This window comes from Dendronephthya gigantea, unplaced genomic scaffold, assembly GCF_004324835.1.
Source record: "Dendronephthya gigantea isolate DGI-Jeju-01 unplaced genomic scaffold, DenGig_1.0 000412F, whole genome shotgun sequence".
In the NCBI taxonomy this organism is placed as follows: domain Eukaryota; kingdom Metazoa; phylum Cnidaria; class Anthozoa; order Malacalcyonacea; family Nephtheidae; genus Dendronephthya; species Dendronephthya gigantea.
In genome coordinates this window covers 182-72,270 of record NW_021163422.1, presented here as the reverse complement: position 1 = coordinate 72,270, position 72,089 = coordinate 182, and the positions used below count along the sequence as shown (strand labels likewise).

General features: G+C 36.1%; 5 protein-coding genes and 1 pseudogene across 5 annotated transcripts; 2 read left to right on the top strand and 4 right to left on the bottom strand.

Annotated features, from left to right (window-relative positions):
* Nucleotides 1-89: 89 nt before the first annotated feature.
* On the bottom strand, nt 90-4,421 carry LOC114542939 (the record flags this gene model as incomplete). Its single annotated transcript, XM_028562275.1, has 8 exons — nt 90-159; nt 542-672; nt 1,267-1,335; nt 1,994-2,050; nt 2,323-2,364; nt 2,595-2,867; nt 3,310-3,372; nt 3,749-4,421. Coding segments are annotated over 8 exons (1,378 nt in total), but the record flags the coding sequence as incomplete, so codon positions are not given.
* A 14,524-nt stretch (nt 4,422-18,945) lies between these two features.
* On the top strand, nt 18,946-25,535 carry LOC114542941 (growth/differentiation factor 8-like). The gene is made up of 2 exons (XM_028562276.1): nt 18,946-19,357; nt 24,348-25,535. The coding sequence occupies exons 1-2, from the start codon at nt 19,012-19,014 to the stop codon at nt 25,079-25,081; spliced, it is 1,080 nt and encodes a 359-aa protein (XP_028418077.1). The 5' UTR covers nt 18,946-19,011; the 3' UTR covers nt 25,082-25,535.
* A 3,176-nt stretch (nt 25,536-28,711) lies between these two features.
* Nucleotides 28,712-34,752, bottom strand: LOC114542938 (cell wall protein DAN4-like). Its single transcript, XM_028562274.1, has 8 exons — nt 34,710-34,752; nt 33,501-33,641; nt 32,858-32,980; nt 31,649-31,789; nt 31,011-31,133; nt 30,326-30,526; nt 30,058-30,108; nt 28,712-29,688 (listed from the first exon to the last, which is right to left on the bottom strand). The coding sequence occupies exons 1-8, from the start codon at nt 34,750-34,752 to the stop codon at nt 28,712-28,714; spliced, it is 1,800 nt and encodes a 599-aa protein (XP_028418075.1).
* An 8,622-nt stretch (nt 34,753-43,374) lies between these two features.
* On the top strand, nt 43,375-45,103 carry LOC114542937 (annotated as a pseudogene).
* Nucleotides 45,104-50,381: 5,278 nt separating this feature from the next.
* Nucleotides 50,382-56,437, bottom strand: LOC114542942. Its single transcript, XM_028562277.1, has 4 exons — nt 56,194-56,437; nt 52,917-53,174; nt 51,844-51,903; nt 50,382-51,697 (listed from the first exon to the last, which is right to left on the bottom strand). The coding sequence occupies exons 1-4, from the start codon at nt 56,264-56,266 to the stop codon at nt 51,051-51,053; spliced, it is 1,038 nt and encodes a 345-aa protein (XP_028418078.1). The 5' UTR covers nt 56,267-56,437; the 3' UTR covers nt 50,382-51,050.
* A 3,411-nt stretch (nt 56,438-59,848) lies between these two features.
* LOC114542943 (angiopoietin-1 receptor-like) lies at nt 59,849-71,748 on the bottom strand (the record flags this gene model as incomplete). The annotated part of the gene is made up of 19 exons (XM_028562278.1): nt 59,849-59,990; nt 60,188-60,285; nt 60,424-60,520; nt 60,940-60,980; nt 61,138-61,208; nt 62,302-62,424; nt 62,996-63,150; nt 63,719-63,832; nt 64,261-64,495; nt 64,618-64,772; nt 65,274-65,570; nt 65,921-66,087; nt 67,026-67,084; nt 67,838-67,950; nt 68,261-68,545; nt 70,224-70,349; nt 70,844-70,983; nt 71,279-71,349; nt 71,630-71,748. Coding segments are annotated over 18 exons (2,462 nt in total), but the record flags the coding sequence as incomplete, so codon positions are not given.
* Nucleotides 71,749-72,089: the final 341 nt, after the last annotated feature.

The window sequence follows — 72,089 nt, the reverse complement described above, 5'->3', positions numbered from 1 at the left end:
CATTGTCTCTAGACAGCCAATAGAAAAAGCTTCGACTGACTGAGTTAAGTTTGAAATACCGACGTGCGTGAATAATAGTATTCACCTACCGGCACTTCTTTCTAAACGCATGAGTTCTATGGTTTCCACATCGTTTTCTTTTAAATGTTCCTTTTCAGGCTAAATTGAAAAGATTGAAAGCATATAATCTCTCGTTTGAAGGTCGTTCTCATAGAATTAAGTCCTATTCAAGTCTATATGGCCAAAACAGTCTCCAAACCTTGCATTTCTTATTTTTATCATTTCAGTTTTAAGAGTTTAATCTTAATTATCACCGTTTCATGTCTGCCAGAATAGTCAAAACATCCCCATGTAAAAGAGTCGTTCTGGAGTTGAACTTGACCCCAGTGTAAAAGTATTGAAATCTGCAGAAAATACTTAAAAGGCTTTTTCTCTTGTCTGTAGTACTCAATAGGGTGAATTTTTACTTCATGAAATTTAATGGCGAAATAATAATATAGAAATTATTTATAAGTTTGGCAACTAAAGATTTAGGTAATACCGTCATGGATTCCTCTTTTGGTCTATTGTGGGATCGTCTTCGCAGAAGCAGGTAAACAACCAGCCCGAGAGCAAAAAGAAGAACGAAACCTGCAACACTTCCTGGAATCTTTGCATCCAGGTCTGCTTGCCCTGCAGGAAGATTGGATAAAAACATAACTTCGGTCTTAAGAGAGGGCTTTTTTATAAACAATCGCTCGTGAGATGATACCAAAATGGAATAGAAACCTTATAGCTCGATTTTCTGATACCTAATACATGGTAACTTAGACAATAGATCTTTCCCCTTCTAGCTTTCAAGCGCGCAATGCGTGACGGTAGTTGATTATCAAGGTCAATTTGAGTTGTGATTTTGTCATGTTTAGAAGCGATTTAGTTTAATGAAGAAATAAAAAGAATCGGCAAGGTTTTCTTACAAACAAAATCGCTTCTAAGCAGAGCGATATCGCAACTCAAAGTTGCTTGATAATCAACTACCGTCACGCAATGTGCGCTTGAAAACTAAAAGGGGGGAAAGGTCTATTGAAGAAGGCCCTCTATAGTAGACGTATACGATGGAATTAAAAATCACTATTGGAGATTGAACAGCCGGTATGTACAGGATATACAGATTCCGCTAGTGATCCTTAGTGTCCATGCATGCTGCGGCGTTATTTTGAAACCATACACTGCATACTGTTGTTCTATATTCTATAACTTATATATATATATATATATATATATTACTCGTTGTTATCTTCATTGTAGTGTATCTCACTAAACCAGTTTTCAACACAACTGGAACTTTGAAGGTTTCTGTAAAAATTAATAAAAATCAGTACTGATTATAATGTAAATTGCCAGCATCTCAATTTTTTCAAGTTTCGTCAACGTTCAATTCACATAAGAACAATCGTGCTTGCAAAATAATACAAAGACGACGCTCAGGTTAATCCAAACCTTCCTTACTATATGCGTGTAAATGCAATTTATATCTTTCTCTTTTATTCTTAAGGACAAGAGCGTCAGTGGAAGTGTTTTATTTATTTTACTTGATTATTAACAGGATTAGAAAATATTTAAGATAACAGCTAAAAAAGACCCCTATTAACTTCCTGTAATCGTGGCTCGTCGCGGCATTTGATTGGAGCAACTTTTTTGGCGATAAACAAAAAGTTGTTTTTTTTATTGACCAATGAATTTAATAATGCTCTAGTCGAGTAATTGTGATTGGGAAATAGAGCGTTGCGGACTTTTCAACGAACATCTGCAAATATTTTATGAACTGCGTCAATCGATTGAAAAATGCGAGCAAATAAATTAGCTGATGTTTTTCGGAACGTTCCTTTTCTTTCCGCAAATGTATTAAATGCATGATGATTCCTCAAAGAATTTTCTGGATCCGACTTTTGTTTATTTAAAGAAAATAGTTAAAAGTAATAAATGAATATTGAATTTATTTAGATATACTTACTTGGTCTTGTAGAGGGCGTTGCGTTGTCGTGGTCAATATTTATTGGTTCTAACTGGTCTAAAGTTTTTGCATAAAGGGGTAAAATAAATGCCATTTGTGAAGACAAAATTGTCGAAATGACTATAAAATTGACTATATAACTTGGTAACGGAATTGCACTATAGCATAGTAAAGTTTACTGAGCCATTTAACTTATTTACTGCGGCAATCCATATCGATTGGTGTAGCTATTGATAACAGCATTTGTACTGTGAAATTAACTGAAATATTATGACATGATTATGCATGCATTTACCCAACGAAAATTCATTGAATTTACTAAGTCACACCTGGTTTAGTTGCATCATGTTCCGTAGAACTTGTATCTGAGTCTTGAAATAAAGTAAAGAAGTAATTTAGAAACATTTTGTTAAAAACATTGATTGGATCTTGTAATTTATAGAAATGTGGTAGGTCGTTGCAGGAGCCAATTATGAATGCGACGAAAATAAATGTACCATAAATTTTAGCGTATAAGTAGCTGTTCAGGACAAATGAATAATTCAAATTGCAGCCTTTGTCTGTTTTTTGCATTTGAACCACTATACGCTTTTTTACTCACCAGACGGAATATAGTAAATGTTGTTGATTGTATTGAGTTTGTTACATTCCTTTAAAAGTGTGCCGCCGTTTATCGCGAGTGTCTTTCGACTTTCCTTGTCGTATGCCGTAATGAATGCTGTTGACATGCAATCATCTGTCATATTAAATGTATATTCTCCACCAACCGATACATATATTATTGGATTAGCCAAGCCCTTAGCAGGAATGATGATTGCAATACTGATGATTTTAGCATGACGGTTCCTTAATGTGAAATACCAACGGAAAAGTACTAAATAACAAAATTGATACAGAAGAAAACGTTAGATTATACGAAATCTCGTCTTCCAACCAGAACAAAAGCCACTAAGCTGATATACCTCGCATATGAACTATTACATCTTTCGTCTTTAGATATCAATGCTGTTGTAGATAAGCACGTTGTATTTTCCAACTCAACTATAGTATTATTTAATTATTCAGTATATTATTGCTATTATTATTTACTGTTTAGCCAGTTTAGGAGGTACGTACTGAAAAAATTAAATATTCCTGAGGTCACAGAAGCGGTTAGGCAAAAAACTGAAACTGAAAGATTTGCAAGTACGGACCGACCAAACGGAAAATAACGTATAAGCCCATAAATTCATTGTAGCCACGAAAAAATTTTGCTGCTAACTTTAGAGAATAAAGTCATTTACATTTCGTAATTAACGAAAATAACTAAACTATACCTTGTTTCATCATGTTAGTAGGTGTTATTGTAGTATTCTCCATAGTAGCTTGATTTGTTGACGCTGAAACTCGATAAAATGAATTAAAATATTATATATTGAAGGACAAAACAAGTTTTCCGAATTCCATAATGTATAATGTATCTTCATTCCCCTAGAGGTGAGTAAGAAAAGAGCCTACTTGAATATTTTTCATAAAAATATATTCTGTAATTAGTTTGTAATGACGTAGAAAGCCGATCCATCAACATATCAGTCACATCTTTTACAGATACCTTCAGTAGCATAGCCAGCCTAACGATTTGTCCCGCTATGCTAATTTTGTTGTTCATTGACTGTGAAAACAATAAATTTCTAAGGAAATGAATAGTTATAATAACTCGAAATTTACATAGCGGGACCAAATCGTCAGGCTGGCTACGGCTACGAAACTGGATACCTTTAGGAAAAATGCAATTTGAGTCACAACTTGTCTCAACGGGGACATCAGTTGCAGGATTTGTCTTTCCATCTGGTACTGCGGTTGGAGATTCTGTTATCACTTCAGGAGCTTTTGTTGTCGCTTTAGAAGAAGCAGTTGATACTTTTGTTGTCGCTTCAGGAGAAGGAGTTGTTACTTCAAGGGGTTCTGTTGTTACTTCAGAAGCTTTGGTTGTCCAATCAGGAGCAGCAGTTGACACTTTTGTTGTCACATTCGTAATTTTTGTTGCCACACTAGGAGCTTTTGTTGTCCCTCCAGGTACTTTGCTTGTCCCTTCAGGGGCTTCTGTTGTCACACGAGGAACTTCTGTAATCACGTGAGGAACTTCTGTTACCACATGAGGAGCTTCTGTTATCACATGAGGAACTTCAGTTACCACATCAGTAACTTCTGTTATCGTATGAGGAACTTCTGTTATCACATGAGGGACATTTGTAGCTAATTCAGGATCTTCGGTTGTCACATAAGGAACTTCTGTTAACTCACGAGGGACTTCTGTAGCAAATTCAGGACCTTTTGTTGTCACATAAGGAGGCTCTTTTGTCACAAGAGGAACTTCTGTTGTTAAATAAGAAACTTCTGTTGTCACACGAGAAACTTCTGTTTTCACTTCTGGAACAGCAGTTGATATTTTTTTTGCTACATTTGAAGAATCGGAAGCTGTCTTAGCTTGTGGTTTTATTGCAACAGCAGCATCAGTTGGTGCTCGTGTTCTTTCAGCAGGGGCATTAGTCGGAGCTTTCATTTTCACGAGAGAAAAAATTTAATTTGAAATTATTGTAATTAATTGTTTACGGAAAATTGAAATGTATTGTTTACGGAAGCGAGGAAAAGCGTTACTATAAAAAAATGCACGAGTTACTATAAACAAATGCTTTGCAATCCCTGTATTTTATTCCCCCTTCCTCACAATTTTTTTGTTGGTAAGATGTCAATTTCGCATATGAATATAAAAGAATCTTAAATCAAATCACCTAAATCAAAATCGGAAGAGCATCAGTTACCCACGGAGCTTGTGTTACTGCAATAGAACCAAGATAAACAAAGGGCTACGCAGGATTGTGTTTAGCTACTTTACCCGTCGCGAGCCTAGTCAACTTGTTTTCTACCCATGCAACTAAATGTAAAGATGATTTTTGTTGCCACAAAAACTTCCATCTTTGTGAATGTGGGTAAATAAAATTTTGACTACTTCCTTTGAAAACGCTCATTATTTTCCATTTTACACGAAGTATTACAAAATTAGGCATTCTGATTGGCCTGAAAAATACAACAAATATGCTTCGTTTTGCATATTCACACTGTAGCTCCTGTATGATAGCTAGCCTGCAACAATCTTCTCGATATGTTTCGCGGCCGTTTTTTAAATTAAAGGTTTCAACCAATAGCATTTTGCGGTCTGTCACGGGCGAGACAAAATACCCCGTAAGGTTATCGTTTTGGAAACTTGTCCCGGGTAAGGTTATCGTTATGGAAACCCGCTTGACTGAAAAGCACTCTATGAGTCGCGTACGTTTTGTCGGGTCATTAATTGTCGAAATTTATTATTGTTTTTCTACTAATTTATAAAACATCAGCAAATTTCATGATTTGAAAACTTTTTTGGTTTTCACATCTCACGTTTTTCGGCTTAAATAAAGCATAGATAAAGTGCCCGTGCATTTTTACCGCCAGAACGAAAAAAAATCGGCGTGTAAATGGCCCGCAGCCCCTTGTTCATACTTTCTCATAGGAATATATTCAAAATATTCCTTCATGCTCTTAGCCGGAATGGATTTACTCAGAGGTTTTTTAAAACATGATTTGGACGGTAGAATTTGAATGTCAGATTCTTTTATTATACAATATACAGTGTTTTATTGACGAATCCGCCATTTTGAAAAGGGATATAATACATGTGCGATTATTCATGATAATAACACATGTGCGATTATTGTGTTTGATCCATCGAATCAGGAAGGGGGGATAAAAAACTTTTCAAAAAACCCAGTTTTTTATTATATAATAAACAGAATGATACATGGATGCTTGAAAATAAGGAATTTATTTCTCGTGTAGAGAAAGATGTCTCACTCATTCGCTGCGCACACTTAGCATTGTAGATGTGGTTACATGCGAGCTTGGTTGCTACATGTGACAGAATATAAATTGTTATATAATATGCCGTGTTTTATTGGGTAACTCCACCATTATGAAAAGCGATAATAACAATGTCACATGCATGTGCGATTATTTGATAATGTTGATTATCGTGTTTGATCAACCAATCAGGAATCAGATATACGCGCCCTGGGGGAAAAAACTTCTAATAAAAACAGATTTATCTTATATAATAGAAACAAAAATACATGGATGCTCGAAAATATGGAATTTAATTCTCATGTTCTCGTTCACTGCGCTCACACGTTTGATATCATTTTCAACACTCGAAATAAATTCCATATTTCCGCGCATCCATGTAAAATTCTCTATAAATACCTGCATCAGTGGGAACTCTTTTTGGAATAACAAGGACGTCAGTGAGAGCTTTTATTGTTGTAGTCTTTTTTCTATTTCTTCTTCTTTGGTTTTTTCTTCTTCTGTTTCTTCTTTTGTTTATTCTTGTTTTTCTCTTTTTGCTTCTTTTTGTCGTTAATACAGCCACATGAGTAGGTGCTTTTGTCGTTAATACAGCCACATGAGTAGGTAGTTTTGTCGTTAATACAGCCACATGAGTAGGTGCTTTTGTCGTTAATACAGTAGCATCACTTGGTGATGTTGTTTTTAATACAGAAGTTACAGTAGGAGCTTTGTTTGTTGTTATAGACACATCAGTTGCTGGCGCTTTCGCTGTTCCAACAACATGATCAGTAGTTTTGTTGCTTTTATAGGAGCATCAGTTGTTATAATTTCCGCAGCTTTAACAATACAGAGTAGAATTTATGTATCTAGTAACCTATCTATCTAACTCGGGGCCAATAAGCGAAGCGCAATTTTTATCTAATTCATTTCATTAAGACCATTTGGTAATTTGTCAATATAATGTAATAATTTTAGGCCTATGATTAGGACATATTCAGGGACAGGAGGAGTAGAATCCGAATGAAAGCGCTAGTTAAATTATAACAACATATGTATAACCGTAGGCGTGGCATAGCATCAGGATGTAAAGTACGAATCGCCAAGTATGAACTAGACAAATACTAAACAATTTTCTACATTTTTTAAACAATTTTTATCGATATAAATGAAAGCATTTGTAAATATTTTATTCATTTTATGATAACATTTTTCTAAACGATATTAGACAGTTAAATTCAATACGTTTTGCTGTTGATATAGTTGTTGTGAGTGATGGCTCGGATTGCATGGATGACGGAATTAATGCCCCAAATTTTAAACTCACCTGAAGGAATATAGTAAATATGACTGACTGGTATCGAACTACTTATTAAAATCAAGGAGTTCTTTCCGTTTATCTCATGTGGCCAAAAAGACGCTGCATCGTACGCTGCGACGTATATCGGTACCATTTTAAAGGACGTCGACACTATTTGATATCTTCCACCGCCAGGGATGACGAACTTCTGGTATTTTCGCTCAGAATGGGTTGATATAATTCTAACATCTCTTTTGTAGTGGTTCACAAAAGTGACATTCAAATGGTAGGGGTCTGAAATATCTGCAAAAAAATATACAATTAAAACGCGTACTACAGGGTGTATAAAAAAACTGCAACCCCATTCCCAGGGGCCAACGATCTTTTGTTATTGAATATACACCCTGTATATAGATTTGAGTAGAGGGAGAAGGTAGGGCGTATACGCCATTTTTTCGCCAGTTATTGTACCTTCATTAATTATTGTCACTGCATGTATATAATCACTGGATATATAGCTGTATACGAATCCCTGACATCTGTTCGCAAAATCCACAAATTCACAGACAAATATTGAAGCGTCATTTACAAATCGGTAGCAATGCAACACTACTGACATAAGAATTTGAAGTTTAGAATATGTCGGTATGACATCAAGTTCTATATTAATTAAAGAAGAATGACAATGATATCTTGGATCATTTAATATTTTCCGTTATAAAAAGAGAACGAGAAAAAGTCCCACTCAGCGGTGTTTTTTATCCAAAAATACGCAATAAACTTGCCAGGTGGCGGAGCAGCCACCTATGATACAACATGTTTACTGGCTAAAACATGTCAACGACTGGCTAGGAAGATGACGGAACTATACATTCACTTGAAAAGTTCCGATTCAAGTGGCTCTTCTGGTGCACTCACTATTCTAACTGACTAAACTGAGTTAGGCAAATATATATTTGCACGAAAATTTAAAGAAAGTCCTCTTCTCTCGATTTTTTTTTTTGAGACATTCGTCACTTTTGCAACCCGGTAGATCCAATAAGCTTAAGACCTCCACTATACAATAAACCTGCCAGGAGGCCGAGCAGCCAACCCATGATACTCCGTTTTTACTGGCCAAAACATGTCATCGACTGGCTAGGAAGATGGCGGAACACACACGTAATGCGACTAGCTCATAAAAAGTGTGAGCTTTATTGTCATCTACATAGGCACAATGTATATAACGTCATTTTTATAATTATATTGTCTGCTATATGATAATAATGTCATTGCAATCATGGTTTCCACAACATAAATTGCTGTCTATATATACGCAGAAAATACCCAATGGTATAACCTACAGTAATACCTACTGTTAATTTAATGTTAACATTTACAGGAGTACCTTAAATTTGCGCTTATATGTGAAGTTGGTTGCCATTAGCAATGACTTTTACACTGACGTTTCTTAAAGTTGACTATTCCTAGTGCGCGAAGCAACAATTTGGTTTTCTTAACTCCAAAAATCACACTACACTGAGTTGACTAAGGAGAAAGTTTATATTATGTATAATTGACCGATGGAGTTATACCTGATCGTGCCTCAATGAAAGTAAGAAAAATCCCAATCCAAATCCATATTAGACATAGCATGCTTCCCTCCTGTTTCGATTTGTATTTCGTTTTCCTAACAACTTCACTGTGGGTCAGATAATCATTTAAACAATTTGTTTATATCATTTGTAGTGAAAAACTAGAAAATAGAATAACCACTAATATCGTAAGTATATAACATAATGGCTGATCGTTAGAACACATGTAAACACTTCAAACCGGAATGTCATTATTTCATCAACTTCCTCCCTTAGATATTCGGCTAATTCTTTCAATCCACAAGCGATACCACATGCAGCCAAACGACATGCTGCCAAAATATATCACCTAAACCTAAATGTATCCAATCATGTCGTACAAGCAAAAAATTATTTAATGGTGCATGGAATTACAAAACTCTTAATATATATATAACCATGGTTGTTAGTCGTTTTGCATGCAAACACTGAATATGAAAATAGCGTTGCCCCGAAGTGACGTGCAAGCATGCAAAGTGAAACTTTCAGTATCATTTGGAGAGGGAGGAGACCGAAGAGTTGGCACCGCTTGTTAACTGAGAAGACGACCCGATGAGACTTCAAAAGAGTCCACTCAGGTCTCTCTAGCCTGAACGTTTGAGCTTGGTTATACGACGGGATTTGTACAGTGATATTTAATTAAGAAAAGTTCGGGAGCACTATTTCGTAAATGCCGGAGGAAGCACGATTTGATAGACATGTAATCAACAGATATTTAAAAAACTTGTGGAAGCAGAAGTCTTCGGTTTTTCGCACTTTCGGCGTGAGGCAAATCACCGTTGACTTTGTGACAGGTATCTTAACTAGAAATGCATGCATGCAGCATTTCAAACCAAGTACACAATTTCCTGAGCCAGCCCGACCTAAACTTGTATACATGTATGGTTTATAGGCCTTGCGGCCTAAGTAAATGTTTAGAATCCAAGCTTGAAACCTTAAGAACAGTACAAAATCCACTAATCAGTAAGCGTGAAGTGTTATCTTTGCAATATTTATCCGGTGAGTGCAGTTGACTCAAAAATTTGGGTAGTGACATTTGTATATAAATTATATAACCTTATAGATTATGAATTAGCTATTTCTCTTTCACTCCTTAGTTTTGAATTCTATCCATGTTTCCTTAAAAACTATCTGTTAGCTTTTATCCTGCTTTTTACATACTTTGTTTTGCACAAAGTTTTTAAACGCTTGTGAAATGACAGTTAAATTGCTCATGTTCTCATTGAAATACAAATTTTATGTCTAAAGCAATCAGAATGATATTGATTACCAGTCTTCACTCGTTCATATTTCGTGCATACGCATAATTGGCATATCGGTCGAACGTCTATTGTCCAGCGTCCACCGTTTGTGACGTAAAAATTCCACTATGTTCTGTCAAAACACCCGGGTGTAATTCCAGATATCCGAGCGGAATTAGTACGCTCGGCGACGCTTCGCGCCGGCTCGGGGCTTAATTTTTACTATACATAGTTCCGACATTAATTCACTAAACTGCATGATGTAAATTTATTAGTAGCTACATAAAGGGCAAATGCCTGGAAAAACTTGAAGCAAACTTTGTGAAACTCGAAAATTATAATTTAAGAAGATAAATAAAGATGAATTCTGTTTAATTCTGTCCTCGCATTCTAGTACGACCCCATGTTGCATATAATAGTGTTACATGTAGTGCATATCTGGCCGTATGTCAAATATTACATGCACAGTCGTCCATGCATCCTTAATTGTCATCTTTCATTCCACATTGTAGGTTTAAAGCATTAATTGTTATAATTATAGGCCTTAAATGGAAGATCACGTATGTATTAGTGATATCAACCACGGAAATCTCAACGGTTGGTTCAGAGAACTATCATTTCTATGTGCATATCTGTCAGCATGATTCATTGTTGGAGACATTTTATCTAAGTATGTTAAAACCCCCATTGGTGAATGAATGTACCTAGATAATGAAGCAATCTATTGTATATAAATGCTTCCTATAAACGAGAATGTGCTGAAAGGTTCCTGGCTGGAATTTGCACATACTAAGACACTCCTTTGGGGTCACCAAGTTAGCGCTAGCTGCAGGGTTAGAATTTTTTACGCTTATCACGTTTTTCATTATACGGCTATATGGCTTTTAGTGAAACATTTTAAATCCAAATATGCATGCAACCGTTTTCCTAATGTTAACGGGTCACTAGTGATTCTGTGATACATATATCTGCTTCAATAATACGGAAAACAATGCCTGAGTCGATATAGATTGATATAACTTTACTTTGTACGGAAATGAACTCTTTCATGCTAGCATACAAAAATTACTGTAGTCATAAATAGGCATGCAAAGATAGATGTTTTGTTTTGGACAAATTACATATGAATTTTCAAAAGAGAAACGAGTATAGAAAAATCGGATGAATATTCATTAAAACTGAACAGCATATGGACGCATTAGTATAGTGGCTACTATTTACGCTATCACAGCAAGCCCCTGTCTTATTTTACATAAATCCAATTTCCCCAATTGCGTGCAATGCATGCATGAAATATGCGGTTTCTCGTCCAAAACACTCCCTTTCAGTGCGATTATCAACAGCAGTAACCTCATGCACTTAATCATGAATATATCTTACACTGATGATGGCGTAAACTAATGAATGGGCAGACCACTAATTCTCTAATCAGTTGCATGTAATTATAGAAACTTCGGTATTAACGTCATATTCTTGAAGCGCGCGTGCTTCGCTTCACGCATGCGAACAATGACTATAAAAATAGCCTGCATCGCGTGTGCCCTGAAGGGATATAAAGAAGGCGAAATGGAAAATTTGGAGAGGGAAGAGATCGAGCGTCGATCGGGACCAATTCTTAAGAAGATTAAAGCATGGCACTTCAAATAAATCCACTAACGTTACACAGGCTTGAACCTTTGAACTTTTCTTCATGTCTGCCTTTGATGCAACCATATTTCATAGCAAAGCAGCCAAAGCTTAATCTGCCTAATTACTTTTAATACTAATGTAAATATATCATGTGAATGAACCCTTCATATGCTTCTTCGAAGGTGTACATAAATAAAGAATTTTACATGGATGCGCGGAAATATTGAATTTATTTCGAGTGTTGTCTGTGTTGAGAAATATCAAACGTGTGAGCGCAGTGAACGAGAACATGAGAATTAAATTCCATATTTCCGAGCATCCATGTATTTTTGTTTCTATTATATAAGATAAATCTGTTTTTATTAGAAGTTTGGAGTTTTCTACCCCCAGGGCGCGTATATCTGATTCCTGATTGGTTGATCAAACACGATAATCACACATTATCATGAATAATCGCACATGCATGTGACATTGTTATTATCGCTTTTCACAATGGCGGATTTCCCAATAAAACACAGCATATTATATAACAATTTATATTCTGTCACATGTAGCAACCAAGCTCGTATAGCACGCTTTCCTCTGAGCAGCTAAAATGGACACACCGGTCACATTTTGAGTTGAAATAGGGTAATTCGTGAAGAATTACATTTTTTCCCGTTTAAGAGAGAGCGCCCTCAGCCGTAAGTTGCTAAAATATATGCCCAAGTGTTTCTACGATGCTAATGGTTTTTTGAGTTTGTTACTAATTGGAATCGATTGATTGTATAAATTATGCCCATTGAAAAATATTCGTGTATTTGTTCATCTTTCGACATCTTTTTCTGGACTGTTTAGTATGCCTGAGTATTTCTAAAAGATCGTATTCGAAACCTGGAAGAGTGATTAATCGCTTTGATTTAAATGCGAAAGATGTGACCTTACCTTATTAATATACGGTCTAGAACTTTTGGCAGCCATATCGATAAAGTAATAATAAGGTTATGGTGATTATGTCTGTCTTGCCATAGAGAGAAACGTGGAGCATAGTCTGCATACACAGACTGATACTTTGAACTTCCTTCCACCTCTTTCCTATAGTAAAAAATGTAATAAACATTAAACGGCCTTGTGTACCGGATCTCATATTTTTGTTAGCGTCTCATCCCATCTCTGTTGCTTAATTCCTATAATTAGTTGAGTATTTAATTTCAGATAGCATTAATCCCTCAGTCCTCAGAAGCCGTAATGAAAAGGATAATAACCCCAACACGGCATTGGATTTTGCCAAGAAATTAGAGATCTTCAGTTTTGGCATTCCAAAGGCTGCTTGAATGCGTACGAGTTGCTTAGTTTTCTAAAACTTACGTTCAATTGTCTCAAGCATTATAGTAAATAGCGATCATTGCTCATAGAACATCAACACCTGTTCTATGCCAGCGATACCGTTTTATTGTCCTTATATTTTGGCATAAAGTGCTCAAAGACGATGTGTTATGCCAAGCATAAAGCTTAATCTACTGCCTTGCGGGCATTAATGAGCAAATCTACTTATAATGTCATTAGATAGGCAAAACAAAAGCTTTACTCCTTTAGATGAATAGGCAAGTAGACGGGGTGTTTCTTCAACTTCTCTAAATAAGACTTCATTTGATGCGCTATATATCAACCGAATCCGTTGTTTTGAAATTTTAGGAAGTCAAATCAATGTTCCGTAAAAAAATATATATTTGTTATTACGTTTGTTTCATTTTTTTTCAAAATCCGATATACGGATCATTGTGAACCAATTTTTTTTACATCTTGAGATTTTGTATATCTGCAAATTTAAGAATTATAGTTTATTTGTCGTGTAGTTGTGACCGTGAAGAACAAATCTTCTCACGTCCTCCCTTATATAGAGCGGCAACTCTATCGTCGCTGAAAAATTGTAAATATGGGGAAACTTACCATGTAATAGCATATTAATTGCTTTTATCAACATTCAATATGTTAATAATTAATTCTATCATATGAATCCACATATTTTATGACGGAACAGAATTCTCTCGCATTCAATTCATTTTATTAGAGTAACATTACAAAACAAAAGGAATTAGCTTGTTTCTTTGTCTAAAATAATATCAGAGACAGTGCAAAAATGCATATCTTTCGTTGATTTAATTTTAAGATATATGTAGAGGAACACGTGCGCATCCATCGCTAAAGTAAAGCAGAAGTCAAATCCGAATATGTATAAACAATGTATGTCTACATTTTGACTTTTTGAAGTATACTTTGTGCCGAACTTGTGTTGTCTGAATTTAATATCCGACAACATTTACCTAGGTTTTCTGTGACTTTAAATAAATATGAACTGGACTATGGTTCAGTTGCTAAGAAAAATTCGAAACATGCGAAATTTGGGCAAAATTTTATCTGAGGACGTCACATTGTGATAGCAAAACCGATGCTATAGAACCGAACTTGCATGACTTAGTCGAGGCTATACTTGAAGTTTTTAAAAATGCATTCTTTAAAAAACAGCTTTTGGGGCTTTCTCTAATTTTTTTTGTTGTTTTCTGGCGTGTAATCCAAAATAACTATCAAACTTTAAATATTTGATTGATTGAAGTTAAAAATATCAAAGCCTTCGTGGGAGACGGTGTGCGGGTCAGCCTGTCTTGGTGCTGCGCTGTTATTATTGAGAGCAAGGACGTTTTAATGAAGACGGGCCTGCATGCGATTTATCTCTACATTTTTGGGACTAGACATATCCATACCAAGAGCATATATTGATCATGCAGCGGATATCGAGGCCACGAAACCCCTAGAGTGTTTTAGGCGATGTCTCAACATTCGGCAATATATACAAGTTTGGGAGACATTTTAGACATTATAATTGTCATATCAAGCTGTAAAGACGCTTTCTAAATGCAGCTAGTACACATGCAAGAAGCGTCTGACTGATGAAGCTTAGCTCGTAATCATCTCACGGGGCTGCTAAGACAATTTAGGTACCTTTCGGCTTAGCATGTAGGATGGCGACGCGCTCGACGACGTCGTTGTGCACAAGACTCGAGAACCTGAAATTTGTGATAGGCAGAACGTTGACCACGTCTAAAATTGCTATTCGTATTTTATCAATGAACTCATCGTATATCGTTTACCGCCGTCTTCGTTTTCCCGTCTTATACATCCGTGGAACATATAATTGCGGACAGTTCATTGCATGATTTATGGTATGATGGCGTACAAATTCTGCACTGATATTGTTCATAACCGTCTTAGATTATAGGCGCAGCGAAACAATTACATTTCATCTCGAATACCGTTGGAATTTTTACTTATAATTTTATACTTAGTAATATCTAAGAACCTCAAGAGGGGACTTAACGGAAAGTCGGAAACCCATTTGATTGAGATGTATAGAAATTCCAGAGAGAATAAATTAGATAATCAATTGATGACTTTTGTGATGAGAGACGTTTTATGTTTGTTAAGTTCTGCCAAGACCGTTTTTCGCTTGTAAACTCCTATCGTCTATGGCTCATTTCTGTACAGTAGCGAACCGTACAACATACTCTTTTGTTTCAAAGAAATTGGATTTAGCCCAGTTCACAGGACTGATGCTACACGCTTCGTTTAAAGTGGAAAACAGCTAGAACACTCTCTAACTTTATATTGTATAAACGGTGACGTCTCCCCCCGTCATGGTTAAAACTTCTTCCTGTTAAAGTCCAAACCAGACGGGCATACTCATTATGCAGATACAATAGTATTTCAATGTGCCTAGTTAAATGTGGCTGTTGTCGATTCTGTTGTTTTTAAATGGTGAAACGAAAAAATTCGGTAGAGCAAGAGCATTCATGATTAATTCACCAACCCTGTATTTTTTTTTATGCATGCCTGACCTTTGCTCCATATAAGATTTTTCGATTTTGTTACGAACGTAAGCAGGGACGTCAATGCGTTATGCCCATATGTTCTTCACGCATTTAATCACTCGACAGTCACAATGAGAGTTTACTGGCGTAAAATTGGATTACAACGTACTCATGCAACTGCTGATTGCGGCTTTTTGTAAATAAACTAATGCAACTGCTGATTTGCTGCTTCATCGTAAATGACTAGGGACACTAGTACTGAGTAGCTTTCGCAAAAATTTCAGCCGATCCGTTAGTTAATTTTAAAAGCTGTTTTTACGCGTCAACACTCGTATCTTGAGCTTATTCGTAACTAACAATGCAATTCACTTTCAGGGCCACCCTTGCTTTAAATAAAATCGATAAATTTATCAGTGCGTGTATTATACCATTACGATAAAATTTGTTGTATTAGAGTCACTGATGAGTCAATTACTAATGCATGACATGAACGTGATGGGCGGGTGCGGTCCATTTATTTCAGCAATCCGTTAGCTTTTCTTCCACTTGACTCGTTATATCACGCTGCAACTGAAAGAGTAATTAGATAAGATTGATGCTCTTCGAGGAAAGATGCATTTTTAATTAATTTATGTTGTGTGCCTCAATCATGTCCCCTGTGTATGGTGGATATAAAAATAAACGCTTCAATCGATCAACAGTTGTGTTTACAGCAAGCAATGGAATTCAAACTAGATTTTTCCCGAGATTAGCGATGTTTTTAATATTTCATACACTTGTGACAAAATTGTTTTTCGTATGTACACTCAAAGAACCCCGCTGGCGAAAGATAATGACATGCAGAGACAGGCAATATAGGATGGCCAATAGCTCATTCCAGAAAGGCAACATTCCCTGGTATGATAATGTGCAGTTCTGCAACTCATTTAATTAATCAATTAATAAGATTGTTGAAAACTAGTTCATCATGCTATTCATGTCTTGAGTATAGTCAACACTATAGGCTAGTCAGAATCGATGCAGGCAAAACATTATCGCATTGCCTCAGGAGGGATTTAACTTATTTATCTAAACAAGACAACGCTGTCTAATGCAGGTTAAAGAGTGCAGCATGTAGATAGTCTAATTAAATCTAAAGGCCCAAACAGACAGGACGCGATTTGGCAACGCGCCGCAGTTTTTCCGAAGTTTTTTATTTTCTAAAAGCAAATAAATATTAGCCTATCACAGGGGTTCCAGCACTAGTGCACAAATTTGCATTACAAAAACAAATGGTTATTTTTAGCAGTTTTCTTGTGTCATGCAAATTAGTGCACTAGTGCTGGATCCACCCATGGCCTATCATAATATTCTTGTAGATTACGTAACGATAATACGTTATGACTGCTCTGGCGTCTGTAGATTCCAAATTTTGCTTCCAGAATTTCATTTATATGCTTCTGAAACCTAAAAATTCGTGTGGGTTTTTAATGCTGTCTAACGGAGTTGAATTCATGCCATAAGGGCATTCATGCAATGAAACCTAACCATTCCAATGCACCTTACGTCCAGGTTAATCCAAATTTACTATGCACTGCTACCCCTCTCGGATTTTAAAAATACCCTATTCTGGCCTACTTGCATCATAAATTTCCTATTGCCTATTTTGCCTCTTCGACGGAATTATTATTAATCGAAAGGTAATGTTGCGTCATATCATGAAATCAACCAAAAGCCCCATAGTTAAAAAAATTCCGAGTATACCAGCACATGGTCTCCAAGGTAGCCACTTGAAGGCCACTGTGAAGTCTTGATGAATGTTCACCATTTTGATAACATGGATGTCTTGCTCATACAGTTAAAAAACCGACTGTTTTCGGTCGTTTTATTTATCAAGGTGTTTAAATGCAATGGTTCGAGGAGTGTATAGCTGCATGATAGCTCGAGAGAGTATTTTTAATCCTTTGTGATGATAAGAGTGTGAATACGGGCATAGGAACATTGAGCGATTGAGTTAATTTAAATCAGCTAGCTAACCTTCAAGTCGCACGTTTTAGTTTTTACATAAAATTCATAAACAACTTCACAAAACTTTCAACGGTCTCTTTATAGCAAAATGGGCAACAACAACTCCTAATAAGGTAAAAACACTCGTTTACAAACTTTTTACGAACCATTACGAATTTCCATTATTTCATGCGAAACTTGTGATTTTCATTAAATTCGTACCACGCTAGCGACATCGTGTTTTTTAATATATTATTTTCAAATTTCCAACAACATGGTCGCTACACCTTGCCTGAAAATCAATGTAATGATGCGCGCAAAACAAGAATAAATGAAGAGCGTGTCCCTAAGTGATAGCGCGATATGATTAAAAGCGTTTCAAACCAATTGCTTTACAAGCTGAATTGAGATGATGATTGAATAATTTTAGTTATGCATATTCAGAATAGTCTTAGGTATTACTTCAACTCTACTCTGAGACAAAATGCGTCATATTTCTGCCCAAGCAGCACGGGGCTTTCAAGTGATGATAAAACGCCCTGCAACATGAGAAGCCAAGTGCATTTCCTTAATGCGCACTAAGGTGCAATACGCTGCAATGTCAGTTTGTGAACGATGATATATTGAGCGACAATGATATACGTGTAATTGATACTTTCGATCCGTAACTGATTGATAATGCGTTAAAATAGCGAGTTTAGGGGAGCTATTAAACTCCTCCCTTCTATATTCGTCTTTTCAAAGATTTTCAAGACTCAAGTTGAACATATATATTGGCAGGAGAACGTCAAGCTTCCGTGGTCAAAACCGTCAAGAGCGAAAAAACGCCTGGAATGCCCTTTCTTATTTGCTCCAGTGTTTCAATCAAATATGTTAAAATTATGTAGGACTTATTGGAAAGATCATTAGATCAACTATATAATTATTGGCCCAAATTTGTCCGCTTTCTTTTGAGATTTTTGGTTATATGTCAAAGCTTGTTGCCACAATCTGTTTATACACAATATATAAGTAATTCTTTTTCTGCGGATTGCATTTGTGACTATTACTATCGCAGATACATTTTTTTCTATTCGTAACGTAAGTGTAGTGGTCGTCGATGAATGGTAATTATCATATTACGCGATATCCTATTAGCACGTGGGCTTTCATCTTTCAAAAAGGAAATAAACAATTTCGCCTAATAATAAACATTTTTAATAACCCGCATATAAAGGATCTCTCGTTTGATATCGCGCGTAAACCTCTCAACCTCTTTGTGAAGGGCTGTATATCGATCGAATAAATGCGTGCCAAATCCAATTCCAGGTCAGCTGTTATAGATATATTACGCGCGTTAATCAATGTATTCCATGTGTAGGCGCTGACGTCCCCGACGTGACCTTAAAGGCGAATATTTAGGCTCTGAAATTTAATATTGAGTAAATGATATTTAGCACAATAAAACTCCATCGCCCGTTACCTTGAGTGTTCACAACTGACATTCTTACTCAGCCGATTCATTCGAAATATCGCGAGGGAACACACGGTACCGCAAATATTCGAAATCATGAAAGCGAATGTACTTTGGATACTATTAGTTTTCTTTTTGTCTCGTCACGCGATTTACATAGGCGGTGATATCCACAGTATGCTTCGTCAACTAGATATTGAGGAAAATGACCCAGATATCACGCAATCCGAGAAGAAAAAGTTGGACGAATATCGTAGGACGGTGATCAAACAAGAGATCTTGAAAATGCTTGGTCTCGAGAGCCCTCCGAATGCTTCAAACATTCCGAAAATACCAAAAGAAATGATAAAAAGTGTCCTGCATCAAACGAGACACCACAGGAAAGGTGGCCGTAAAAATCTAGACGTCGCTGGCAAACAAATGATTGTTATAGCGGAGCCAGGTATGATAATTATCCCTCTTCATCTAATCTCGTATTTACAAACAACTGCTGACGACAATTACACTTAGCCTGAGCTGGATTAATAGGACAATGTTTTCGTGTTCCTTGATGATCCATTTTTGACATAGGTCCGTTTTATCATACAATAACGTTTTTGATGGTTTGAAGAATCCAATTTAGAAAAATCCGAACGATAAACGTTAGAATTAGATGCAACTCGCAACGTTTCAAGCTCAGCCTTGAATAATCTAATATTCCTACCTATCCATAAAAAGAGTACCATGAAACTGGGGGAAGTGCGCACAAGTTATAAATTTGAATCTATTTTCTTCATTTGTTATAACATTTGGGGAATGTATATTGCCAAGCAATATCATTTAGAAACCATGTTATGGTTGTATTGCAAACTAAGGGTAATTATACCTTTCGGCCAATCGTAGCAATCAGTGGTCATTACCAGACCTGCATAATCACCATGACGCGTTTTGAGGTGCAATAACTCACACATGTGAATGACCAGGTTGCAGCAGGTCGGCACTTGAGGATAAGAAATAGGTTTAGACATGGTGTTTTGAATGATTTGCCAAATACTGCTGGCGTTTAACAATATGATGATGCCTCTCATGTAAGTCGACGCCTGTTCTCTCGATCCTATTTGCGAATTGGCACTGGAAAAGCAGAATTCACTAAATCGATAAAAAATGGCACCGACTGAGGGCTAATTTCATGCATGCAGTTCGTCAATGCAGACAATTTCCTGCAGTGCGTTGTGTTACTTGTGTATAATTAAATAAACTCTCCGTATAAAAGACTTTATAATATTGCGTCAAAGTTAGTTTCGAAATTCATTGAAGGCTTCAACGATTTTGTCATCCTGTTCTTATACCTAATATACTCATGTCTAACAAGTGAAATCTAGCACCCTCAAATGAATGTTTCATGCGATTCTCTCTTTGGAAGAAGATAAGAAAGAATATTATACTCAAATGTTTCTAAGGAATGGAAGCGATCCAACTCTACAGGCGACCGCTATGCTTTATATAATAATTATCTAATTGTCTGGAACGCGATCGACGTTTCCTATTCAATTTTTGGCATATCAAAGGTTTCTGTCAGCAAGCATTTTTATCCATCACTGATCAAATATATATTGACATAGCTGCGGACAGAACATTTCATTCGCATTTGATTGGGTGGAAGGCATGTTTATGGTCCCTTTATGCTTTTGATTGCATTATATTGCCCACGCACTTAAAATCTGGGAGCTAATAGTTACCCATTTTAGGCAACCTAAAGACTGGATATGCAGAATGTGCCAAATCCTTGCTCATCAAGTTTATATACAGCATGTGACTTAAGCCACTTGACATACTCAGAACTATATGTTCCTTAAATTCCTTATGATATTGGAATTGTGGCATTGCTTTATATGGCAAAACGCGTTTTATCACTTGCCAATTGTGTTTTCTTCAGGATATGTGGTATATATGGCACATTTAAACTACACGATTAACACGCAATAGCCTATATAAATATTAAAATTTACTCCTTCACAAACATTTGTGTAATCTAAGATAAATACTAATGTGCGAGTTAAGTTAAATCCAAACCAAATGACATGGAATTTAAAGAACACAGAACTTAAATGAACCACTTTCTTTATGCTTGTTCCACAAAGAACGCCAAAACCGATTGCAAGTTCCGTCTGCGTGCAAGCAGTCCGGTAAAAAGTATGGATCTGTTTTATTTTCTATCTGGTGTCGAGAACAAACTATCGCATGTCATTTTTAGGGAATTATTTTATATCATTATGTACTCACTGAACTTTCCAAATCTATTCTATAAAGGTTTTCGACGAATGCTGGCCATATTTTTAGGAGAATGCCATGAGGCAAAATGGGGCAGTGAATGCTCACATAGGGACTCCAACTCGATAATTCCTTATATTGCATCTAATACAATAAAAACGTGCGACAACTAAAAGCTTCAATGAGGAGTCTGCATGAAATCGGGCCTTTGAGCAACATATCATATATCAGTACACAACATGCATGCAAAAACATTCAATAACTGACTATCTTTCAGTTAACAGTACTTTTGAGATTGCCTTTTTACCATTACCATATTACCAGAAATGACGAAATTACCGTCACTTGTGTAATGATGAATTTGCATTTCATCCATATAATGACCTTCCTGTTTTTATATAAAATACATTGAGCATTGAAATAAAGAAAACGTAAATTGTAGCAACCACCAACTTCGAGCACTGTTTGCCGATCCTTAGATCCCCATAGATCAACGTTTTTGTAACGAATTTAGTATCTTTAAAGATTTGCTGTTTGAAATCAGAAAATGTAATACAACGTCTTCTGTTCAACGGTAGCTAGATAAAAACACTTTGAGTAAGGGAAGATGACGGTTAATGCAGCCTCATAGCATCAACTGTGGAATTTCCGAGTATATCACCAAGGAGTGCAATCTATTCAGAGAAACAGTATATGCACTGTGACTCTAGTTATCAATAAAATCGCAAACATTCATTAAAAACAAAATATTTGCGAAGAAAATAAGAAATTTTTGTAATGTGATTTTATACTGAATAGACTACCAAGGCAAGCGGTGTACACCCTAGGGGAGATACGCCTTGCCGACGATAGTAAAAACTTTCACATGTTGGGCTTGGTGCCTTATCTAAAAGATCGACAGGTAATGGAGTGCACGCAATATGAGAAAGGTGGTCAATGGCCAACAGCAATTTGCTCGAATTTGAAAATCAACAAGAAGGAATGCCCAAACCACAAGCTGCCAGTTTCAGCATGGAATATATTGATAAAATCGTTTAGTTTGACAAAAATAAACCGGCTATAGGAGAAGAATTACTCCTAGCCAAAAAGACCCAAATTTATTCTAAATCGGCGTAAAGTTTAATGTGTCATTTTTGATGCTCATGCATTGGTCAGAAAACTGAGTTGCGGAAGGAGTATGCAAAATTCATGGCTGGCAATATATGCCTTTTTCTTATTTATAAATTATAATGCTGCATGGGTTTCAAACGAGTTGGACTTCATTGCAACAAATCATTGTTATAATGACAAAAGCGATGTTGCCGGCGGATGTTATATATATTCATGTGCATTCTGTCAGAGTTCTTTAATGACCTTAAGCATGTAGGACGGCAACATGCATGACGACGACGTGGTTGGAATACTCCTTTAAATTAATGTTATGGTAAAACGTCGTTTTATATTATCAATTGTACCAATTTAATGAGATGTGAGAATGAGAGAAGACGTTGAAAACATTGTTTTTACGTTTAGGAACAATTCTATAGAGCCTAATTCGAGGTAGTGCTCACTAGCTGGGTCGACCTGAAATGTAGACGTTCCACATAGGACGTAATAAACGACGTTTTGCCGTTGTAAACAGAACGTAGATCACGTCTAAAACTTCCATAGGTATTTAATAATTCATTTCTTTTCAATGAAGAATTGTATTGATAGCTGCCGTCGTCGTGTTCCCGTCCTACATGCTTAAGGTCCCTATTGATAAAATTTCAAAACTCGAAGCGGCGGCGAAGTGAAACAATGCAATGTATTCCATGCATTGTTTTACCGAAGTTTGGTTATCTCAATGTTGTCATTTTGAGAGCAGGTCAACTGAATTTGTGATGATTGTCTCAGTTAATCCTGCTTGTTTTGTTTCAAGTACTCAAAACTTCGATTTCCTGGTGTCGTTCAAGTAATTTCGTGCGCTGAGATGAGAGGATTTAGTGTGCAAGTTACGAGAATAAGAAAAAGACTGAAAATGCGATGATTCAACCGCCCTAGCTAACCGCCAAAGCGAGTCTGAAAAATCAGTTTTGACTTTGGGAAACCTTAATAAGAGAAAATATAAAAACTGACTAAGGCTGTTTTGGTCCACCGTATATTTACACCCAATGTTTATAGTCTGATCTGACGATCAAATCTCGTGATGCTGCACCTATTCTCGTGCACAACGACGTTATAGACCTATTAAATTTGCTAACAACAATTGTCTTAACAAGTAAAATAAGCAGAGGATGCGGAAGATTCCTAAGTGAGAGGGGGGCAAATATTTATATATTCGCGTTGTGTATAATTAGTTTATTTTTAAATGGATTGTATTTATTTTACGGTCTTTTAATATGTATATATGAATATTATATCAAATATTAGCCCCCCCCCTCCCTTACGGAACTTTCGGGGTCCCTGAATTATCTATCTGATCGCCTAATATAACAATTCGGCCTTTTTTCATATTTTACCTGAATTTAACTTAATCCTATATATTCATATATTCATGCATATCAACATTAGGTCACCCAATATGAAGTGGTACTTAAAGTAAAATTAGATTAATGCTAATAAATCAGTCAGTGTCAATTTTCCCGTAGCTTATATTGTTACATTTATAAGGCCATCAGGCATGCCCAGCATGCAAATGAAAAGTCATACAAGAGAGCACAAGAAACAAAAAAAAAACATGCTAAGAAATCATCTTAGGTTGGAGTTAAGTACGTCGGCTCGAGTCCAAAAGCATGGATGTGCGTTGACGCGGAATTGCATGGAGAAGTATGTTGTTTATAGTCTTTATAGATGTTTTGAATATTTTGCTTATCCGGTTAAAGAAGGTTGTTAAAAGACGAATTAGCATTTTCAACACTGTCAAAATTGCATCGAAATACTGATCGCCATTACCCTTTCCGGAATTATTTCAACGAGACGAGTCGAGCGCAATGGCGAAAAATAAACGATCAAAAACAAAGTACAAAGCGAACAATGCAGCTATATGAATTTCAATACAGCTATATGAATTGGTGCAATACTTGCATACTTTCCTGAAACTCTAATCTATCAATAAATCCTGCTTAAAAAAATCATAAAAATGTTCAATTTAGTGTGATTCTACTACTCTGCATTTCTGCAGCATTGAATTGGGCTAAAATACATGTTCAAATATTCCCTAGAATTCTCGCTGAACTTGAAAGATTCAGAACCGCAATCATTTCGCTTCAATGCAAACGTGAAACATAATTCAGTTTCATCTGTAATATTGGTCCTTCGACGTAACCCACAGATCCTAACGAAGAGGATATTGAAGAAACATCGTTTGTTTATCGCACGAATACTCGGTTATCCTAACAAACTATCCCGCCTAATCGGACATCCAAAAATTAAGGAAACTAACAAAAACTGGATCAATTTGGACATCACTTCAATCTTGAAATCAAAAGGTATCCATGGCATGATAAGGAATATCTCCATCGAAATTATATGCGAAGAATGTGGTGGCGAAAACGGTTTTGTGAATTCCAAGAAACGTCGTCCGTTTCTAATTTTTAACGTTGGCAAAGTCACGAAAACCCGAAAGAGGCGCTCTGTAGCAAATTGCAGCCAAACTGATTGCTGCATAGTTGATTATAACATCAGCACTAAATTGCTTGGTTTTGACTTTGTGGTAGCACCTAATGTATTTCAATTGAACTTCTGCAAAGGAAATTGTATTACTCCACCTTTGATTTTGGCGTTCCATGATCGGATTGGGTTGGTGAAAAATCCAACAAAGAAGATGGTTAAAAAGTCAAACTGCTGCATGATCTCAAAATTTAAAACGTTATCAATACTCATCGATGGTGGCAACAATTCAATTATAAAAAAGGATATACCGAATGTGACGGCGACGCACTGTACGTGCTCATAACGTTTGCTGCAGTGCACGGTTTTTCTCAGTATTATATAGCAACATTATCTACGTGTATTTGACATCGTAAAGTCTATGACGATTGCTAACAATTGGTAAGAATGGTGGATAATTTATTTTTAGCCCGTAAAACTGACAAACAGTTTTAAAACTACATGTGTATAATATGAGAAGTAAACTTTTGTATCAATTAATATTACTGAACCATTTTGTTAACTGATGTCAATACATTGGGCACTGTTTAGTGAACGCACTGCATGTTTAGTTTAGAGAAAGATTAAGACTGTTTCAGATTTAAAAAATGACTTTTAGGTCAGTCAAATCATATCCCTGTTGCACTGCTCCACTTCCTTCAAACTTCGGACTAGCATGAATTTATTTTTGGAGTTTTAATATAATCATCATGTAAATCACTGTTAATCGGTTTTAAACTAATTAAAAAATCCAATATTCATATAGGATATTTACTTTCTTTTAAATTATTTTGATATTATCATTAGTCCAAAATATTTCACCGACAGTCGGTGATGTGTGTAGGTCAGTGCATGCATGGCCATGCAGTTATTTAAAATGATAGGGTATATACTTCATTCGTCAGCGATTAATCGGAACAGCCAATGATTGTGATATACACAGGGCTTGTTCACACTTGTTCACGAGATAAATATTTTGGGAAACACAGATCAATTTTGCGCGCCTTTACAATAAAATTACACAATTTGCGCAGTGAGCTGGTTTTCTTTACATTTGCCTGATTCTGCTGGAGAATTGACACTATAATTTATTAACATTGTGTGAATCTTTCCGCGTTTCTTCGTAGTTTTGGGACTCATTAATTTCTATACACTTTGGTGGTTCCTCAACTTTGATATAATCGACGATTTCGTTTAGTTACACTTGATGTAAGATTTTAGATTAAGCTTCAATAATACCTTTTCTTCTGAATCCGTCTTTACCTCGAACTCTCACCAGCTTACCAGCCTTAAAGTGTAATTGTAAACTCTTTGCTGTACGATTATGGTACTTTGCCTGATCTCTGTATATACGATATACATAGGGCTGTATGATGTTGTAAACGTTTCTTAACAACTGTCGTTTCAATTATATTGGTTGAGGTTGTAAATGTTTCTCTGTGGCAAGTAACTTTGTTTTAATTCATCGCGCCATAAGTCTCCGTGCAGGATTTACAAGAACTTAATCTTTTAGCATGCTATAGAAGACCATTCCCACAACACAAGGTCGTGTAACAACCCTCATCTTCCAAAAGTCAACACTAACTGGGGTAAATATAAACCTACGTACCAAGCTTCGAAAGAGTTCAACGATTTGAACGATTCCATCAGAAACTTTAGCTCTCTGAGTCATTTTAAGTCGTCCCTGAAGTGACATTGACTTACACACTACATATATAAATATTGTTAATTGCATGTCTCAATATGTTTTTGTTTGTTTATGTCCATGTCCACGTCGTTGCCCTTGTCCTTTTCAATGTATGTGTATGTCTATGATTATTAGAAAACGTAGAACATTTATTTTTATATATTGCTATGTGGTATTTTAAAATTGCTATAAATTTTATATATGATAGAAGTTACGTTTAAATTATTATATTAGTAATATGTTTGTATCATGCAGGACCCCACTAAAAAACACTATAGGTGATGTGGGTATCCTGGTTCAATATAATAATAATAAAGACTGCAGTCTTCTCCACCTTTCTTTTGCTTTCTCTATAATGGCTTTGGCAAAGGTACTGCACTTTCAATACCACCATTGCTTTTAGGATAGTAGGGTGAAGACGTATTGTAATCATCAACGTTGAGATCAGCAGGGGGTCATCAACAGTTGGGTTGATATTAAACGTGTATATCAAGTATTAAGCGTGAACTATCTTACGGGTTTGTTTACGTTTTAACATAAGGAATTGTGATCAATTGTTTGCCTTAATTATAACAGAAAAGTTTACACCTTATAACTGAATAATAAGGTATGCTATATAGTGAGTGAGAGACTTCATTTATCCATGATAACTCTATTCACCCGAAGACTGATCTCAAAAGTGGACGTAGCGGCCTGGGGTGCCTAAACTGAGTAGAAGTAGAAAGTACAGAAGAAAAAACATACTTGAGTAAAAATTACAAAGTTTTTGTTAAAAATACCTGAAGTCGAAGTAAAAAGTACTGTTGGCTACAGGGTGTATGAAAAAACCTAACCACTGGATATTCATGAATATTCGCTTCTATTCAATGACAAAAGATCTTATACCTCTGAAAGTTATTAACGTTGCGTTTTATAACGTTACCAGTTGCCATATTTGAATAAAAACTTATTCGCTTATAGTCGTGTTCGCATACGCCTACGACTACGTATCAACTTTTGAGGATCGATGCAGTTACTGGTTTGTGTGATTGCGACGGTACTCTATAATAATCTCTTGTCAAAACGGGGGGAATTCACTGGGAAAAGTTTTTAAAAACTGATAAAGTAACGAAATACTTTGCAACTGTGATAGAAAATAGCGAAGTAAAATGTTACATTAAACAATGACTTCGTTCCAAGTAAAAGTATTATCTCAAAAATATACTTCGTTACACCCCTATTACTCGAAAATAATGCTCAAATACAGTAACGAAATAAATTTACTTCGTTACTTGCCACCCCTGGTGGCAGCAATAAGAGAGATACAAAAAATACAAATATTAGAAATATACGTCGTCAGGCTGGCTACGCTACCGGTTATAAAAACTTTATTCTGTAATCTTTACAAGCCTTCGGAAAGGCCAATAGACTATGAAAATATCGGCCAAGCAACTGGAGTCGATATTTTCTCGTTTCTCAAGAAAAAAATTGGGAGAACTGTTTTCATGACCACTTTGAATATGTGTATTTTGAACATTGGTAGGCGTGAATATTTTCAAACATTTGATAGTAAAACTTGTAGCCCATGGGCGTCGTGTTTTAGCAGGCCAGCACAAGGTCATATCTATTTTATCAGTAAAAAAATTCCCTACTGGCTGATTGCAACGTGCTGTACTGAGTCAGCAAACCAACATCATTATTCGTCACGAATTTCCTTGCACCCATTTTAACAACCGAGACCTGGCATTGCGCATCTTAAGGTGGTCTTAGACAGAACATTTTTTCTTTAATTTTCAAAAATATAAGGATCTTTTTCCATGCAGACCACCCAAAAATGATAACTTACGAAATATTTATGAAAAAACTCGGGCAGCTGTATTGGTAATTGTAAGATTAAAATCAATTAACAAACTAACGAATATATTGTTTTCTTCATATTTTATAACGTTTAACCCCAGTATATATGATTCCCCATTCAACAACATTCTTTCTAGAGCATAATATTATGTGTTGTCTGTCTAATATTCTGTTTATTACTATGCTATTATCATTTATCATAATATTTCCAATATTTCCACTTAATATATTTTATTTATTATACTTAATATTTCCAAGTAATATCATGATCACATGACCATATATTGTTTCCATATGTATATGGAATATATATATATATATATAATGAGCCTTTAGGTATTTTTTTATATATCGTTTATTATCTTGCTTTTGGTATTTTCTCCATTTGTAAGCGTTGATTTTAAACATGCAATGTCATATTTCAGTTTCTTTTGTCTTCATTTGTCCATTTTGATTTTCGGTGACCTCTTCATCTCTGTTTCTGTTTATGTTCTCTTCCGGTTTTAAGGTAATCTCTTTATCTTTGCTTGTGAAAATGTTTTCATCTCGTTTTGGAGTCATTTCCTCATCCCTCTCAGTAGGCACTTGTACACCTTTTTTTACTGCTATTACGGCTTCTTCAGACGGCTTCACGATTTCTTCCTTAGTGGGGTTTTTTTCATCTCCCTTCGTAGTTGTTTTTTCTTCTTGCGCATGCTTTTCTGTTATTTCTAGATCTTTGCTTGTTTTTATTTCTTCTACTTCGTGATTAGTTGTTATTTCTCCCGTTTTTCTTTGGTTTGATTCCTCTAATTGTGCTGCGATGATGTCGTCATCTTTCTTCCCCGCTTTTTTCTCATCTTGCATTGTGGTTATACTTTTATCTTTTTCAGCGATGATTTCTCCCTTTTGCGTTGTGGCTGTTTCTATATCCTGCTTTGTAGTTGTTTTTTCATCATGCTTTATGGCTAATTCTTGATCTTGCTTTTTCGTCAAGTTATCTTCTTTCTCTATGCATGTGATTTCCGTATCTTGCTTTTTGGTATTTTCTCCATCTTGCTTTGAAATTATTTCTTCATCACCCTTTTTTTCAGTATTTTTTTCATCGCTCTTCGAGGGTGTTTCTTCTTTTTCTGTGGTCATTTCATCATTTTGCTCTGAAGTTATGTTGAGCACTACATATTTCCCATCGACCTCTTTGTCATCTTCTACCTCATCATCCTTGTTGGTATACATATCAACAAGTTCCTCCATACCTTTGTTTTCAAAAGCCTCTTTAGTATTGGATCTTTTCAAAGTTCGATTTTGATAAGCACAGCAGGCGACAGTGATGAGAAGTGCCACTACAAGGATCGCCAATGCTAGGATAACCGCAATATAAGTTATATTTTGCTCTTGACCTGATTTTTCACCTGAAAATAGAAGTCATGAAATGTATTGGATGTTTTGGGTTCATCGTTGACAACGTTCAACTTCTTCATACGTGCTGTTATCATGCGAATAAAGGTATACGCACATTGGACACAATTCGCCAACACGACGCGAATTTTCAGCTTTCATGCCGAAGCAAATAATAAATTCTATTCTGGAAGGGAGTCTCAAAATCTATAGACACTAGACAAATCAAGATTACGACCGTTCAGCAATTACTAAGAATATCATAACGTGATCAAACTTAGTTGCTCTTGAAAACTGAAAAATTCATAAAAATCGCGTCACGTTGTCGAATCATGCACTCCGTGCGTGTCTCTCTTTTTAAGCTAAAATGCAAGTAAACAAACCTCTTTTGAAAGTGATGGCATTTTCACTTGTCTGTGTTGATAGTTGAGAACCTGAGATAGAACAAAAGAGTTTTGGATAGAATTATAGTGCAAAATATAGAAACTTTTTCAAGTTCTCTGACCGGGTATCGAAATCGTATGTCAGATATACAGGGGCGATTTTGCACTCAATGCATGTCTGAGGCAACCTCGTACTGCGGCCGAAGCATTAAACAAACTTCAAAGCAACTGATAAATTCAGTATTCTAAGTTTGCTCAGGAAATTTACTTTGTATTGATCTTAACGCATAAAAACGTTTAAGTAAAACATCCATATTTGTGGTACCATTTGTGTTCATTTCTGCAATTGCGATTTCCGTTTTCAGGATAGCAGCTGATGATTGTGTTACAGCCAGAGTAGGTAAATCTTTTAAGCCGAAGGCAATAGTTGAAGTTCTATCGGATACATTAGTATTATCACTACGTTTTCCTTAATAATAGAAACATTCGTGTTAGGATTCACATCACTAAGATAGACTCGACTCTCGATAACCTGGGCGGCATCATAATGCCACATATATTGATACATTCGTGCATGTTCAAAGCAAGCAAACAAACCTAATGAAAATGGACGCGCTTTTGCACAAAGGCGGGACCATCATTATGTGGGCCCAGACTCCAGACATCTTTCGGAAAACGATGCAAATTAACTTTTTTGGGGCTTGCATGTTTATATGTTCATCTAGTATTTACACTATAGTCGCACTAAGCCACGAGACGTTTTTAAAATTCGTTCGGACGTCTAAGCCGTCCTCTAATATAAATACGGCCATTGTCTGTATTTGAACAAACAAAGCGACTGATAAAATGGCCGGCCAATTCAGTATCTTATTTAATTTTGCGCAGGAAATTTATCTTGTATATCTTAACGCATAACTAGTATATGTTTATCAAGAAGGACGTTTTTGTGGCACCTTGTGTGGCTCCTCTCGGGATTGCAATCTGCGTAGTTGAAGATTGTGTCTTAGACAGAGTTGGTGAAGTTTTTGAGGCGAAGGCAGTAGTTGAAGCTCTATCAGACATTTTACTCAATCGTTCTAAAAGATAGAAATATTCATGTTAGGATGAACATCACTGAGATTAACTTGTCTGGCATGCAATAACCCCGGTGGCATCGCCATTTGCCAGTTGCTTTACTATGTTGGCATTCCAATATAAGAAGAGATGATCCAGGCTATTAGCTAAAGCTTAACGATAATTATATAAAAACATTATCTACTCCCCTTTGGTCAAAAACCATCGATGCGACCAAAGGAATTAAAAGAGAGAGATATTTAAAAAATTTGAAAAGAATCATATAGTGCAAAATATAAATGTAAAATGTATACATTTCATATATCACATATACAGGAAGGTCTGTGTCTGCCAAAACGTAGCTATGATAAAATATTCATATAACCCATAACTTTGGACAAAAACTTAAATATAAGGGCTGGGTTTGATGATTTTCTAGGTGCTTACAGGCAATGCTGTAATATCCAACAATACACAATATAGGTATTATAATCCCAGTCTGTAACTTATAGAGCGAAATTAAATTAAACCAGGTGACCTGTTGCTGTTCCAGCCGTAGGAGTTTGTGATGAGGTGACCAACGTAGTACAAATTGCTTGAACCGTTGTAATTCTTTGTTTGTTGGAAGAAGTCAATGAACCACTGGCATTCGTGTTAGCAGAGCTTTGATTCACATTACCTAAATTTAATAACATGCATACGATAACATTTCAGGAATTCTGCAAAAACGAAAGACTTTGTTTAGATAATTCCTTACACACGAAATAAATATGATAAAATATATATTTCGAATTCGATTTTCATACTGTGTCGTTTGGTCGGTGGTTGAACCTTGTGCAGTGGAGAAATGAATACAGCAGAAGTACTTCCATTGCTTGTACTTATATTCACACCTACATGAATCAGACTCGCATTATCTAAATGTAATAATATATAATAACATGTGAAAGCTAGGCTTCGTTTCGATCATTCCTTTTCAATATTACCACCCAACTGCAATGATTATCAACAATATACACAAAATATACACAAATATGATGAAATATTTAATCCCCGAGCCGGTGCGAAGCACCGAGCGAGGGTACTAATTCCACCCGGGAATGCAAATGCGAAATCAAAGTTGTCCGCTATTATGTCATGCACCGTGATGCACGTTGGGCATTTTTGTAAGTTATGCGCATGCGTGAGTTTAAGACGAGTTAAAACGCCTAGCAAACGTTTGCAAGTAATTTAACACGGGGAAATTTTTGCATTCCACAAGCTGGAGAATGGCGAGGAACTTTATTTTAAGTATAGGACTTATAGATTGACTCAACTCTCGATAACCTAAGTGGCATCGTAATGCCACATATGTTGATACATTCGTGTTCAATGCAAGCAAACAAACCTAATGAAAATGGACGCGTTTTTGCACAAAGGCGGGGCCATCCACGCCATTATGTGGGTCCAGACTTCAGACATATTTCGGGAAGTAAAGCAAATTAACTTTTTTGGGGCTTGCATGTTTATATGTTCATCTAGAATTTACACTATAGTCGCACTAAGCCACAAGACGTTTAATCCGTTCGGACGTCTACGCCGTCCTCTAATATAAATACGGCCATTGTCTGTATTTGAACAAACAAAGCGACTGATAAAACGGCCGGCTAATTCAGTATCTTATTTAATTTTGCGCAGGAAATTTATCTTGTATCTTAACGCATAACTAGTATATGTTTATCAATTAAGGAGGACGTTTTTGTGGCACCTCGTGTGGCTCCTCTCGGGATTGCAATCTGCGTAGTTGAAGATTGTGTTTTAGGCAGAGTAGGTGAAGTTTTTGAGGCGAAGGCAGTAGTTGAAGCTCTATCAGACATTTTACTCAATCGTTCTAAAATTAAAGATAGAAATATTCATGTTAGGATGAACATCACTGAGATTAACTAGTCTGGCATGCAATAACCCCGGTGGCATCGCCATTTGCCAGTTGCTTTACTATGTTGGCATTCCAATATAAGAAGAGATGATCCAGGCTATTAGCTAAAGCTTAACGATAATTATATAAAAACATTATCTACTCCCCTTTGGTCAAAAACCATCGATGCGACCAAAGGAATTAAAAGAGAGAGATATTTAAAAAATTTGAAAAGAATCATATAGTGCAAAATATAAATGTAAAATGTATACATTTCATATATCACATATACAGGAAGGTCTGTGTCTGCCAAAACATAGCTATGATAAAATATTCATATAACCCATAACTTTGGACAAAAACTTAAATATAAGGGCTGGGTTTGATGATTTTCTAGGTGCTTACATGCAATGCTGTAATATCCAACAATACACAATGTAGGTATTATAATTCCAGCCTGTAACTTATAGAGCGAAATTAAATTAAACCAGGTGACCTGTTGCTGTTCCAGCCGTAGAAGTTTGTGATGAGGTGATCAACGTAGTACAAATTGCTTGAACCGTTGTAATTCTTTGTTTGTTGGAAGAAGTCAATGAACCACTGGCATTCGTGTTAGCAGAGCCAAAATCCACATTACCTAAATTTAATAACATACGATAACATTTCAGGAATTCTGCAAAAACGAAAGACTTTGTTTAGATAATTCCTTATACACGAAATAAATATGATAAAATATATATTTCGAATTCGATTTTCATACTGTGTTGTTTGGTCGGTGGTTGAACCTTGTGCAGTGGAGAAATGAATACAGCAGAAGTACTTCCATTGCTTGTACTTATATTCACACCTGCATGAATTAGATTCGCATTATCTAAATGTAATAATATATAATAACATGTGAAAGCTAGGCTTCGTTTCGATCATTCCTTGTCAATATTACCCAACTGCAATGATTATCAACAATATACACAAAATATACACAAATATGATAAAATATTTAATCCCCGAGCCGGTGCGAAGCACCGAGCGAGGGTACTAATTCCGCCCGGGAATGCAAATGCGAAATCAAAGTTGTCCGCTATTATGTCATGCACGTTGGGCATTTTTGTAAGTTATGCGCATGCGTAAATTTAAGACGAGTTAAAACGCCTAGCAAACGTTTGCGACCGTGCGATTGGCTAAATTAAAATTTTGGTTCGCGTCAGCATACTGATATTTAGGTGGTCTTGAAAATATACGAAAAATTGACTCGTAAGATTGCCTTATATGGTAAAAAATCTACGATTTTGAGGCATTTTTGTAAGTTTATATGTGGATTTATCAACAAATGTATGACATCTCTTTGAATTTATTCGTCTATTTCGTTAAAATTATCTTGATTGGGAAAGCATTTATTTTCAAAGGTGTATCTGTTTAAAAATGAATTTCGCTAAAAATTGTAGTAGCCTACAATGTTTAAAACTATTCGTAGCACATGCAATTATGACAGAAAAGAGTATTATAGAATTTAGTGATGCATGGAAATAATTGTTTAACTGCTTCAGGCGAGAGGATTTTGCATGCATGTATTTCGAGTTAGAGCCCCTAATTTTGGGCGAAAACTATTTTACCTCGTGGCATGCCAAAAACCTAGCTAGTGTGCGCTCGCGGGGTAGCAGAATTGATTACAGCGAAAAAGAGGTGGATTTGGATCCTGATTACGCACCTTTATCTGCGTTATAAGAAAATATTGGATCCAATAAAATCATTTTAATCAATATCAACACCACATTTTAAACCGCTCCTCGACGTGAAGTTCTGGGAACGAATTTCAATGTAAACTGACAACAGACTACGGACAAGAGTTTAATTGCTTTTGTCCACTGCTTATTAAATATTTGTTATTGCAAATTCTAAACACTAAATATTTGTTATTGCAAATTCATCCAGGATGATTTATTATCCAGGTTTCAAATTCATCCAGGTTTTAAACCTTTTCAATCTCATGCGTCTCTTTACTAAAACAATCTCCCCCACGTTCTTTATACTGCTGCTACCAGGGAGCTTATACAGGGTGTCTCAAAAAAAACGCAACCACATAAATATGCAAGAATATTAATATTGTTCGGGTTTGCACCATAGTTCAACTAAAATGACTTTTAGCATTGTAAATGAAGGATTAAGAGCCATTTTCAATTCCCAGAGGTGCGTATCTATTGCGCTTTAGAGCTGTATTAATGTTCTGCATATTTAAGTGGTTGCGTTTTTTTTGAGACACCCTGTATATATCAAAAATGAAAAAGGTGGAAGCAACTTATTCAGTTGGTTCACCCATATACATCTTTAAAAAATACGGTAAGTTGAAGCTAATATCACATTTTCCAAACTTGTTATTTTTTTTACACTCCTGTTAAACAATTTGTTGCTATGCCGGTTGCCAACTGACCTAGAGCGATGTTAATCAAATGTGCACAGCCGCTGACCGAGCAATGTCGAAAATTGTGTACCAGGTTTCGCATCACACGTCGTTCACAAAATCACAGGCGTTGCAACGCCCTATATATAAGCGCCCTGGGTGCTACGACAGAATCATACAGTCGCTGGTGTAAAGTATACCATTAGGAATATGCAAATTTTGTTCGCCTTTTCATTGTCTTAATTATAAGCACACAGAGCGGTAAATTTTTCGCTTAATTTTCTTTTCAATTCTGACCGGTGAAAGGATTCCGCTACGGTCAAATTCTTACAATTGAAGAAAAAATCGAGCGAAAAAATTCGTTCAATCGAAAAATTTGGCCTAGTGAAAAACCGGCTTTAACCGTTGTCCGTACCCGTTTTTCGTTCTGTTATCTTAAAGTCCCTAATGAAGAATACTAAAACGGTGGTCAATCTAATAACTGTTTTAAGGTGTAAATATCCGAGTAAAATTAGCTGGTACCCTCACCGGCGGAAATTCAAGGAATTTTTGAATGAAATTTGGTGCCGTGATGGTGAATATATAACGTGAATAAAACCAGGTTCACCAGGAATAAAAGCAGCAATAAACCAGTTTCGCTTTTTTGCGTATTTTTGTTCCCTAAATATTGACTTTGCAGCATTAATTTGCAATTAATCTGTTGTCAGGGGTCATTTAGAAATGCCCATTTTATATATAGGACTGTCAATGTTCGCAAGATAGCACGAACCCTCCTTTGGGTGTTTAAAGGATATAGCAGTTTCGCACGATTTTTGAAATTGAGTTCTTCCAAGTGGGAAGTTCAGCATTTTGAGAACACTTTTGGGGAAAAAATTTGGTGTAGTGTATAAAGAAAAGTTTTAATGGAACATTTTGTGAGAACACAATTAACCTGGGAAGTAACTAAAGTCATTCAGCTCTTCGTGGATGTTTACCATTTGCTTTGCAAGAAACTATCTTGTGGGAATTCAACATTTTCTATCCGTAACACAATTTTTAAAACTGTCCATTTTAGGTTTTAGCACTATTCATTTTCGAATTAGAACTGCCCATTTTGGAAAGTGGGAGGCCCTAGGATGCATGGCTTGTCTGTTGTTGTTAATGTGTAACATTAATGCGAAATGTGTCAGTTTTATTAGCTATACTATAAATTGTACCAATTTATATGGTGCTATATAATTTTATAGCGTCAGCTTCGAAAGGTATACGCACAGCGAATTCAAATAAACTGCATATATTTATAGCCTATGGCTATATCATATTTGGACCTAATTTAACACGGGGAAATTTTTGCATTCCACAAGTTGGAGAATGGCGAGGAGCTTTATTTTAAGTATAGGACTTATAGAGCTTTTAGAAAATGACATTTTACTCGCAGCGCAAAGTTTGTATTAAGATATGGCTAAACTCCAATAAAGTTCCTCAAATTGATGTGAAGGTTTTTACTTCCTCGTTCTTAAATTTCTACCGTGTTTACGTACCTCATGCATGCATCTGTGGTTAATTCGACTGAAAACTGGCGCCAGTAAATCAGCAATAGAAGTGAAATCATTTTATAAAATTGTGATATTGCTTTAAAACATGAATGTAAGCTAACAAGCTGTTACAAACAGGTGGTACACAGTTTAATTAATTTATATAAAAGGAACCTTATCACATGCAGTAAAGTTTTGCGATCGTTTTTTCATAAACCTGTGCAATCAACAAATCAAGATGAGCTTGAACGCGTACATTTCATTTTATCGAATTCTTACTGAATAGAAATAGTAGCATCTCTTGTGTAATGTAAAGTGCAACTCCGATAGCGATAGACTCTTTAGTCAGTTTTCGTTAAGAAGTATTTGCTATATATGGCCAACAATTATACGAATCGAAACTGAAGTTTCTGGTCCTATATAGCGAAGATGTCATGATTCACAGCCAGTTTCAACGCAAAAGATGTTTTAAAAAATTATTCATGATAATCCTTCATGTAGCAAAGCAACATAGTTCACTGTTATTGAAACTATCTTATTATTCAACTTGTAGCAGGTCTGCTCTGTCAGTCGCTCGCATATATATACTAAATTTTACTTCCTGCATGGCTAATTTCTGTAGCGGTGAGTTCGCGAGATTTTACTCAGTTTGGCCAATTTGATAATTATAAAGCTAATTAGATTGTGATTAAGCTTTCATTTACATTATTATGTAGCTCTTTCACCATACATTATAAATACCTGATATTTCTTTACTGAAAGTAATTAAAACTGCGATACTCCATAGTACTTGAATAATTTGGAAGCGTCCTTTCGTCATCTTGTGAAGAAGTCCCTTTTCAATTTAAACAAGCTATTGAAACACTTTGCTAATATTGTTTTTTACTATTCAAAGGCTTGATGGCTTTTACTTTATACTCGATTCTTTTGGAAATAGGAAATTTTGATGTTGCTAACTTTTCTTTTAGCCTTTAATCCGCTGCTGCTGGATATAAACTAAAATATAGTTCCGTGTGCGCGTGTAAAATCGCCGAGATATTGTACATGTCAGTTCGAAAGTTATACGTCTTTGATATTGCCGGACATGTCAAACCAACTATGAATTTCTCGTGATAAACTCAACAATAGCTACTTTATCTTTACCCATTAGCCAAGTTCTTATAGAGCGAGGTTTGAGGGTATATTTTCGTCATGAACTAACACAGTTTGTCATTTTTCGTTTAGAGCAGTCAACTATCTTAGGAAGATGACATTTTAAATCATCCTTATATTTACTTTTTATTTAATTCAGATAACGATTGTTTCTGAGCATCGATTTCACCGGGCGGGAGATTTCTTATTTCCGTGTTATAGTATCGCGGCCTGTAAGTCTCAATATACCCTAAACAGGGTGTCCCAAAAGTCCCCCCCCCCATACATTGTAATGAAGCTTTTTTTGGAATTTGAATGCATGATCAACGCAGTTGTGTGTAAATAGCATAGTACTGCATGTGAAAACGTATTTTTAAATCCCAGAAGCGTAATTAGTTGCACAGCGACTAAAAATCTAATGTCTGATAACGTGCATACAAATTAGAGGATAAACAAACAACACTTTGTACGCGTTTATACAAAAGTCTAAATCGTTCTTCGTTTAATATACGTTGAAAACTGCATAACACGTTGTCAATAGCATAATACGGTACAAAAACGTTGTGGAACTTAACGTACAAATATCCACAAATATACAAAAAAGTTAGATTCGTTAAACGTTCGACTATATATCAAAGATTTGTTCAAAACCTATATTTTATAGTTGCCAAAGGGTAATTCATGCATTTAATCTATCCTACCTACAATTAAGCTAATTTATTTAACACTATATTGATATTAATTAACACTTTATGACGAACGTTGTAGGATTCAAAAGAGATTGAAGGATGAAGAACACTTTAATTTGGAAAGTTGATAATTGCTGGCAAGCATAATTATATGCTGTTTTAGCGCCATGTCAAAATTCAGTTTCTTTCATCTTCATTTGTTCTTCCATATTTTTGGGTTTCTCCTCATCGCCTTTGATTATAGTAGTTTCTAGCTCCAGTGAGGTCATTTCTTCATCCTGTTTGACTTGCTTTGCGGTCATTTCTTTATCTTGCTTCATAACTATTTCTATATCATTTACCTCTTCAGCTACCTTAGTAGGTATTTTTTCATCTTGCTTCTTTGTTTTCTCAACATCTTTGACTTCATCTTTCTCTTGTTTCTTTGTCGTTGTTTCTTCATCTTGCTTCGTAGTTGTTTTTCCATCTTGTGTTGTCGTCATTTCTATATTCTGGTTTGTATTTGGTTTTTCATCATGCTTTATGGATAATTCTTGATCTTGTTTCGTGGTCATGTTCTCTTCTTGCTTTTTGATCAATTCGTTATCTTCCTTTGTGGCCAGTTCTTCAACTTCCTTCGTCGTCATGTTCTCTTTCTTTATGGAGTTATCTCTGTCTTTATTAGTGATACTTTCTGCATCTTTCTTTGGCATTATTTCTTCATCTTTCGGTGTAGTATTTTTATCATCTTTCTTCGTAGCGATATCCTCTTGTTTTGTGGTTGTTTCGTCTTGCTCTGATATTATGTTGAGCACTACATATTCGCCACCGCCTTCTATGTCATTCTCTTCCTCATCATCTGTGTTGGTGTACGTATCAACAATATCCTCCGCACCTTTGTTGTCAAATGCCTCTACAGTATTGGATTTTTTCAACGCTCGATTCCGAGAAACATAACATGTAACAATGACGAGCAGGAACACTGCAATGATCGCCAACACTATGATAACCGCAATGTAAATTATATCATGTTCGAAACCAAATTTTGCGCCTAAAAAATAAAAATATAAAATATAGGTTGCATGTTTTTGGATCATTAATAATTTTATTCCTCTGAGTATGCTGTGACGGAACCTTTGCAATGTTGCATTTACCGTAGAAAACGACAGAATTTTTTTGGACAGGGATTTTTTGAACAGAAATTTAAATAATCTCCGAAAATGAGTCTTTTTTAGCCCGCATGAGATAGAAATTTTACTTTGTTTCCGCGGTAGACTTTTAAAATTGGGAATTTTCAAGTCCTAAAATCCGCAATGCGACTCATTTCCACATAATACGGCAAAAATTTTTACAATTTCGAGGGCCTTATTCCCGTATAGGTTATACTAATTCGGACAATATTGTCTGGAAAAAGCAAAATTGAATATCTCTGCGAGTATATGTTCGCTAGAGACCCCGGAACACCACCAAATGATAGTGCTTGAAAAGGACATTTAAAGCGTAAGTCAAAATAATAGGTTGCTTTAATTGTTATCTCAAATTACTCACCCATAGCAACCATGCATATATATTTTTGGAAATTCTAAAAAACTCTCTGCAAAGCGAATTTAATTTTCCACTTGATTGGGCAAGAATTGTTTTTAAAATCACAATGAGATTTGAAAAACCAATATAATCTGCAATGCGGTTTTTTATTTCCACATATACAAAAGAGCAAAAGTTGTTAAAGTTGGAAATTTTGAGGGCCTAAAAATCCGCAATGCGAATTTAATTTCTCAAGCAAGTTTCTTTTGAAACTGGGGAATTTTATGACGCGAAAATCCGCCGCATGCACGCATGCGGGTTTTTCTTTCTACACATAGTCGATACAAAATGCATATTGTCAAGTCATAATTAGAGATGTTCCCGTATCAAATCGTCATGCTTATGTTTATTATAAACGGAGGACACACCAACACACTCAAACCAGACTTTCGGTTAATCCTACGGTTCACTACGGTTGCATGCGTTACCGCTTCGACTGCTTTCACGAAGTCATCAAGATCAACGCCACATAGCTATTACTAATTCCTTCGGCAGAACATCCTTGCATGGAGTTCTTTTTCTTTCCTGTCGCACCATAAAGCATGTTGTTCTCATGACTTAGAGTTAGACCCAATATGAGTCATTAAGCTACAATCATGGACTTCTGTGACCATCCCAATAACTGCAATTGTTTTGTATAGTCACTTAGTAAATATGTGAACAGTTACGAAAATGCGTGACACCAATGCTTCGAATTCTTGCAATGACACAAAACACACAAACGCTGGACGTCAGAAACCAGGTCAGAAACCAGGTCAGAAACCAAAGCCTAACTCGCCTACCTGCGCACTGCTATATGTTCGTCATGAATTGTGACTGTAGACCAGGTGTCATGCTTCTCATACATCTTTTATGCCTGGCGTGAAACTCTAGAGGCTCGCTAAGTTGAAAATTAAAAATCCAGAAGATTTAAAAATCCGGCTGCAAATGCGTCTTCGTAAACTGAATTTTCTTAAATGCTTCGACTTGACTGGGGTTTGAGATAAAACAAGATAGTCTATGTCATTTTGTTCCTCATTAGTCGCCTCCGTAGTTTTCTCATTGAACAAGTCATCCTGCTTTTATAAGTTTCACAAAATTCTTTTGCGGAGTTGGTGAGCTTTCCAAAGAAATCATAGCGTAAATTTTAACTGTAATGCCTTGGTCAGTTTTGGTGATCCAAGTATACACCAACATTGCACACCAACATTACCAATTTCAAGTTATTATAATTATTCATGTATTTAGAAATTTATTGTTTTCACAGTCAATTAACACCTAGCCTGAACACAGATAGCATAGCGGGACATATCGTCACAATATAAAGTCACGCACCGAATTTATGGTAGCTAGCGCGACATTTAATGTGAGATGTTTACCCGCCATTTTCTCGAATTCGTAAAAATATGAAGTGCGAGCCTCCAGATCAGAAATAATGATGTCACTTGAAATCAATAAAAAACAATTAAAAGAAAAAGTTTTGCCGTCATTTTCTTAACCTTTTTTGTCACTTCACTCACTTGTTTTCCTTCGATATAGAAAAACGTCTTTTGTATCATTCTATTGCAATTCTATTGTATCATGCTGCGCTCATCTGAATGATAGTCTCCGAGCATTTCAATTTTAAGAAAGATACTCTTCAACCTCTGTATTAATGCTACACAGAAAGGGGTGATAAAAAAATTCGTGAAAAGAGAAGAAACGATCTACAAAAACCAGTTTTTCTGATGTAATAAGAAAATTTTGATACCTTTCCATATTCAAGTTAGCTATATAAAAATGTAGCTAGAATAGAAATCTTTCTCAGTTTCCTAGGATGTGCAAGATAAGGGGTGAGTTTATAGAATATATTCTTAAAATTATTTTTATCCTTATACCTAGTTTCAGGACATAAATGTTTTTTCCGCTGCACGGTAACAATCCTCTTGCTTTGCAGATTTTTAGGTTTTTCATTCCGCTAATGCCAATTTTCTCCTTGGTTTGAGTGAATATAGAAATCAGCGTTGCGGATTTTTAGGCTTTTACATTTCACACGTTGCGAATGTTTTTTCTTGATTTGAGTAAATATGGAAATCCGCATTGCGGATTTTTATACTTTTACCTTTCGCAATTTGCTAAAGTTTTTTGGGATTTGAGTGAATATGGGAACCGCATTGCGATTTTGGCTTTTACATAACGCAATTTGCCAGTGATTTGAGTAAAGATGGAAATCCTGATCACCTGCATTAGCGTAGCCAGCCTGAGGATTTGTCTCGCTATGCTAATATTTTGGTGTGCATTGACTGCGAAAACAACGAAATTCTTAAGACATGATTAATTATAATAACTCAAAATTTAAATAGCGAGACAAAATCGTTAGGCTGGATACGCCACTGCGGATCTCGAAGATAAATGCTTAACTTGGCCTTTTTGTACATATATAAAACTAACAAAATGAAATTTGACACCAGATTTTGCGCGAAAAAATATAGAATGGATTTGATTTTGGAACACGTTCAAACCTGCTTTTGATGTTGCTGATGCGTTTTTACTTGTCCGAGTGGGTGATAGTTCAGTACCTGAGATAAAACAAAATTTGTAATTATATAATAGTAATAATTATGCTATAGTGAATGCAGTTCGGGATTAACAGTACGAGTGCTGTTAGTGATGCCAAAATTGGACCAGCCGCTGCATCACGAGTACTACAACTATAAACCCCTAACTGAACGAGCATTATAAAATATTATTATTAGCATGATAAAATCGTATAATATTTTAGCAGCCCTCTAGTGTAATCTTTTTAGGACATAATTTTCAATGCAAGCAACATAGTCTCTCGTAGTATCTTTTTTTTCAAAATCTTAATTTGCCCACCGCCAAATATGAGTTCGTGTGCCATCACTGAACCAAATGGCCGCAAATAAAATTATGCATCAATAAAAGAGAATCCTACCAAAAGCAGTAACAGCTGCCGCTTTACTTTTAACTGCAGAACCAAAAGTTGGCGCTTCTGTTTTCCAACTAGGAGACATTCTTGTCACTTCGGAGGCTTCTGTTATCACTTTAGGGGCTTTTGTTGTCACTTCGGGAGCTTTAGTCAATACTTTTGGAGCTTCTATGACCACTACAGGAGACTTTGTTGTTGTTACTTTAGGAGCTTCTGTGACTACCTCAGGAGCTTCTGTGACCACTTCAGGAGCTTTTGATGTTACTTCAGGAGCTTCTTTGACCCCTTCAGGAGCTTTTGTTGTTCCTTTAGGAGCTTCTGTGACCAATTTAGGTGCTTCTGTGACCAATTCAAGAGCTTTTAATGCTACTTGAGGAGCTTTTGTAACCACTTCAGGAGCTTTTGACGTTATTTGAGCAGCTTCTGTGACCACTTCAGGAGCTTTTGATGTTACTTGAGCAGCTTCTGTGACCACTTCAGGAACTTTTGATGTTACTTTAGGAGCATCTGTGACCACTTCAGGAGCTTTTGATGTTACTTGAGCAGCTTCTGTGACCACTTCAGGAGCTTTTGACGTTACTTGAGGAGCTTCTGTGACTACTTCAGGAGCTTTTGACGTTATTTGAGCAGCTTCTGTGACCACTTCAGGAGCTTTTGATGTTACTTGAGAAGCTTCTGTGACCACTTCAGGAACTTTTGATGTTACTTTAGCAGCATCTGTGACCACTTCAGGAGCTTTTGATGTTACTTGAGCAGCTTCTGTGACCACTTCAGGAGCTTTTGACGTTACTTGAGGAGCTTTTGTGACCACTTCAGAAGCTTTTGACGTTATTTGAGCAGCTTCTGTGACCACTTCAGGAGCTTTTGATGTTACTTGAGCAGCTTCTGTGACCACTTCAGGAGCTTTTGACGTTACTTGAGGAGCTTCTGTGACCACTTCAGAAGCTTTTGACGTTATTTGAGCAGCTTCTGTGACCACTTCAGGAGCTTTTGACCTTACTTGAGGAGCTTCTGTGACCACTTCAGGAGCTTTTGACGTTATTTGAGCAGCTTCTGTGACCACTTCAGGAGCTTTTGACGTTACTTCAGGAGCTTCTGTGACCACTTCAGGAGCTTTTGATGTTACTTCAGGAGCTTCTGTGACCACTTCAGGAGCTTTTGATGTTACTTCAGGAGCTTCTGTGACCACTTCAGGAGCTTTTGATGTTACTTCAGGAGCTTCTGTGACCACTTCAGGAGCTTTTGACGTTACTTGAGGAGCTTCTGTGACCACTTCAGGAGCTTTTGACGTTATTTGAGCAGCTTCTGTGACCACTTCAGGAGCTTTTGACGTTACTTCAGGAGCTTCTGTGACCACTTCAGGAGCTTTTGATGTTACTTCAGGAGCTTCTGTGACCACTTCAGGAGCTTTTGATGTTACTTCAGGAGCTTCTGTGACCACTTCAGGAGCTTTTGATGTTACTTCAGGAGCTTCTGTGACCACTTCAGGAGCTTTTGACGTTACTTGAGGAGCTTCTGTGACTACTTCAGGAGCTTTTGACGTTATTTGAGCAGCTTCTGTGACCACTTCAGGAGCTTTTGATGTTACTTGAGAAGCTTCTGTGACCACTTCAGGAACTTTTGATGTTACTTTAGCAGCATCTGTGACCACTTCAGGAGTTTTTGACGTTATTTGAGCAGCTTCTGTGACCACTTCAGAAGCTTTTGACGTTATTTGAGCAGCTTCTGTGACCACTTCAGGAGCTTTTGACCTTACTTGAGGAGCTTCTGTGACCACTTCAGGAGCTTTTGACGTTATTTGAGCAGCTTCTGTGACCACTTCAGGAGCTTTTGACGTTACTTCAGGAGCTTCTGTGACCACTTCAGGAGCTTTTGATGTTACTTCAGGAGCTTCTGTGACCACTTCAGAAGCTTCAGCTTGTTACTTCAGGAGCTTCTGTGACCACTTCAGGAGCTTTTGACGTTACTTCAGGAGCTTCTGTGACCACTTCAGGAGCTTTTGATGTTACTTTAGGAGCATCTGTGACCACTTCAGGAGCTTTTGATGTTACCTGAGCAGCTTCTGTGACCACTTCAGGAGCTTTTGACGTTACTTGAGGAGTTTCTGTGACCACTTCAGGAGCATCTGTTACCACTTCAGGAGCATCTGTTACCACTTCAGGAGCTTCTGTTACCACTTCAGGAGCATCTGTTACCACTTCAGGAGCTTCTGTTACCACTTCAGGAACTTCTGTTACAACTTCGGGAGCATCAGTCACCACTTCAGGGGCATCTGTTACCACTTCAGAAGCTTCTGTTACCACTTCGGGAGCATCTGTTACCACTTCAGGGGCTTTTGTTGTCACTTCGAGAGCATCTGTCACCACTTCAGGAGCATCTATTACCACTTCAGGAGCATCTGTTACCACTTCAGGAGCTTTTGTTGTCTTCTCAGGAGCTTTTGTTGTCTTCTCAGGAGCTTCTGTTACCACTTCAGGAGCTTGTGTTACCACTTGAGGAGCTTCTGTTACAACTTCAGAAGCTCCTGTTCCCACTTCAGGAGCTTTTGTAGGCTTTGCAGTAGCATCCGTTACCACTTCAGGAGCTTTCGTTACCACTTCAGGAGCATCTGTTACCACTTCAGGAGCTTGTGTTACCACTTGAGAAGCTTCTGTTACAACTTCAGGAGCTCCTGTTCCCACTTCAGGAGCTTTTGTAGGCTTTGCAGTAGCATCCGCTACCACTTCAGGAGCTTTCGTTACCACTTCAGGAGCGTCTGTTACCACTTCGGGAGCTTCTGTTACCACTTTGGGAGCATCTATTACCACTTCGGGAGCATCTGGCACCACTTCAGGAGCTTCTGTGGTCACTTTGGGAGCATCTGTTACCACTTCAGGAGCTTCTGTTACCACTTCATGAGCATCTGTTACCACTTCAGGGGCTTTTGTTGTCACTTCGAGAGCATCTGTCACCACTTCAGGAGCATCTGTTACCACTTCAGGAGCTTCTGTTACCACTTCAGGAGCTTTTGTTGTCTTCTCAGGAGCTTCCTTTACCACTTCAGGAGCTTGTGTTACCACTTGAGGAGCTCCTGTTCCCACTTCAGGAGCTTTTGTAGGCTTTGCAGTAGCATCCGTTACCACTTCAGGAGCTTTCGTTACCACTTCAGGAGCATCTGTTACCACTTCGGGAGCTTCTGTTACCACTTCGGGAGCTTCTGTTACCACTTCGGGAGCATCTATTACCACTTCGGGAGCTTCTGTTACCACTTTGGGAGCATCTATTACCACTTCGGGAGCATCTGTCACCACTTCGGGAGCATCTGTTACCACTTCAGGAGCTTCTGTTTTCACTTCGGGAGCATCTGCTACCTCTTGAGGAGCTTCTGTTACAACTTCGGGAGCACCTGTTACCACTTCAGGAGCTTCTGTTACCACTTCGGGGGCATCTGTTACCACTTCAGGAGCTTCTGTTACTACTTCGGGGGCATCTGTTACCACTTCAGGAGCTTCGAAATTAAAATAGAACGTATAAAAATTGACTGATGCAGAATTATTTTATACGGTACTATATTTCATTTGACGGCATTGAGTGAGTTCTCTATTTACCTGAAGGTACATAATAGATGAGAGCCATTGATTTGATACTGTTGGATACAACAAGCGAGTTCTTGCCGTCTATTTTGATTGTATCTCTTGTTACACCGTCATATGCGGTAATGAATATTGTTTCACTTGCGGAAGATGTTGACTTTATTTGATATCTTCCTCCAACAGGGATTACATGTGGTTTATATTTTGCATCAGAAAGGGTGGTTATTACTTCGACATGTTTTCCATATCGATTCACAATTGTGACATCCAAATGGTAAGTGACTAAAATGGTAACAGTTAGCTCAGTTATTAAGATTTACATTAATAGTGATATTTAAAGACCTCACAGTCAGACATCGCACTTCTGCGTAGCCAAACGCATCGATATGTTATGAAACACTTTATCTGTTGTAATGTGTTCTAGGCACTGGAGAAGAGCGACGTTTGACCTCAGCTAAGAGAAAATCTCCTATATTCAATTTTCAAAAACAGGACAAAAAGAATACGTGAGGACTAGACGTTTGCCTAAATATAGCGAAGGAAAGAAAAAGTATTCTCTGCGACGTACAGAACAAGCGAAATCGGCATATATGAGCTCTACCCTACCCTTTAGGGGCTTCTGCTGTCACATCTGAAAACATATTCAAAACTAAGTATCGAAATTTAAAAATATCATAACGCTTCGAAAAAGAGATGAAAGCACATGATTAAAAACCATCAAATATCCAGCGGACAAAAATACTTACTCGGAGTTGAAGCTGACTCATCCACACCTAGCACACCTGTAGGCGCCTCAGTCTCTATGAAGATCCCAAAATATTACAAATTACATTTTGTAAAGAAGGCACATCACAAAATTATGAGAAAGTATTGTAATAAGAGCGTAAGGCCTTTTCAAGTAGAGTTTGTGTTTGAAAACAATTTTCATTTCACAAAATGAAAAATTTAATGTTTTCTAAAGAATATATCCATTTTAACAGTTGCGCTGACATGGGAAGAAACACTGGACAACACAGGGATACTCCTTTTACCGCCTACGACCTGTCAGGAAAGAGATACCTTCATGCATGGATGTGCAGTTCATCAGCCGTTTGGTTCAAATACCTTGCGGAACAGCGACTACACTTATGTTTTAAATCTTTAGGAATCTTTAAACCCCTTTTGTATCGAGTGTTTTATATACCTTTTTTAATAGCGTTTTTATGCCTTTTCCTTTTCGCTATTGTTACCGAGAAATCATACTTTTGAGAAGGCTTCAATGATATTATCTGACTGGAGAACTATCAAAAATTCACTAAGAACTATCCAAAATTCACTTTACTATTAGAATGTCAATATACGTACAGCGATCTTTGATTTGTAAGTAGAAATACACAAGAATACACAAGACACCAAAATATATTATATAAGCTATGCATGCTCGTATACAAAAAATATAATAATATAGCACTCGTACAAAACTTTTCAATCTTATAGTGTTCGCCATTCGATGATAATTTTGATTGTTACTCTTCTCACTGAAACATGAATACTTTTATACCCTGTCTATACTATAAATAATTTAAGCTAAGCAAAATTGGAAAAACAAAAATGAAATAAGGAAGTTTTAGGGCCATATGTTCATAATTTTTAAGAAAGAAAAAACGTTTCGAAATTTCCCTTTGCTGTTCTGAAAAAAATCTTTACTTTTAAACCCGTAGCAGTCCGCATCAATCATTTACTCCGAAGACTTATTTCATAAACCAATGACACTGATTATCATTTTTGTAAAGCAAAATCGCGAAATATCCATGCATCATAAACAAAAAAATACCACACTGAATGGTAGAGCGAGCTTGGAAAATAACTCTAATCGGGATAATCACTGACAGCCTCCCTATTCTTTGAGACGTCATTTTCTGGAACACCAACAATTCTGATCTATATTAACTCGAACTGAAAGAGTTGTTGAATATTAGACCATGCAATGATTCTCTTTGAGGTTTTGACGCAAATAATGTGGTTAAAACCAAATTAACTAACGACTTTCAACGATATAGAATAGTTTTTGTAGACTGCATGGAAGTTAATGCACCTCTGTGGCGACATTTCGACTTTGGCATTGCTCACTATAGCTAATACTTTATTCCACTTCCTGGTTAATATCTGTGGGATATCGGTTAATTAGTCTGCTAAGTTTTTATTTACCGACACCTTGATTTCACATCCATATTATTATTTATGTAATGCCATGAAGGCTTTGCCTTGTACCTACTTGATGTTTCTCCATTGGAACTTGAAGGAACATGAAACATTACCATAACCCAAACTATGTATGTATATTGAAAGTCTCTTCTCCTCATCTCCGCAATAATTCTCCTCTCTCGTTACAAATTAGCAAAGCCTTTTTAAATATTGTTATGACTATATAGCTATATTAAAGGCTTTTACTTTTAATTCGATTCTTACCAATATAGTTAAATATTAACGTCTTCACTCCAGGGGTGCTGGATGTGAACTGAACTGGTTTCGTCTAGGCGCTAATGCGCATGCACGGGTCGTAAGGTTTCGAAAGTTTGCTAAATATCTTTAATATTGTAGGAAATGTCATACGCAACTTGGCATATTAAAATAATAATATTTCGACATATACATATTAGGTAATAATAATACTTTATCTATAAACGTTCATTTTCCGATGATAATTGCTATATATAGGTGCACTCGTGCATGTCACCGTGCTGCCGTGAAATATATAACTGCTACCGACAACACGTGCGGGATATACTGATTCACATGTTCACATGACTAATCTCATTCTTCATGGCAACACATAATATTAGAAAATATTCACTTTATGAGTTACTACGATATTTTGTTATTGAATAAAAGCGAACATGCACGAATATTAGGTTTGCAGTTTTGTGATACACCCTGTATTGTGGTTAATAACAATATGAATATTGAGTGTTGCCTTTTTTATACAACCTGTACAGAAGCTATTTCGCTAAATTTGCTGCATGCGAACTTAATGCAGATTTCAGACTTTCAAGTTTAAATAAATGTTTTTCCTCATTCAAATGCGATATTTTTATAATTTGCAGTGTTATTTTGTGAAAATACGACACAACCTTTTCTTCTTCCTGTACGTAGCTGCGCCAAATGTATAAAAATTAAATACATTCAGGCCTGGTTGACATATACAGTATACTTATTCTATTTTTAGACATGCATGCCTTGTAGTTGACAATTGTAGTCTTGGCAATTAGATGAAAACTGCCGCAGCGCAAGCTCTGTTCGAAACGACGACGATTTTGTTTACGTCTCGACGCGTTTTAGAGTTCGAAGAAACACATTCAGTAATATATTTTACAGGCAACAATTTAATAGTCTTGACCAAGTAACAATCTTATTTGAGGATCATTAAAGTTGTCGATTATAGTTGTCATAAAATAACGATAACGCTTTGTCGAGGCAAACGATGCACAAACCGAGATGTTCGAACAGCTGGATGGGTTTCGAAAACTTGTTCGAAACTTTTATTACAAGTTTTCTCGACGAATACACATAAGCAACCACGCAAAAAACAAGATTGTGAAAACCTTTACCTGTCCCAAATCGGAACTAGTTACAGCGTCATCCCTAACCACTAATTAACCAAAATTTAAATTTGAAATTAGGTCGTGTAATTTATTCTAACTTTCCCTGAATCCACCACTGATTATTGTAACTAGCTATTCCGAATTTGCAAGTAGACGAAGGCATGGTGACAGTTTTACGTTAGTTTGAGAATGCACGCATGTGTTATTTAGTCCTCATTACAGCCCCATAATGTACTGTCAATTTAGCTTTGACCAGACCTCTGTTGCAGCTTTGGACTACCCCATAAATGGATTTTTTTTAAACAGAAGAAGGTTTATACCTGGCCAGAAATAGCTACATGGCGTAAAACTTTACAGGTTTTGCATTTACTGTGCATGTTGTCCCCAATACAACTCAGTATTACACTGTGATGAACGAATTTATCTCGTTTGGACAGGTAACGATTATTCATCTAGATAAAAAAAGGAATCTTGAGCCTTTATCTGTTTAGAAATTTGGATAATATAACGAGTCTAAAATTTTTAGTCTTTCACCATCGATGTTTACCCAGTTATAATATTGTTCGACGTATTTCTAATAAAAAATTGTGATATTACATTATATATATTCTAATAAAAGTGATGATATGATATAAACCTCGTAAAATGTACGACAAAACATTCACCACTTCAAGTAACTCTATTGTGGTTCAATCAAAATTCAGTTTCTTTTACAGTCATTACGTTATCGTGATTATAAGCTTCTTTTTCATCTTGCTGATTGACCATATCATCACCTTGCTCTGTGGTTATTTCCGGGCTTGTAGAAATTGCTTCATTCCAAATTTTATTTATTTCTTCGCTTTGTACCTCGTTTATCTCTTCATCTTGCTCTTTGGTTATTTCCTCATCAAGCTTAATTTCGCTTATTCCTTCATCTTGCTCAATCGTTGTTTTTTCTTCATCTTGGTTAAGGGTTATTTCTTTCTCTTGATTTGGGGTTACCTCTTCATCTTGCTTGGCAGTCATTTCTTCACTTTGCTTTGTGGATATCTCTTCATCTTGTTTTTCGTTCACTTCTTCATCTTGTTTTTCGGTTATTTCTCCATCTTGTTTTGTGGCTGTATCTCCGGCTTCCTCTCCCTTGTTCTCGATCGTCTCGCCATCTCCATCATCAGGCAGCAAATCAACAGGTTCCTCGATGCCTTTGCTATCATTTGCCTTCCTGGCAATGGAGAGTTTCAATGTTCGGTTTCGATAAAAATAGTATGTAATGACCATCAGCAGAATTGCTACGAACATTGTCAGTGCTATGATGATTCCAACATAAATAATATAACGCTTGTTTTCCCCTTTCACACCTGAAGGTAAGAGCCGAAGTTATTTTGGTGGTTTTGTGTGAATACCCTAATGTTGTTTAAAAATGTTCCTTCATTTCAAAGAGGCATTTACTTTGATTGAATGACCTGGGATATGAAATTTTATTTTATAAAATATAAAAACAAACCTTTTTTGGCAAATGTGTCTTTGCTTGTCTGAGATGATGTGGGTGCAGTTACTGCAGTACCTGAAATATTTTAAAAGATTTAAAGTATTGGGTTAAATTGGGAGCTGTTTGATCTCCCACTTAGCCGAGATTGAACGAAGCGTGATATGACTTTGAGGTATGGCATCAAACAAGCACCTTTTATTCTCGGAGTGATTGCGCGACTGCCAGGACCGTGTTATATATATTTCACTACCTCAAAATCGTCTCGCGTTTCGTTGAGTCTCAGCTAACTCGAATCATGTAAACAGCCCATAGTAAGTGCATAACTTTAAATTGGTGCGATTTTTTTAAATTACATGATATATATCTTGTTTTCGGAAAAAATGTTTTCACTACTTCACCATTTAAAAAAGGTTTAACTAATTATTCCCATCCAAGCATTCGTCAAGACAGGGATGGCAAACAATATAAAGCATTTTACAACTGTTGAACTGTCAAATTGCGTCTAACATCCAGTGTTTTGACATTTCGCTCGGGAACTTCATTGGGGTAGATCAGTATATATAGTCATATTCTGTAGTCTTACTATAGTCTTACAAATCCTCGTACAGAGCTAAATGAAAAAAATATTGTTCTACGAAAATGGTACGTTCTACACCATGCGCACCTGACGATGTTTAACTATATAATCACGCTGTAACTCAACTCAAATTATTTGCTTTTGGGGGAATATTATGAATATATGGCGTGATACGAATGTCACACAAGATGAGACACAAATTTTATCGTCTTAAAGGGCGATTTTATCACCCTAAAAAGAACAGCACTCCAAAAAATGGCGAGTTGTAGTGATAAATTGGTTTTATCATTGTGACAATAAATATCTCTCTTGAAGGTTTAAGTAAAAAAATACATATCATCCTTTTCTTACTCGTGTGTTGGTGTTTTTTCAAGTTTTTTTTAAAGATAGGTTTGAAAACATGCACAGTACTAATAAAACAGCAAATATCGGAAGATAAGCAACTATGAGGGAACATCATATCATATTCCTATTTTAATATCGTAATTTTCAAAGTTTATAAATGGTGTACCTTCAGTGGTCATTTCAAAATTTGAAGTTTTTCGTATCATGATTGTAGCACTTGAAGCTTTTGTTGGGGCAGCAACAATTGTGGTGGTAGATGAAGTGTTTTTTCTCGCCGCATCAATAGTTTTCAACGTCGACGTTTGAACAGTCACGCTCGAAACAATTGGAGTGGTTAATTTTGTAATGGTCGTACTCGATGAAACAAATGTAGAGGGCTTGTCTGACTTAGTTTTGCCTCCTGTAACACTGACACTTGATTGAACTGTAAACAACAATAATTAATAAAATTAGCTAAGTGACTTTAGCAAACAATAACTATTACCGGCAGACAATTTATTAAAAAATTAAAAAAATATTCTGAAGAATAAAATCGAGATATCTAAGAATAACTCTTTTTGTCCCTAATTTTGTCTCTTGGTAAGCTTGTCCCCTTCAGTTGAAAAACACAGCTAACTTAGTTCGTCGCTATTCATCCTAACTTGCACTACCTCTTAATGTTATGGATGACATGCAATGCCGTAAAAACATAATGATAAACTGCTATCTTTACAATATCATTCAGGTAGTATAGTGTTCCGTTATGACGTCATCTCTTCCTGTCCCTTTGTTTATAGTATTGTAATTCTGGTATAGTAACTAATTTATTTTTATTATAGTAGCTAATTTATTTTTATCACAATTCACAGTGTGCGGTTAAATATACATATAATTAATATACAATCTTCCTGCATTGGCCTAAATCTACTCACACGATTGGTCAAAATCAATCACGTGATTTCTTGTTGCCTGGCGACAGTTCATGGGAATCATAATTTATTCGCAATAACCCATGAAAATCGTGGTTTATTCGCAATAACCCATGAACGCACTTGCTGACCATACAATGAACTCAAAATTTCTCGTTCATTGTATGGTCAGCGCGTGCGTTTATTTGTGAAAAAAACACACACAACAATCTCTAACCCTTAAATAAACATAAATCCAGTTTTTTAACCCGATAAGAAGGTACAGTTTCCAGCGGCCAATCCCTCTCCGAAACATTATGATATATACGTGTAATTCGTTTCAATTTTGTAAGACAACTAACTATATACATTCAGTATTTTACTTTCTTATCTTATTTCTTAATTTTTAAACTTTTAAACTGTTGGTTAACATTAACGACCTTTAGGAGCCGAACATAGAGATTTTTCACAACCTTCATGGAATCAAAGCATTTACAGAATAAAGAAGTTTACAGGCCAATTTTCTGCTGAGTTTTGGTTTCGACCTAATTGGTGATTTTTTTGCATACATTCAACGAGTACGTATATTCTTTGTTCGAGATGACAGAAATGCAAATCCCTTATGAAAAAGTACATGCACGTGGAAATCACATTTTTGAGCTGTGTAAATTTCCAGTTATTAAAATTCGTTTGGCTAGCTACCCTTCTGTATGTAATAAAGTGATTCAAATATGTCTGATAAACATATAAAAATGGAAAAAGGTCTAAGTCTGAGGTCTAAGTTTAAAGAATTGCAGCTAAGTCATATGATCGCAAACCAATTTCCGCTTTGCTCTCTAGAAATAATCCTGCTATTACCTACATTTGCTACATCTCTTAGTTTTTATCGTGACTGGGTTTTTTTCGCACTATTATATGGATTATGCTGCATGCCAGCACAACACCAGGTTTTTCGTTTTTCCTTTTGCGACTACTGTTCTTAGCAAAATTGACACTATTTTTCTGAATTATTTCTATTCATTCTGATAACACCTAAAACTGATATTTAATGTCAACTGTGGCGGTGCTAGCGGGGGGGGGGGGGAAGAAGGGATATGGTCTAAGAAACATTTGTCCCACCCACATTTTTGTTGTCTTGCCGCCAGTTTGTTCCTCCCGAAAAATCTCCCCCCCCCCCCAACAAAACACTTCTTTAATCCATATCACGACTTCTCTCTCCGGTCATATAATAGCTTGGTCATATCTAGCTACATAAAGGACGGCGGGCTTAGAGCAAAATAAGTATTGAAGAACTGTCCCAGTAATAAATAGAGGAGGGGCTAATTTCATAGATTTACGCTCAGCATTATTTGTTTCTTTCGAAATAGATTGTTTTTACGATTTTAAATATGAATATATATAGATATTTGCCCCCCTCTTAATCCGGAGTGCTAATGATCTATTTTATCATTCAATATTGGTATTCCCGCAACCGGATCTGTTGGAAGTTTGGTTATGTATGAAGAACTGTTCTAGTATATCAAATCAATGATTGAAGAGATGACCAAATCGGCGAGAAAGAGGAATTGTATGAACGGCGAAATACGCTGAATGTTTAATCGGCTTCGAAATTAATACCATCAATCAAATTTCGTTGTTTACTAAGTGAAGTCGTTTTTACCGTAAAGTGTTATATGCATGCCAGTTGAACTCAGTTTGGAAATATTCAAAATTAATGCCATAGAACCAATACAAAGTGTTTGAGATTGTATGTAGTTCAAAAATATAAAACCAGGGCTGTTCAAAATGATAAATTATCTTTGAACTGATATATCACGAAATCAAAGCTAATTCCACAAAAAAAATTATCAAATGTACATAGCATATATAGAACCCACCTCTCCAATGTATACACGCGAGTAATCTATACCTATACGTCCACTCCAGTATGCGTATATAGCATGCGCTCTTCTTTGTTATCCCGAAGGGGTGTTTTTATACGTTTCCCATAGTATAATGCAATCATTATTGGAACTAACAGATTTCTAATTTAAATCTGTGCTTTTAGGTAAAAAAGATTCTTTCTTGAAATTATCTCGCGAGATTGCCTCGCAATTAACTTGCGTGGTTATAAAACCTACCCTAAAATCGACCCTAGTATATCGACTTCGAAGTATTTTTCAGATGTATTTATGATTATCCGTGTTTAACAACGACTTTTTGGGCATTTTGTGGACATTTCTACTAGATTAATATACGCATTGCCCTATTTCGAAAGCGTACATGCAATGCGTTTGGCACACTATGTGTACCAGACTCAGACCACAGAATAGGCTGAAAACAATAGGCCACATGCCGATAGCAATTTCTTACTATCGAAACTCCGTTAAGGTTTTGGTTAACAAAGCTCCAGGGGCAAGGCTGTTTCAAACAAATCTACACCAGCTTGCGTCGAAATAACAATAATGGGAACGAAAACTTGTGTACAAGCTATCTATTTCCTGTCGCTATATACTTTATAAAAATATGGTAGCCTATAATATATTTACATTCAAATATACATTTAACCTGTTATACCTGTACTTCCTTTTCTAAAAGCTGGCAAAGTGAGGATTGTCAATATTATCCAGCACAGATATCCCTTCCTCATGCTGCGAATTTGTTTTGTTGGTGTAGCTATTCTTCGATAATCACTATCGGTTTCCCGAACAATAATTCGTTGTCTTGGAATTCTGCTGAATGAAATTCTCGTAAAATCTTGGGTTAACCGCCAAGTCTTTACTCCATTCCCGCTGAACGTTAAATAAGCATTGTTCTCTGCGCACACTTATATTCTCACATGTCAAATCACAAGAAAAATATTGCACATTCGACGACTAAATGATTTCAATATTACAGGAAATGTCAAACTCGCCATTTTAGGTAATATTGCAATATTCTTAAATTCAGTAACATCGCACACTGTTCTTATCATGGAATGCCGAACTTAACGCCATTAATATGATACTGAAACGTTTCCATAATCAACTAGCGGCGATAAAATACGCTGTAATTTGTAGTGTTTGCCGGACTAAAGAGAATTGATATTAGCCAGGCGGAAAGTGGTATTTCTTTTCAAGGTGGATTTGCATATAGATGTGACAAGTAGGCACGTGTGGGCATGTTCATATGCATAATATAGATATCATCTTAAAACAACACACTCCTCCTTAGAGGATTTTGCGAAAGCATTAACATCAGACACCAAAGCATCTGCGTGCAGAGGAAAGTGTCATATATAACTGCTATGTAAAAGTCGATCGTATATACAGTTTATTAGGATACATTATTTTACCGCTGAATTTCCATGTGCAGAGTATTTTTTTTATCTCTTGTCTTTCCGTTCCTGTGAAAAATTATTCAATTGAGCCTGGACGCATTAATGAAGTGCATATAAGGCAAAATCGCTTCCGCGAAATCTGCATCGCGAAAGATGCCTAACAGTACAGTCCAACAGTATGGTTTAATAGCATCTTAATATTTCCCGGAATTGTTTGGAAGGTGTAGAATTCTCCAACTTAGGGCCTTTCCTTTATACGGTAAAAACGGTCAGACCGGTCCTGTTGTATTTCAGTATAAACAGATTACTGGTATTTTAGAATGTTTTAAAAACTCTGAAGTATGTCGTTATTTACATCTGCCCAGCACCGGAAATGCAGTTTCACCGCTATATTCTTAACGAAATACTCTGTTTTTATTTAAAATAACTATAACCCGTCTGACCATTTTGGCCGCCTAAAGGAAAGCACCCTAATATTGTGTACTTTCTCCCTAATTGAGATGAAATTCACTTGACTCGCGGCAAACCAATAATGGCAAACTTCACATCAAAGTTCGGATATAAAGCTGGTTGTAAATCGAATCAATAACTTAGGCCAAAAAACCCAATTACTTAGCCTTCAAGAACCTTCTCGGAGATATTTAGGGAGTAATTTAAGCCTCGCATTTGTCTGCAAAAAACGTGCAGAAGAAGAATATGTTTCACAAAAGGCAATAAATGGAACGCTCTTGTACTTTAAAAACTGTAGTGATCATTTTGGGATTAGTAGGAGAGTAATAAGTGAAAAAGTTGGCAAGCGAAATGGAGATTGTCCGTCCGCCCCCGTCTGTTATTATAATTCGAATTAAAATAACTATCTTATATTGCAACATAATAAAGAAAGTAAAAACTGAAGAACACATGATAGATAAATGAAACAAATGAAACCAATATAACAATTTTGTTTCGAATGTTGGCGTTGGATAGAATACTAAACTAATATAGAAATAGAATAATAAAAAGTCATTGGAAGAATGAATTCTGAATTATTTTGAGGAAAACGGCAAAAAATTGTATTATGTGTAAATATACATGCATGAAGCACATAAATTTATCCCATAGCTATAGTCTGGAAAATGTTTGCACTACAGTTGCTGTGTTGTGACCGAATGCTAGAAATACCTGCATTGATAATAATAAAGATTGCTGTGAGCATGACATCTTCGGTCTACCAACTCGATCAAATAGGAATCGACGAAACTTGGTTATTCGTTTGTATACACTGGCGTCGCCAGCATCGATAAGAGGGGTGGACATATTCATATATTCATGTTCACAGACCGTTAAAACAATAATGTAAAACACGCGAATATATGAATATGTCCCCCAACTTATCAAGCTGGCGACGCCTCTGTTTGTGTACCTAAAGCTTGTATGTACATAAAACAGAATTGCAGAGTAACAACTAGCTCTATAGTGCATGGACGATTCTTACGAGGAATGGTAATTGAGATGAAGCGCAAGAGCTGCATAAATTAAGATAATTATATGCAAGTATATACGAAAGTGAAACTGTAGTTACAATGAAAACCAGTTCGTCTTATACGCACGTGTTTATATGACGTACAACATCACGACCGGACCGACCTACATTGGTGTATATTGTCACCTTTACTGGAGATTGAGAAACTATCATATAAATTATAATCCTGTCAAAGTTTCAGAGGAAAAAAATGTTGACATTTACAAAAGTTTCTTAAGACACCAAGTAATGTAAACCATACGAGGTATAAATTCGTGGAAAGAGCCTAAAATACGTTACACGAAAAGCTTATTTGGCAGTTTTCTGGGCCCACATGCCAACTAAATGACATCAAAACATATCACACACGCGCTCGGACCTGCAATAAACCCGTTGAAGTGCTTTTACATAGAGACAAATATTTATAAATTTATGCGGTTTGTATGGACCAAGCATCAAACTGGCCAGGAAGAATAATTTGCGACGGCAAACTATCGGACAGACTTATTTTTCAGATGGGGAGACCACACCCATTTCTCCAAATATGTATAGCCTTGCTGTAAATACGCCCCTTTGAGAAAGAGAGCCCATAGTGGCCTACACATCATGCTAGCTGTTTATGCAAAAACAGGAAGATTTCCCAGATATATAGACTTCTTCTAACATGTATATGGCGGCCATGGGCCTCATCAGTATGCCGTGTGGAACTATGATATTAAGTAAATCTCTTGGTCGTGTTATTTTGAGGAGGTGGCCTTTAGGAATAGCTATAATAGCTGTAAAACTCATTTATTAAATGTTCCTTAACTATAATTTTGTGTAGCGATAATTATATAGGCTATAAAACATTCATCATATAATTATGTCAAAACGAGAGAATATAATTTAGCAAGTGTTCATTACTCGTTATATACTTAAATACTTAGGAAGTTAGTTGTATACTAAGGAAACAATGTTGTAAAATTACAATCCATAAAGCAGAACATATTAATAAAATATCCTAAACTTCATCGTCGTTTTATTTCATTGCTGCTCCATTATCGTCGTATTATATTGCTATTTGTATTGCATATTCATTAGACTTTAATCCGATAATCTCTCACCCAATCATCGGAGCCTTCCCGGACAAAATCACATTTCCTTATATATATTATATATATATATATATATATATATATAATATATATTATATATATAATATATATATATATATATATATATATATATATATATATATATATATATATATATATATATACTCATTTGCAAGAACGTTGGCCGCAGATAGATAGATAGATAGATACTCGAAGTCTAATTAGAATTGCATATGATTACATTTGCATGGGATTTCAATCATATTACACCACATATGCAATTCTAATTAGATTTCGAGTATCTGTCTATATATCTATCTGCGGAATAGTATCTATCTATATATCTATCTGCTATTAATTTTGGTTAAATCAACAAAACAAAGTAATCTCATGCAATTAAATAATTATTTCATGTGACCATCTAAATGCCCAATGTTGAGAGATGCATTTCAGTGGAACACTAAAAAATTCAAAATATTTAATTATTCATTAAACCGTTATCTGCTTAAATTAACATTCACTCTATTTAACATTTAGTAAAATGTAAAATGCTGTGTTACAAAAAGGGATGGTTGTAGGTACAACTCCATACATGACGGACAAAAATTCACCAACAAGTACATTCATATTAGCACAAATTATTAGGTATAGCTATACCTTGTCACAAAAATTCGCCTTTCAGGGTGTCAACAATTTCTTCAAATGTTGGGCGGAGATCTGGGGAGGCTTTCCAACATTGAAGCATCAGTTCATATCTAGATGCACAGTGAATAAATACTGATTTATGTCCTGAAGTTACTCGATAAAATTTAGATACCTTACAATCTGGTCTGCCTTCAGTTAAGCGCACAGATACCGTTCGGGTATGTTAAATGATCACAAATTCCACCTACGTTTCATCTGACGTGTCTTCAGGTTTTAGTAAGCGATATCCTTCATTTATTTGTCTAACAAGATCCGTCACTTCAAATTCCAAATATGGAACGCATCCTAAAATATATGAACAAGAAACCGTAGTTGTACAGTAAATGCATGATTCAGTGTACAGTTTTACTTCTCGGAAATTGGAGCCTTTGGAGCCCTTTCCTTAAGGAAAAATATTTATTCATCGTTTTAGTTATCGACACTACAATAACTATCTCTATTACAACATACATCGGTCATTAAGTTTATTTTCATTACGACATCGGTCAACGTATTGATTAGTCGAAACATTATACCAGCGCAAACATTGTCGAGTAAGTGTTAAACCATCAATCTGGGTGACTTAGCAAGCTTTTGTGATAGATGATCAACCATCAGACTGAATTATTTCGGAGCCGTTATCACACAGGGATTCTATATAATGGTTTATTAGATAGCCTATAATGAACGTATATGTAATCATTCAACAACATAGCTATGCTAACCTTTACTTTCAATTTCCCACATTACAACCGCAAATGACCACCTTCAAGAAAATTTATGAGCCCATGTTTCAACAACAAAATTTGTAAATAATGAAAACAGAGTGGGATGCAGTATGCAGTAGAAACAATAAAGAATGTCTGCATGTATAAACAAACAAATGATCTATTATCAATATTGTATTCGTCGAATTTGCTTACACATCGCTTTTAGTTGTGTACAGTCCATCAGTTAAAGATTCTATAGCCAACCACCTAGCTGGTAAATTTCTCTAAAAATAGGAGATAGAAAAACGTTACATTTTATTAAAAACGAGCTGCAGGAAAACTTAAATACTTAAATAAACAACTTAAATAATTAAATAAATAAAATTAAAACCAGAAATTTAAATTAAAAGGCTTGTTCAGGGTTGCCAGATTACTGAATAAATTAGCCAAATATTATTACCATAATCGCTGTTTTCTTTGTTTCAAAGAAATCAAAGGGTCAACTACAACAATGTTTGGCATCTTTTTTCTGTAATCTGGCATGCAACCCTGCATGGCTTGTGTGCATCTAGATCCATATAGTATCTAGGTTACAACCAATTTGTTTTATAATATAACATTTATAGTGCGCGCGTGCTGATTGGTCGAGAAGCGTGTTTTCACAACTGAATAGAAACAAGGGACTTTTCAAGCGAAGTAATGTAATGGGAAATTGTAATTGAATCGAATTATACTTTTACTTTTAAAAAAAAGGATGACTAGAATAATATAAAAGTGGGATAGGCAACTGGAGGCGGAATTAGCTATTATACATTACTATCTATCCCTGCCAGCGGAGTTTTTTCTATGATAACTTTAGGGTTTTCTTTGAGACAAACACTAAGATAGCTTTTGGTTTAATATTTTCATCGTGTGAAAAGGTTTCAAAAAGAATAAAAAATAGAAGTAGCCCGAATTGAAAGAATCGAATGTTTTACACGCAAAATGACGCGTTCATGCACAACGACTGCACTACAGGATCATTGCTAAAAACATATAACATCTTCAATGAAAAAATACAGATGTATAACAAAGTGCAGAGCTCTCAAAGGAAGGTGATTCCAACATATTTTTTGATCTGCTCTTTGTGATCGGAAGGGCTAATTTTCGTCACATGCACTGATGCACACATGCAAGACAAGAACCAAATGGAAATCAAATGGAAAAGTTTTACTGTTTCATGCTATTGCGCTATATAAAATTTTAAGAGAATATTGTAGAAGCTATTTATAATGCGATACTTTGATAGGTATACAGCTTAGATACTGTAGTATATAATTATATATTTTATTGTATACTGATATCGATATGCATGAATCATTTTTAGGGTATTTTTACCGAAGTAATTTTTCTGTTCGGATCCCGCTCATGAACAGTCTCAGGAACACCAAAGTTTGAGATTTTTGGCGTAAAATCTTCAGTTAAAAGAACAGTTCTTGCTGCTAGATCGCGATGAATGACCTTTAAAAATATGGATTAAAGATAATATTTAAAGTACGTTGAAGTGTCAGCCGTCAGGGTACTCAGGCTACAGCCAATTCAATGAAAATTGCCCTTTCAAAACGTAAAATCTGAAAATATAGAAATTAGAAATGTGGCTATGTGTATAAGAATACCAAAAAAAAACAAAGAGATGACTCACAAAAGAAAATCTATTTTGCTATTAAGGCAGTTATTTGATTCGAATAGGGGATAGGAGCGTGATCATCCATTTGACGCTCAAGGTCAGTTTAATGTGAAAGTCAAGTCTGTTCTGCGCATCGGTTCTGCTCATAACAATGTCAGGGCCCTAATTTCTTACCGAAAAAATGCCTAAATTTGACATGCTCTGAATTTCTCTAAACCTACTAGTTCATATTCATAAAAGATGAAGTGAACCGAAATTGTGTTATATATTCGGACAGCTAGTAGCGCAACAACGTATTTTAAGGGAAAAGAAATTCCTAATGTGAGCAAACGTTTGCTTACACATACGGACTTGACTTCCACTTTAAAGTATACATTTTCGAAGGAATTTCGAACTGTCTTTTACCCCAGCGTCTGTAAGATGTGCCATTCCTTTTGCAATTTCATTAGCCAAACATATCGTTTTTTTCTGCATGAGCATCTGGTTGTTTTTGTCGCTATCTCGCAGATTGCTCTCGAGGGTACCGCGTGAGCAAGACTCAAGAACTAAGAGTAAAGGACCTACAAAAGGGAAATGAATCAAAGATATTATATTCAACTATGCACGTGCATGGTCGTATACCTAAAATAAAAAAATATCGAAAAGAAGAGTAAAAATTGAAAAAAGTATATAATAAAATTATGTCATAATCGCTCGAGTTTGACGAAGTTAAAGAAAACCCGATCTTTTTGTACAAACCTCGCTCTTCGAGCTCGGTCTGTACAAAAAGACCTCGGTCCGATATTTCTCGGTAAAGACCTCGCGCTCGGTTAATAAAAAGTTATTATTGAACCACAGTTAATAGTATATATACATGGCTTGGAGGCTAAATAAAAGTACAATACAACTCATTAACTATGTTATTGCCTAGGTTTTTGCAAAAAAATTTCCTTTCTCGTCACGTGTCTATTGTATTTTAGCCAAACGTACCAATGGCATTCGTCTTGCTATGAAGCTCCTCAACCTTGAAAATATATTTAATTATAAGATTGCTATTGGTTCATCTGTTACACATAGTTAATGAGTTGTATTGTAGTTTTTTTGTGGTCTCCAAACCATCTATATTTTATTAACTGTGATTGAACCCACCATCTTCACTCGTACTGGCTCCAATTAAGTTAACAATATTTTCATGGCAGTCTACCGAAGAGATTGTCCGTAGTTCTTTCTTTAAATCAACGCGATCATCTTCTGTAGCACTTTCTAAAATATAGAAAAAGGTTTGATTTAGATTTGGTTTGAAATGTTGAACCAATGTACTGTCTACGTAGTCGCATGATATAATTCGATCTTTCATACATGCACTTCAAGATCTGCATGGGACGATTGTACGATAGCGCTATCCACCGAATAGTAATTTTTCGACCGTTTTAGCCGGTCTTTCATTCCTGAAAAGCAATAAAATTACAGATTTAGAACTAACAGTTCAAAAGAGAAAGCGAAAGAGAACCCACACAATAAGAACACCATGTGCACGCTTAATCCAGGTAATACCGAACAACAGCAATTTCAGAGTGAAAATATCACTATCCAGTGGATAGCGCTATCCAGCTTTCATACAACTCGTCCCTGGTGGTCACCCCTGGTGGTCACTATTGGTAGTATATAGTTGGTCCGTTTTAATTCCCTACCGTTCAAGATTTTTATACAACATTCCATTCTATTCTCTTCAGGGGGAGTTGAAAACATTCCTCGCACAACTTTAGTTCCAAAATGTTCTGAAATTATAGTCTCATCAGAAATTTCAATTGATGTGCTTGGAAGTTCTTTCCATGTTGAGCTCGTTGGAGCACACAAAAATGCGTTGTTTACATATGTGCTTTTATTTCGTCTTTGCTTTCGACTTTCCATCATTTCAATGGAGGCCTAAACGAAAGTATCTGATACGTTAAACGCGTTTAGCAATGGAGTATTCTAGTTTGTTATACTTTTGAGAGGTTTAACCAATAAGTATTGGTAACAAGTAAGTTATTGCCAGATTTACTTACTTTTTGAGCGGATAATCGTGAGGCTCCATCTTCTTTTAAATTCCAGGTGCGATTCTGTCGTGGATAAGCACGCTTTGCCAGAAAGATAGCCAATACCATAAATAAAAGACCAGCCAGCACAATGACAGGAACGAGAATGTGCCATGGTAAAGCATCTAAAATAAATGAATCAGATATATAAATCAATATGCATGTACTAAACGTACTGCAGTGTTGTTGATGGTTAGCATCTATGAGAATCAAGAAATCCTTCAGCCTAGAGAAATGGCATTTAAAGCCTTAACAGGTGCAAGATCAAAGTTTAGTTTGGTAAACGTTTTCCCACCCTTTAAGCGATGTCCTTAACTTTCATTGTTGTACTAATTTCATCGGATTGACACGACAGGCTTTCTTTTCGATAGACGCTGTCGTAAATATTAAGCTTCCGAAAACAATAGATCCTGCCCTATTATCTCATGACTTAAGTCGAAAGACAATGTACGTTGTCTTGCCAGACTTTTGGCCAAACGCCAGATAGGTCTTTATTGGTAAATTCGGATGGTACAAATATTTATTTCGTCTTACCGACGGTAGGAAAATGTTGTTCCAAGCTACCAGTATGCATGAACAAGAAAAAAAAGAAAAAGTAATAAGTCATTTCATATTAGTTACTGTACCTTCAGCTTCATCCGTTTTAATCTCCGATCTCTTGCTCTCTCTGCCCATCCCGTATGCATTCTCAGCAATTATTTTTACGACATAGAACGTGTCTCTTTTAAGGTTTTCCAGTCGAATGTTAGTTAAGTCACCATAGACGGTCTTATTCGACCAACTTACTGCACCATACGTTGAATAGGCGATGTGATATCGCTCAATTGAAAACATTTCATAAAGTTCAGGAGGATCCCAGGAGATATGTACGCTAGTCTGCCTTACATCGGAATACGTGACGTTTGCTGGCGGAGGAGGGGGGACTGAAATTTTCAGAAAGTATATTCATTTTTAAGAGCTGTTAGTATAAGTTTCAGCACTTTTCACTTGGACGACCACCATGCACCCTAACCCAAAACCTGATTAACACAGCAGTTTTGTTTACGATTAATTTTTCATATCTTTGGATAATTTTTTGTCATCTCAATTTAATAGATTTAGAGAATTTTGGGTCGCAGCATGCAAAGTATTTAGAGCACAGAGGTACCCTAGAATCTCGAACATGAAGATAATCTAAACGAGCAGACATTGTTAGGATGCTATAAATAGTTTAGGAGTAGAAATACTGTACTAGCAATGACGTTTTTTAATAAGAAAAAACAAATTCTGTTACCTCTGAGTTTTAACACTTCTGGGACAACCTGAATGTTTCCAATGCGGCCTGTTTTTAATTGTTTGTTAATTTTTCGTCCGAGATTAACAGCAACAACATCATTTGTTATTTTTGAAGGTTTGAAAACTTTCATAACGACTCGAAATATAACCTTTACACTTCCTTTACTAAATAATAAGGAGTTAAGAATCTTAATATGGATACGTTAACAACGTCAGCTCAATGTAACACTAAAAACAAACAGGGGATTAAATTAACCTCGAAAAACGAAAGAGAGGATTGTGACTATAATGCATAGTACAGTTCTGTGTTTTAGTCATTTTTCTATAAGCCACAAATAACACAATTGAGAGAATCTGAATATTGTTTTAACCAGTCACGTATTTGATATACTTTTCGTGTCAAAAATGTTATTATTTGATTGCAAGTGATTTTTTTGTTCAGGTTCAAAAGTTTTTATGTCCAGCTTGCATCAATGGCATGTGGTCAACGAGTTAAGTTTCACCAACTATGCACCAATGTTTCATTTCCTCCTTGTAATCTACATCTAGGCACCTTAATTGAATTTCCGTGTACACTCTTTCGGCAAACAATCATCGTGAATCATGAATTATTTATAAATTTCACAATCGGGTTAAGTGGTTCAGGCGATTGCCTCTGATTTTCGAGCTGCTATGATTATCTAATTTACTTTATCATTTCTTCGAAATTCATAATGAAAACCGTTATTGCGGCGTGGATTAGAACAATCAATCTACAACCTCGGAAATTATTGTCTTCACCACTAGACAACGTGATCTTGTGTTGAACGGCTATTATTATTTCATTTACTTAAATTCTTTTCTCGAACGTCATAATGAAAAACATTGATTGGATTCAAACCATCGACTTACCCCTTAGGTGATCATTATCCTTACCACTACAACACGAGATGTTGTGTTGAACGACTACAGTTATTTCAATTATTTTATTCTTTTCTCAAACGTCATAATGACTTGAAATTTGCAATATATTTTAAAAAATGTTACGCGGAATGTTCTGGATTCAAAATCGGATTACAGTAGATAACAGTTAAATATAAAAAAAACAACATATTAGTACTTACACGAAACCCAATATTTCCACGTCTTTGAAGGCTGGGGTGGTATTGAAGAAGTGGAAGAGCTAGAAAAAAAAGGTGTACGATTAGTCGTGTAGCCGGAGACATGAAACGAAAGCTTTGTTATTTAAAAATAGGTTTTCTTCTGCAAGGATTGACCGTACATCGCCATTTGTCGGTGGCATATTAAGCCTTGTATTCATGATCGTAATTCATCTGACGATGTTAGTTCTCCTGGTATGCGGTGTGTAACATGGTTTGTCTTTCAGAAAAATTCTCTAACTAAGTGCTACACACAAAGTTGCCAAATTGCCTGCGACATTTTGTTGAATATAGTCAGACAATTGCTCTTCGAACTGAGCTACTAGTCAAAGACAGTTCGAATATGTGAAATTTGGAACTCAATCTAGTCCCTTACATATCTGTCAGCCAACCTATCTATCTATCAACGAAGACAAAGAATTACAGGGAAAGTCTTTACCGCCCTCCTTGCTAAGCATGAACCATGCATTTCCCAATTTGACATTAACCCTCCCCCCCCCCCAGCTCACAAATTTTCCGAAGGAACGCAAGCTGATTTTAAATATACAGATAATTCTAAGAAAATACCACGGAATTTTAAGGAATTCAGGCAACTTTTCTGCAATTTTTTTAGCAGTGAAGTAGCTGTGCAGTCTTCGAGGTGGCTACCAATGAACCTCTTATTTCACTATATTTCGCACCATATTTATATACTAAATTCGTCTATAATCATTCCGCTCTGAATTAAAAATATTACAGACTAAAAAATAGTATATTCCAAACTTTTCACTGTTTACCTCAACGTATACGTCTTTTTCCAACTCTTTATAAGCAAACGAAGACTTATTTTTTAACTCTTCGTTGAAGGTTTTATTAGAAAGCTGAATTTCAACATCAACACCAACGATCACTAAAAGTTAATATGCATGACCATGTTATACTCTAGTAATTAAAAGTGAGTCCGAAACTGAATATCAAATAGTATGGCGTCGTTTTAGTTAAGTTTTTAGTCGAAATACTGGTACGGGCGTATTAGTAAGACTCGCTCACTTATTTTTCTTAACCAGTTTAAAACAGAGCGGGTTCTTGGCCGTGGTTTACGCCCGGTACCTTACCATAAATGTCAGTCACCATAAGTCAAACTTCCACACTTTGCTTGATGATCAATAGCTGGTTAATTCAAATTAATTACATGACCTGAATGAAAGTGAACTATTCACCTGGGTTTATTCTGACTTTTGTAGTGTATGACTGCCAACCAAGTCTGTTCGATGAATTACATAAATAGACTCCACTGTCCTCTATCTTTGCCCAATGGATGCTGTAATTACCACCAAACTTGCTCGATGTTCTCTCAATTTCTGTGAACACCCCGTTTTGCTCTTTACTGCGCTTCCACGATATTATCGGCTCAGGGTTTCCGATTACGGTGCAAACAAGAGTCAAGTTCGTTTCAACCAACTGTGTAATATTTTCTGGAGATCTTGCGATAATTTGAGGCTGACCTGTAGGTTTGTTTTATTAAAATTTAGCTTGATGCTTGATGATTTGGAAAACCCGGAGGGGGGGTGGGGTCAATTCCCGCAAAAAATTCCTTCAAGGAGAAATTGTGTGAAAAATATCCTGCAAGAGGTCTAGTGTGAAATGAATTCTTGCAAGCGCAGTGTGCATGACGACATGTTTGCTACATTTTACCACTGGAATTTTAGTTCCAGTGTATATATGTATGATGCCCAAAAATAGCGTGCACTGCTCAGTGTATAATAATATTAAAAGCCATATCGGTGCAATCCATATCAATAGTTAGGTCTTATTGCAGCAAGCGGGGGGTGTCAATCTCAAAAAAAAGATGGTGCAAAGCTTGATTGCTGGGGAAAAAATCCAGCGGGCATTTTTCATGCTCCCCTCCGGGTTTTCCTAATGGTCCGCCCCTTATTATTTTCTATAGTCCTCAGGCAAACAGGGAGGAATTTTATTTTACACCAATCAGGAAAGTTGTTTATATAATAACTATAGTGAAACGCCATTTTCGCGCGAGACTTTCAAATTACCCACTCTCGAAGAGTGAATGGAGTACAAAGTGCCGCTGGGCCCGCTCCAAAATACAAAATTTAGTTATTGTTATTTGTTATTCCTTACAGTTTACACATGTATGGTACAGCATTAGGTGTCCAGTTAAAACGGCCCCACTATCTTCAGCGATTTAATAAAGGAAATCCAAATAACATTACAAAATATGGCTGAAATCATGAGCAAGAGCCACAGGTAAATGAACTTATGGACTAATGGTATAATTATAGAATACAAGGCCAATAGGGTAATATGTTATATAAAAGATCTTTTAGAGGATCAGTTTTAGTGTGTAGAACTGCCTTGTTCTTTAAAAGTTGTGTTTATTCCTACCCTGAGAGTCTAATTTATGCACTAACATAAAACAAGGCAGTTCTATATAGCATTCAAATAGGAGTTTGATTGGCCAGGTGTTCTAGAAGTGGTCTGAATTGTGATTTTCATATTAACTCCCATAATCAGTTTGTCTTAAAAAGTTGATTCAAATTACTTTAAATAAAAAAACATACAGACCCCTATTCAGGTCATAGACTTATTAATTAATAATGCAATTATAATACATATTATGTAAACATGGGATATCATTACAAAAACAGGGCTACATTGGGGGTTGCATATTGATTTTTTTGTCTTATGCCTGACCGGTTTCTATTGAATGCAATTGTTCCTACAGTATGTATGTAAACATGGATATATATTAATATACACCTAACTTCCAATTAAGTGGTCTGATTAAGGTTCAGCCTTTTAAACGGTGGAAAACCTGTTTGGTGCCTATTTTTCCTATTTTCTATACCAGCGAAGAATTACTTCTCACCAGACTGAATCTAATGGTATTGGTAATTTATTACTGTTACTATATGACCTCTATAGCATACAATGTTAGCTGGGGCATGGCTAGGATGAAATTTTGGGGAGCCAGTATGAGTAAGGAGCGTCAGGCTTCCTGCCTGAGAAAATTAATTTCATAACATGCTGCTAATTTTCTACCCTGATTTCAACATTTTCAAAATATGGTTTCTCAATGATTAGGAGCTATAGGCCTTGCACTTAGCTTTGCCCATCATTTGACTTTCTCAAAAACATACTGACCTAGGCAAAATACACAATTACCTTCACATATCTTTCCATCCCCAAAGAAGCCTTCAAAACAATCACAAATGTATGTTCCAACAACATTAATACAGTGAGCATATTCATGGCAGAAGTTGGTTTCTGTGTTTTTGCACTCATCAAAATCTAAATGAAACACAAATATTTATATTGAATAAATATCACTTATGTGTGCAGGCCTAAACGATTTTGGAGGGGGGAAGGAATGATTTCAGAAAAAACTGAAGCCCCCCCCATGCTCCCCTGTAGTGTACCATCTTGTAAACCTATGCATTCAAGATTTTCCAATATATATTGTTTTGGTGCATGACTCCAAGTTGATAAAACAAAGCAAAATTTTCCCAGCCTGTATTGAAAGAACAAGCTCAGCTAATGACATTTCTTGGAAAATTTCCATGTTCATACATACCCTATCATATGTTACTATTTACTAAGTACACTATTTTTAAGATGTTCTAATTCTCTCACATTGATCGACTCAAATAATTTACGACTAAAACAAAAAACAATTCTGAAATGAAGAAATCAACTTCTAAGTTTTATACCAGCTAAGAGGAGCTTAGCAGGTATTCTGTAGGTATCAATGGCTTCCGTAAAAAAGAGTAAAAAAGGCAGCCAACCTTTCACAGAAGTAAAAGCCATGTCAAGTTGATAACCAGCAAGATATTCCTCTTTATTCAATTCCTCAACGATTACATCAGGTGGAAGGCTGAACTGACTGTCCAAGGAGATGATCATTTCCGCAACAATACTGCCAGCTCTAATGAAGAATAAATTGTATTATAGACGTTCTCCTAAAACGCTCATCATCATTGTGGTTGCTTGTTCGAAATGAACTGTGCCGAAAGATTGATCGTGGAACATCCGTCATTTTCTTTGCCATACTTGGTTACAACGTTCAAACGCGAAGTGAGATTGTTTTTACGGAATTGAATTTCGGCGTTTTTCGTATTCCTGTTTGCCCACATTTTAAAAGTGTATAAATAGCTGCATGCATTATTAGACACTAAAAGGCCACTAAAATGCCTACTCCACTGTAATTAATTTTTACTGACCTGAATTCTGTAATGCTTGCGCCAATGTACCACAACTTAATGCGAGTTGACTTTCTATAAACGCCATTAATCTAGTAAAATGTAATCTGTTTAGTACATGTATAGTAGTATGTAGAATTGCCGGCAATCTTGGTGAATTTATTTCGTATACAATTCCATGCAAGGAGACCCGGATTGAACGCAAACGCAGAACTGTATACGTCAACCGAGAACCACGTCTGTCGGACGACGGAAGAAACGACGGTTGACGAATATAATTATCTAGTTTTAGTCCTGATAAAACGTCCCACAAATTTGAAATGGTAATAATTTTAAAATAATGAAAATTAATGATATTGTGTCGATCCTTACCGAATCTTCAAGTTTCGATTTCAGGCTTTTGTATTGACTTGAGTTTGGATCTTTTAATTTGTTGGAAAATTCTGCGTTCATTAATTTGATTGTTAGTTTGAAGCGTTTCTGATTGGTATCTAAAAGAACAAAATAAAATTTATAGAACAAAGCAACAACTACTGTGTATCATTCAATATTAACGTGACACTACCTAAAGCAACGAGGCTGTGTTGGCTGTATTTTCTAACTAATTTTGCAACCAAACTTTCCAATTTTACTCACTTAGGATGCACTTACTGGCTGTGCATGTGTATCTCACTAATCTCAGTTCATATAGTTTTCCAGGGGCCGGTTGTATCAAGCCTGTTTAGCTTAAACGGTGGATAAGTTCAAAATCGAAAGCGAGTCTATCGTTTTATTCAACAAACAAACTAAATGCTTTCAACCTTAATACAAAGATACTGTTTACAACTACATA

Coding starts and splice junctions, on each gene's coding strand:
- LOC114542941 (XM_028562276.1), top strand. CDS start 19,012: ATGAAAGCGAATGTACTTTGGATACTATTAGTTTTCTTTTTGTCTCGT. Junction 19,358..24,347: donor GATTGTTATAGCGGAGCCAG/GTATGATAATTA, acceptor AATATTCCCTAG/AATTCTCGCTGAACTTGAAA.
- LOC114542938 (XM_028562274.1), bottom strand. CDS start 34,752: ATGATTTTATTGGATCCAATATTTTCTTATAACGCAGATAAAG. Junction 32,981..33,500: donor TACGGCTGGAACAGCAACAG/GTCACCTGGTTT, acceptor CTTTAATTTTAG/AACGATTGAGTAAAATGTCT. Junction 31,134..31,648: donor TACGGCTGGAACAGCAACAG/GTCACCTGGTTT, acceptor TCTATCTTTTAG/AACGATTGAGTAAAATGTCT.
- LOC114542942 (XM_028562277.1), bottom strand. CDS start 56,266: ATGAGGAAGGGATATCTGTGCTGGATAATATTGACAATCCTCACTTTG. Junction 53,175..56,193: donor TTTTAGAAAAGGAAGTACAG/GTATAACAGGTT, acceptor TGTTGTTTACAG/TTCAATCAAGTGTCAGTGTT. Junction 51,904..52,916: donor TTTTGAAATGACCACTGAAG/GTACACCATTTA, acceptor AAAATATTTCAG/GTACTGCAGTAACTGCACCC.